Source organism: Protopterus annectens, chromosome 6.part0 (assembly GCF_019279795.1).
Source record: "Protopterus annectens isolate FY-2018-M chromosome 6.part0, PAN1.0, whole genome shotgun sequence".
Classification (NCBI taxonomy): Eukaryota; Metazoa; Chordata; order Ceratodontiformes; family Protopteridae; genus Protopterus; species Protopterus annectens.
This window is the reverse complement of record NC_056737.1, coordinates 1,401,292,214-1,401,364,302: the sequence shown is the minus strand read 5'-3', so window position 1 is coordinate 1,401,364,302 and position 72,089 is coordinate 1,401,292,214.

Below are 72,089 nucleotides of genomic sequence, written 5' to 3'. Positions count from 1 at the left end.
CAGACCAATAAATCATCTAGGGGATGTAATTATTATTTTCTTAAATATAAAATGGCCTTGAGAGCTAACTTTATATATCCTGGGGTTGCCAAGTCCTTGAACAGTCTGTGTATCTGGCAGAGTAGCTCTTTAACTGTTTTTCAGAATAAGTTAGATACTTGGTTTGGGAGAACAGTTTATTCCTGGAATTTTGAGTCTGAGTTCTGATAGTCTATGACCTCTATGCAGTGAACTCAAATTATGAAATTATGAAGCTATAAATATTTAATACAGCCCTAGTGAAACAGCAGTTGTAATTGTGCCGTATAAAGGACTTGAGGAAAATACTGTCTCAAAGCCATATTTTTTACTACTCTGTTTATTTGAATGACTTTATGAAAATTTTTATGTGAACTAATTTAAACATTAAATAGCATTTTTATTAATATCTGTCCTGTATTTCATTTCTCAATATAATGCTTGCTTAATTTATTCTTCTGTTAAAGTGCATTAGCCTAATGTTTCTGCCTGTATGCTTATATTACCAGCTGTGGCTTCGTAGCTTTCTGAAAAAAATAACTTGAAAGGAATTCTTCATCTCAGGCATTCAAGATGTTCATTAGCACCCACTTGGGGATTTGAACATTGTCACTGAAAATTATCTCTGCCACCTGTTGGACATATTAGTAGAGTAGATTTAAAATATCTTCCTTTTAAAACATTTTTCTTAGTTGTAATAAATTCAGCAAGAATGATTTCTGGAAAAGAAGGCCTTAATATGTAAAGGATCATATACAGTTTTCACAGATCAGAGTGTTTTACGAACTTCACATAGGTTCATATGTTTATATTAAGCTAACGACCACCAGAGCCTTTATAAGGCCTAGCTATGCAACCCAATCTAATTGTGTCCTTATGTATCATGGGCATTTATTAGGAAGGTTATTTGGAGGGAGGGTATGTTAGTCTGGCCATAGTTACTGTCTGCCAGTGTATGTCACAGACATGGGGGCCAGACCTTGGGTGAACTTCTGATGTCCCATCCATTGGTCAAGGTTACACTTAAATAAGTTTAGGGATGAACTCTGCTTCACGTGGATGGGGAGCCTATTCCAGAGCATGGGGAGCCTCTGAGACACTTATCTGTCTTGCCGACATGTCTTATTTATGTCACAAATAAAATTTAACTCCTTGGCTCTAATGGTTCTGATGTTGTTCATTTTGTGGATGTGCAACAGGTTCATCAGAGCTGGATGCAAGAATGCCTTGTATGCCAGAAATAGATCACATCTCAGTAACCTGCAGGAGACTGATTGAATATGGAGAAAGGGTTTTAAGGTGATCTACACAGGACAATGTATTTATACCCTGGATTATTCAGATAAAGAACCTTTGTGGGACTTCCAGCTGTTGCATATGTCTAGTCAGGTACATGCTGAAGGGGGCGTTTTACTTTATGATGGGTCTGATAAGGGACAAATAAAGTGTCAATGGACCTGGATGCCATGCATTTACTTATAATTTGGGTGGCATAGAATGATTTTGTCACTACCTTGGCCACATATTGTTCAAAGGCCATATTATTATCTATATATTTTCCCAGATTCCCAACTATTGGGTCATCTCGAAGGGGAGTCTTATCAATGGAGTAATTACCCTGGATGGCCATTTTCCAAAAGGTACTATAATGTATTTCTTGTCATTGAGTTTTAATCTGTAACTTTTGCACCAGTCATTTGTTTGTGTTAGACCTTGTTAGACTATGTTAGTCTGGCAGTTGGCTTAGAAGATTAAGGAGATATTAATGAGCTGTTTCTTGTCATCCAGTGGTGTAAGGTTTGATTCCCTGAGCCTCCCTTGACTAACTGTGTGACTCTGAGAAAGTCATTTAACCTGACAGAGCTCCTGGGCAGAGTCTGAGATATGTTGATGGAGATCAGTGCTCTTCCCCAGAAAACAAATGCGAAATAAAAAAATTAAAAAAATAAAATAAAGATCTTCTTGTAATATGTTTTTGTCATGTGGGAATTTATGATAACTCCTAATTTGCAGCCACCTGTGAACTTTGTCAGCCAAAGGTCCCTGATATTGTGCTTTACCTCTGAAAAGTAGATGCCAAACAAGAGTGGTTATAGCACAAAGCCCTGAGGTACCCTGCTAGTGACCAGTCTCTTAGTGGAAGTGGTCTCACCAATACTGACTTCCTGGGTCCTGTCTGTGAGCCAGCTGGCAATCCAGGGAGTTATATAACAGTTTATGCCCAGTTTATTGAGTTTGTCCACTATACCAGAGAGGAGTACTGTATCAAATGCCTTAGTCAGGTCCAGGTAGGCAGTATGTACCATTTTCCCCTCTTCCATTCATTTGGTGACCTTCTCAAAGAAGTCTGCCAGGTTTAGTAGGCAGTGTGCCAAACTGGTTTTGGTCCAGTGTCCGAAGGCTGCCTATGTCTTTGTTGACCATCTTCATTATAATTTGTTCCTTGGCTTTGCATATTAGACTACTCAGACTTATAGGTCTGTAGATTCCAGGGTCAGTTGATGGTCCACCCTTGTGAAGTGGGATAACTATTGCAGTCATCCATTCTTACAGTACAAAGCCTGTTTTGAAGCCTTAGTTGAAACATGACTCAAGTGGTCCTGCTAGACCATTTTCAAGCTATTTAGGAGGCATCCTGGGATATTTTTGAGGCCCACTGAGGCTGTCTTTCTGGCTTTAGTGAGTGCCACATGGACCTGCTCCATGCTAATAGTGGGGGAGGAGGTTGTACTAGTACGCATTTCCTGGGGGAGGCTTGGGGGTGGGGTTGAAATTTCATCTGAATTTGTCAACTAATAGATTCACTATGTTATTCTGCTCATTGAAGGTGGCACCATTGAACATCTATTGGGCACACTGTTGTGTGCCCCCTTTGAGGTTACAGACATAGCTGTAGAAGGCCTTGTAGTTGTCTTGAGCCTGTGAGGCTATTGTAACCTTGTAATTTGCCTTGTTGGAATTAATTAATCCTTTTTGTTTTAATTAGGGAGCTCTTATCATTGCAGCAGTTACTGTTCCTGATTTTAGCCAAGACATTTTTCCTTTTGTCACATACTTTTGTCACATACCTCATTAAGGTTAGGATTTTACCAGTGTGTTTTTTTTTTCAGAATTTGTTTTGGGCTTACTTCTAGTATGTACAGCAGCCTCTATACAGCCATTTATATGATTGTACAGGGTCTCTGTGAACAATTCTGCATAGGTTGCTGTGAACTTAGGGTTAGGAGGGGCACTGAATTTTGACAAACTATCACTTAATAGGTTGTAATTTGCTTTGGAATAGTTCTTAACTGTTACAGGATTTCCTGGGGTTACTGAGTTGGTTTATATTTCAAAGGAGACAACTTTGTGGCCTGACATCACCAGTGAGGATTTGGTATGGGTGGAGTGGGAAGGTGGAATGGGGGGGGGGGTGCAGTGCTCTCCTATATTGGGTAGTACGAGGTCCAGTACGTTTGAACCTCTGGTGGGTATGCACATTTTCTGGTCAAGGGTATTTGTATTAATAAAGTCCAGGAATTGTTCTGCCTGTGAGTTTGAGACAGTTTATGTTTCCCAGTCTATAGAGGGGTAATTAATGTCTCCCATTAATAGGATATTCAGAGTTATGGCTAGGGACATAGAGGGTGACCTATAGCTTGCTAGGATATGGTATGGGACTTCCTCTGTAGTGAGTTGCACATGCATAAAATCCAGGGCATCATCCTGTTTAAGCAACTTAGAGTTATACCTGTTGCTAATGTTGATCGAGACTTCTGCAGCTTTTGCCCCAGTCTCTGCAGCTGATGGTCTAAATGTGAGGAAGGTACTGAAGCCTTGCACTGCTGGAGCACTTTCTGTGGATCCAAATTATGTTTCAGTAACACCACAGATGTCTATATTCTCCAGAGTGAAGAGAGCTTGCAGGATGTGGAGTTTCTGTTTTAGGGTCCTAGCACTGAGCAGGAACACCTTTAGGTTTCTGGGGTTTTTATTTGCTATGTTGCTAGGTTAGTCAATTTGGCATTGCTTAAAAAATGCTCTAGGTGTTGGATAAAGTTTTAACCAATATTTGGAAGCTTAGGGGAGACAGGTGTAGACCATCCTTTACAAAGCAACTTGTTTATTAACCATGTCCTCCCATGATGACAAATATTGAATCCCCCTGGAAAGATACCAGAAACAAAATCAATTATTGAAGTCAGTCATCTTTTATTCATACTATGGCATCATCCATGGTGAAGATAGAATGCTGTTCAGTAGAAAGGGACATACTCACCCAAGATGCATATTCAGAGGGATCAATAATGTCTCTCTTCATTTAGTCCAGGCAGGTACATCTTAGGTCATTTACATCCACATGGACTACAACACAATCATGTTTGTACCTGTGGTGCAGTGACATGAGTGTGTGTGTGATAATGTAGATCCTGGCTCCAGATAAGCACCTAACTGTTATCTTCTTCTTGTTCAGTCTGGTGAATTTGGCATCTGTGTGCCATACAATGGAGTCCCCTATGAGAAATGCCCTGGGTAATATGTTTGCATGCATGATTGGCTTTGCTCTTGGGGCTCCACTGGGTGTAGGCATATGTGTGGTGTTTGTTGTTGCTTTTGGTGAGTGCTTTAGAGATTGTTGAGGAAAGGGGGTGGTGTTTATAGGCTTAGGAGGTCTTTGAGGTTTGGGAAGATTGCTTTTTAGTGTCTCAGCATAAGTTGGTCTATGTGTTTGTGGTGGACACCCTGTATGGTGGATGTGTGTTCTTGACAACCTTGTTTATATGTGAGATTTTTGCCTCCAGTGAAAAAGTGTATGTATATCTCTTACATACTATGTTTGCTACTTTAAGGATTAAATGGTTGTCTGTGAACATAAGATAATTACTACATCATCTCAAGATGTCCATGTCTACCAAGCTGGCTGTGGAGACATTTGGGAATTGCATATGTATGTTGTCTGGACTTGTACTTGGGTGGGCTACTGTAGGTTGTAGACTGGGTTATACAGAAGTCTCCTTGGCTGGTCTCTGGGGTTTGACACTAGACTAGGTTAGATTGTGCTTAGATTTGATAGCGGTGATAATTAACATGCAGCCTAGATACTCTAAGCTTGTCTCTGCTTAATGGCCTTGTTTAGCCACACTAAGTTAAAGGTTTCAGTTGTAAGGGTAGTTTTATAGATAACATTTACTATCTAGGTGTTTGCATATGTACAGGGCAATGAAAGATGGGAGGGAGGGACTTTGGATGTCAGATTACCATAAGGGGAAGAACACAAGAGGCACAACCTTTGAAAAACCTCAATATGAAAAGAGAGAGACAGGGTTGTGGAACAATTGAAGCTGCAAGCAGACTTCCTAGAGAGGGATCTAATATTGGAGCTCTAGTCTTATGGTTAGAATTTCAGAAACGTTAGCTTAATGTCTCAGTGGAGGCTGCGACAGACACATAGAACAGTGGATAAAACAGTAGCAAAGTAAACAGAAAGGCACTGGAATTCAACTTTAATCAAGTAAATGATAAGCGAAAGACACTAGCAACAAAACTGGAATATAAATAGCTATAACAGTACTGAAACCCGAACTATGGAATACAATTCACAATATTGCCACTGCTGCAATCTCACCACAGACTAAGGCTTCAGACTATACATAAATATATCAGTAGCACTGGTTATGAAAAAAATATGTAATAAATGACTAAATGAAATAGTTCACAGTTCTGCCCCATCTGTGAAAGAAGCTACAAGATTTAGGCCTCAGACAGGGTTATAAATACAAAGAGCTAGGATTTACCAGTAATTCTCTTTATGGAGATAGAAGTGCAGTATAATATATAAACGATGTTAAAATCTTGCAGTAATACACAATATTCCCACAACTGCAAATGAAGATACAAGACTAAGGTCCCAGAACAAACTAAAAAAAAACACACAAACCAATAAGTTTTTTTTGGCTAAAACATAGAAATTAGGCAGAACATTAAAAATATATATCACCACACAGGCCACTATAAGTGCAACTTAAAATATTTAAGCAGAATTTAAATAAAAGCTTTTTTTTTTTTTAGTTTTGATGAAAAGCTTGTTTCTACACCTCCCAGAGGCTTGAACAAAATACAGAGATCTATATCATTCATTTGAACTGATCTATGTAATTGGCATGTCTTTTTTAACAACAGAACAGGAATGAGTGAATTTAGCATACTATTCAGAGTATGATCCGCTACTTGTGTCTTTTATGAAAGAATAACAATTGTTCGGTCATGAAAGCCCTTTAATTGTATTGTTTTTTTTTTGACAAATACAACACTGTTTTGACAAGGAAGGTTAGGTCTTTGTTATACCAATAGCTAGCACACTACAGCTTACTTTAAAAATAATCTGTTGAGAGCATTTGTGGGGCCACTGTTTGGAGAACCCTTCATATGCTTTCTTAACATTATAGACGGGATCTTCCTCAGGCCTTGCTTTAATTGTAATGCAGAGCATCCCACAGATCATTCAGCCAATGCAGAGAGCTGAGAGCACACTGCTTCCTCTTCTGTTCTGTGAATGTGCAGATGTAACCATTATGATGAACATACTACAGTTGTAGAAGTATGCTCACCATAACAGTAGGTGGTTGGTTAGAATGACCATTAATGCAGGCTAGGCTCCCTTCACCCAAATTGTCTGGTCTTGCACACGGTTTAGTTTTGGTGGTTTGTGAATATAGTTCAGCACGTTATAAACCTAATGAGTTTGTTATGCTGATGAAACCTTTAGTCTGTAATGTGCTGTTGTTTAATTACTTCCCTCTGTAACTACCCTGTAAGGGTTTATTTAAATGTTTTGGTGAATGTGTTACCATTATATTTACTTTAGTGCACTTTTACATACGTTGATCTAAGGTTTCTGGCTCCATTAGCTTGCCATATGCTAGCTCTATTTGCCTGTTAGCTTGCCATATGCTAGCTCTGTTTGCCTGTTAGCTTGCCATATGCTAGCTCTGTTTGCCTGTTAGCTTGCCATATGCTAGCTCTGTTTGCCTGTTAGCTTGCCATATGCTAGCTCTGTTTGCCTGTTAGCTTGCCATATGCTAGCTCTGTTTGCCTGTTTATGGAAACTAAAAAATAACAAGAGTAGGTTGTATTATAAACTCTGTTCTAAAGATACAAACAAACAATTACAGCACGAGTGGATCTAAGGTTCCCAGCATTTCTGACTGCTGAAAAAAGTCAGTCTAGGAGATTGATGTTTGTCTTTGGCTAATTATATGTGTGAATATCATTTCATTTGAATATCAGCTGTTAGAGTGAATATACTCACACAGTTCTACTTTCTATCCAAATTAAGTCAGGAAGAACTGTGTAGACTGTGTGTATTTATTTATTTATTGCTGTAACTGTCTGAATTAATTCAGAATTTTTTTATGTATGCATTTATTTATTTATATATAACTGTACTTTCTGTCTAAATTAATTCAGGGAAGAACTGTATTTGAGATCTGACTTTATTGTTGTGTTTTATTTATTTATTTGTGTATATATTTACTCCCTGAAATTTTTCAGAGTAGCCGTTGGCAAAATGGTCAGATGCTTATTGATATGCATAACTATTACAGGATGGAGAGTGTAGAGAGAAAAGCAAGAATAGTGCCAATCCAAATGTGGCTGCTCAGAGAGAAAGAAGGATATTTAAGTAACTGGCAGTTGTCGAGCAGTGTGTGATTCAAGTTGCCACCTCAGGTTTTGTTACTGTATGCGCACAAATTTATGGTTAAAAAGTAGATGTTGTTCCAGTATCCCTTCCAGCTGACACCTAGAGCTGCAACATCTCAGGAAAACATCAATGAATCTGATTGTATACATATGCCCAATGGACATTATTTTCTAACCGTGATTATACATTGATAAATCATATGTACAACACCAAAACTGTTGTGCTAAACCTATAGCAACAAATGTAAATAACCTGGAATTTAAAGAATTATTATAAAGCTAAATGTTGTTACATCTGAAGTAAATACAACGAGTATATTTATTTCCAAAATGTGAGAAGTGAGGTTATATTGTAAGGGGTTGACCTGGGCCATTTCATGTTTAAATATGTTATAAATGTAAGATAACAACAGAGCATGTGTTATTTTCTTGTTAAATAAATAAATGCAGCTATTTCAGAATTCTTTTTGCAGAGAAAGTGATGTTAAGAATTACTTTAGCTGGTTATCATGGAATAAGTACATTGATGGATTCTTGAGAACTAAGACATATAGAAAAGAGAAAGACACGGCAGTGTGTCAGGCAGTACAAAGGAGCATTACAAGTGTACCTAGATTTTAATAGAAGACCTTTGGCTCATAATATCTGTCTAGGTTTAGAAGCTAGCTTTATGTATCTGCCTTTCTCCTTCCTTTCTTTATTTCCCCTTGTCACAGGCACTTCTAATCTTCTCCATAGCTCTGTCCTCTTTCACTTCTTCCACTGGGCATTCTGCAGTCCCATTACCATCCTTCACAATAAAATAACATTACTGATCCTGGATGTAAATCTTACCCCTTTGTCCCCTGCCTTCCACCTTTATTTCTTTTCAGTTCTGCACTGTCACCAATATATGCACTGATTTTGTGGTACAATCATATTATTATCTGCCCTCCTCTCCATTGTGCGAGTAAAGTTTATTATTCATTGCCTTTACTTGTGTTAGTACATGATGTGGAATAAAGAGTAAGGGGGGAGAGTGAAAAAAACTCCGGGGTGAGGGTAAGTTACTGGAACTGTGAAGTAGAAGACCAAAAATGAATGATTTACACAAATACATTAGGGTTGATGATTGTGAGCTTTGCAGAAACACCTGATGGTTTAGTGGCTGTATGATCAGCAGTTATACTTTAGGAGAACTGAGTCTTTAAGGACTGCTCTTCTCTGAGGATGGATAAAGCAGGGGAGATAGACTGGTATATCCAGCAGTAGTTTGTGAGTACTAAAACACTGCTTGTATCTCTTGTTACTTCTTCATGGTTTCTCACTGGAAATCACACATATTCAGGACAAGCAGGAGAAGGTGCAAACCCCACGGCACAAACGTGATTCAGCGAGGAGGGGGATTACAGATACAGGCTTGTTAGTCTGACATTGTTCTTCAAACAACATTCTGAAATTAACTCAGAAGGTAAGACACAGGCTACTCTACTCTGAGAGAAACTGATACATCTAAAACATGTTACAAAGTTAACAAGTAACTGACACCTTAGGTATATGTAGAACAGGGGGAAATGACCTTCCTGGTTTTCAATAAGGCTTACAGTACTAGTTTACATGTAGACCTTTTAACCTATATGGGGTCTAATTTATTTACGTGAAAGCTTAAAACAGCGAATGCATATGCATCAAACCATATGCATTGAAAGTGCGAACCGTAACAGTCGAAAACTGTAAACGGAATTCTCCTTAGGTGGAGATTTCCGTTTACTGCAATGTAGTGTGATCTCGGAGTTGGTATATTTAAGTAGCGGGGGGTGTGGGAGGTGCAGCCCCCCACGTGGTGGTTGCAGGGGGGCTTGCCCCCCTGCCTACAGCTGTTACATGTCATATTTGTTGTGTAGTTCCGTTTTTATTGTGTTTCGATGGTTTCTCGGTTCGATGCATATGGTTCGATGCATATGCATTCGCTGTTTTAAGCTTTTGTGTAAATAAAGTAGACCCCTTATATGTGCAATGCAGACTAGGATCAAAAGTAGTAAAGTGAATAAGGGATTGGCTTTGTGGGCTCTACTATCGCTGTGAGGCAGATTTGCTCAGTCCTGTTATACTGAAAATACATTCAGTGAAATCATCTTATATAAAGGAAGACAATTGTTGCTATAGGCAGGTGGGCAGGCTGCATGACCCAGAAATAATATAAGGAAAAAAAGTCTTACATGGGACACTAGATAGAGTGTAGTAAAATGTTAGCAGATCCCTCTAAGATAATTTATGCTCTCCATAGGAGAAACACTTTATAAAATCCTTCTTATGGAGCTACTTATATGATAATAGAAATAATATATTTATCTGAGGCATTCTACCAACACTGCGAGTAAGCAGACATGATTGTTTGGTGTCAGAAGCCATATATCTCCTTGCAGCTATTACCCTGGCAAAACTAGATGCTGGAATATATATATATATATATATATATATATATATATATATATATATATATATATATATATATATATATATATATATATATACCTGTAATTGCATTAATCAGTATTAGTCATTTACTAATTAGCTTCCCTGATCTGAAAATATGTAACCAGTTTCCAGCTACAAATTAAATAAGTATTTATTTGCAATGTGTTTAACTCTTACGTATATTACAACTGGTTGCAAAATTGCAACCTTCTGAAAGATGTAATATGTCCTGAAATAATGATGATTTTAAAATGTCTCCATTTACTGAAAAATGAATAAAAATGTATGTATCTCAGAATGCAACAGCAGGTATTAATGTTGCTCATTATTTTCTATGAAGTTCTAGCTATAAAAGATAACAGAAATGTGTATTACTTTAAACTAAGATCATTAAAAAAATTAATATACACTACTAAAATCCCATGAGTGCCAAGTATGAACTTGTAGGACTCGAGTTTCCACCAAATAATAAATCTTGTGTGTCAAACTGGTATGTATTTCAAGCAGGTGCTCTGGGATATGATACAGATGATGTAGATGCTGTCAGCACTGTGACAGGAGCTGCCAAAGAGTCCTTTTCTTATGTTTCTGTAATGACAGGTGTTTTAACTTCACAGAGGGTGTAGATTGTCTGTGTAAAGGAGAAAAAACAGCAGCCAACAAAGCTAAACAGATGCTCCAGGCAGCAAGGTTGCATTGTAAATACTGAGTGGCAGAAGCAGAACTTGGAGGTGCCACCAATATTCTATTATTTATAAATAGTCTGTGTTTAAGTAATCTGAATATGTTTTTTTTTGAGAAATTTGCAGATTTACAGAGCAAATACCATAATTAATGTGCCCTGATTGCTTTGCATTTGTAGTAAGACTGTGACACAGTGCTCCCTAACCCCTAGTCCAAATTATTATAATTTTAAGTATCAGTAAATGGCTAACCAATAGACTAGTTACCAAAAATGAAGATCTCAAATCCCAAGGAAAAATTAATTATGTGAAATTTATTAGAATATAAGGAATTAGAATGGCAATTGCACTTTAATGCTACACATTGTCCAAGTTTGAATTATAACGTTTCTATTAGAAGTGTGCTGAAATTTTGAGCAGCTAGATTTAAATATAGTTATCATTTTTAAATGCTTTCTAAATTTAAGATTTTAAAGGTTAATTGTTGACAGACTAATTAATTATAATTTATGTTCTTGATATAATTGGTTGTAATAGGGTATTTATTAATCAATTAACGAGAGTTATTTTAAGTTCTGAAGAAGTCTCCTTTTAGAGACAAAAGTGCTTAACTTTGTAACATTGTTATTAAATTTGGTTCAAGTGATAATGTTTTGTTGCTTGTTTATTTGGACCACTGCCTACATCTCTTTTGTGTCATCAGTCTTCCTTGGGGTATCAGTACAGAGCTATTGTTTTTGTCCAGCTTTAAAAAAAATATGCTGGTTTCACCACACAGAACAGTTTATGAAAACATATTCTAGTCTTCCTGGCACATTTTAATTTTAAATGCTATTACCCCATCTTCCAGGGTAGAATGTTTCCATTGTTTGCCTACCATATGAAACTACAAAGGGATTTTCATTAGTGTCACAGTGCAAAAGGGGAGCTTGACAGCTAATTGAAGGGAATTTTAGCAAGTCTTATTTCAGTGAAATGGTTACAGTGAAGGTGTCTTTCAGAACATTGCACTTTCTCCACTGCAGTGCAACCATGGAGTTAGTGAATATAAGTTGGGTGGGGGAGTGGTGGGTTCCCCCAACATGGGATGCAAAGGGCTTACGCTCTGCAAAAAAAAGCCTTTTTTGGTGTTCATGAAAATAGTCTGCAGCATAATCATTTTAGTGAGATATTTTCTTCTGGCGCATTAAGATGATTCCTGCAAAAGTAACCCTGATTCTCTTACAGCATGTAGACTGGATCACAAACGAAGTCAGATATCTTTGAAGAAATTTAATGGAGGATAGCCTTCGGCAGCACAGACATATTTTGATTATTCTGAGTGGGGAAATATATCCCAGATTCTACCTTTTACTATATAATTGAGAATAAAACACACAATATACAATTTGAAGTAGACTACAGAAAGAGACACTCATTCTTATGCATTTACTGCAGAACATTATCCTGCTCAGAAAAAAAAACAGGCAAGTCAGAGAATAAAGGGTTTGCTTCTCTGCTGCCCCTACTACCTCTTACAATATAGGCCCTGCATATTTTGCAGTGCTACATTATGTTGTTAATCATTAATAAATATACTTTCTTTTCTGCGGTTTCTCTATTTGCATTGATCATGCATATCAGTTTCCTTATATCAAGATGAGTTTTACATGGCACTGATATTGTCTACTGGCAGTGAAGAAGATGCATTCTAGTAGCCCCATATTGTGCGGATGTTACAATTTAATTTATTCATTCAATAATCAGGCAACATGTACGTTTAAGCAATATAAACTGCTCATGAATTAACTTTTACCTCAGTTCACACTGATGTGTTTGTGATTTTCATATATTTTTTGGCAAAATATGTGCTACAGTTTACGGTTGTGCACAAATTCATTTCAATGATTCAGATAAATATTCTAATTCAAGGAGAGTCTAGATTAGTCTCTGCTTCATTTTTGTCTCAGTTCAAACTCTTTTTGAGCCAGTATACATTCACCAACACTACTCAGAGTGATAGATGTGAAAATAGGAGTATGTCATAATTCTTTTGGTTTCAGTGGCTTTTATTACTGTTAGGATAATAACAAGTTCCTTGCAAATGTGACATTAGTGAATGCACTACTGCACGACAACTCTAAGAAACATCAGAACCTGGCAACTATTAGTTTTAACTGACTTCAGTGCACTAATTTTCATAGCACATATACTCAAGCTTGTTAAGTTTTGAGCAAATAAAATAAATTAAAAACAAATTTAGAATGTTATTTGTTGCATGTGGTAGGCCCAGTGCACCTCCAGTGTTAATATGACACCTTACTTTATTGAATTTCTCTTTGAAATCACCACACCTTGGATGAAGGATGTAACTCTCAGGTAATGAAAAACATGTCTGTATCTCTCTTTGTGATTTTCAGGGAGCCGCAAGGTTACCAAATCAAAATACAGTATACTTCACACTGTAAGATATCCGTTGTATGTGAAGTGAGCAAAAAAACATGAGTAGCTGCAACCATCAGCTGTTATGTTTAAACAACTGTAATATGATTGTCTGACTGTTTGCTGCCACCAGTACTGTTTCCAAAACATGGCAGCAATACTGCTACCACCATTAGATCACCTGATAGTTACATACATAGTTACTAGGCATGCAGTCCAAGAGACCATTGAGAAGCCCATGACAGCAAAACTACTGCCACTTTAGTACATAACATCACCTGCTACGTTTATAGGTAGTTAATAGGCATGCAGTCCAGCAGACCATTGAGAAGCCTATCCCAAATTACCAATTCTCCCAAAGCCCTTTCTGGTTCAGTGACTTGCTCAATGTCATACCAAAGGCAAATGAAGGCCAAGGGAATCAAACCCTGTACCACAGGAAGCAATTTATTAACAGCTCATAGCCTTAATTTTTCTGCAATAACTGCCAGGCAATGCACTTAATTTATGATGTGAGTTGGGGTGTGACAGAGAAGGAGATTATGCAGTAGTAACTAATGCACTTGTTGTATGTTATTTATTGTAGTAATGGAGGAAGTAAACTTATATGTGGAAAGGATATAGAAATTTTATGTGATATCACTGATTCTATGTAAGCAATATATGCAGCATCAGTGATTACAAAAATGCACCAATATCAGAGAGGCATTAAGCAGCTGCATTAAGAGCAGTACCCCAGAAATTATGATATTGTGCTGTGCCTCATGAATGATGTTGTTTGACTTTAGTTATTCGTATCATACTGTGCCAGCAGAATTTGGGACTATGAAGAAGAATGAATAATAGTAACCAGGGGAGGGAGGGAGTGAAGCAGAAAGCAATGCCTCCCCTGGTTTCTACCTTTCATTCTCCTTCTTAGACTCAAACCAGGGAAGAGAGGCAGAAAGCTTGTAAATTAAGCAAAACTAGCACATATGTGCATACACATTAAACACAGGCAATATGAGGTGTGTAGTAACAAATAGTTTACTAGGGAAGCAGATGTTAAATAATACAGTAATTGTATAAATCAAGTTATTACAGTTTCTTCATGGAGTACAGTGTCATTGTTAGTTGTGGATACAAAAATTAAGTAATCATTTAATTGTTGTGCAAATCAAATGTTGGGCAATGTATTGCACATGATATTATGAAACTGCTTAAGTGTAATATTACAATGCCCTTTTAGGTATTATGGAAAGTACTAATGTGTCAGAGGGAAAGTATACTGCAATGTGTGTGCAAGTCAGATATAGCCAGGGTGAATACTAAAGAATCTGATGTTGTCTTTTTTATCCATTCCTCAACTGATGTGGTTTTGGATCTGACCTTGAATCTGACTTCAGCCACTTCTATAGACTTGGATCCATAGCTCGAGCTCCTCCCCTTACCCATAATCCTCCACACTGACAGCATAACCCCAGATATCACCTGCCTCTTCAAAAAATGGGTATAGTCTCCTTAGCATGGGTGTTTTTCTCAAAGCTGGATAAGTGACATTTAAATTTGCTTACGTATATACATTACATAACTTAAATATTTACATATTCGCTGGTTCTTCCTCCCCTCCTTAATATTAAAAAAAAGAAAATTGTTTATTTTCTGCATCCTCCTTTGCATAGGCCTTCAAGCCTCAAATTTTCCCTCCAGCTGCTACCTGGGTTCAGGTACTCTGAATAATTACCGTTGTCGGTAATCTATTTTCCTTGATTGTCTTCTCTTCATTATTTTTTATATAATCTCAGACAAGTCAACCAGTTTAAAAAAAATGCACCTCCTGTGGGCACAAAATACCATACTCTGATGTCCACCGGGAGTGTGTATATTTTTTGAGTTCTTCACATTTTGATATGGATTGTGATATATCTGTGGGTTTCAACCACCATGCCCTGGCTGAATTCTGCAGTAAGTTCATTTTGAAGGGTCTCTTGCCTTCTACTTCTAGAGACTCTTCTACCTCTGCTTCTGTGTCTGCTGGAGTTCCCTGTTACAATATACCTCCTGAGAAGTCCAAGGGGGTTTCATTGAGCAAGAGTAAAGAAGGAAGGAAACAATCCCCTGATAGTTCTTCTGCTGCTCCAGGTTCTATTCCATCTGAAAATATTTCAAAACTGTCAGATCCATTAGGTCCTTTAGATCTGATAACATCTAAGATCAAGTTTCCGGCTCACCGCTCTTCCTCTTTTACCTCCGAGTTGATATGTTGTCAGAGCCACTCACCTTTCCTCCAAAAGACTCTGAGAAGAAGTTCCAAGCCATCTTCCATATCATCATCTCTCAGGTCATCAAGAAGCTTAACCAAAGCTGATGTGGCTAGAATGATGAGGAAGTTTCTCTGTGCCCACCTTCATTTGAGAGTTATACTGTCTCCCTCTCCCATCAGACTCATGAGTTTACCATTGGCCCCTACCCAGTTACTGACTCCTACTCTCATCCAACCTTCAATTTTGGAACCATTGGACCTGAGAATCCTAAGTCTGTCTATGTCAGGTCCAAAGGTTTGGCCTTTCTTGACTTCGACTATGTCTCTAATCTAGTTGGTGCTGACCTTATTGCAGCTGGGGGGATATTGGAACTAAAGAGTCGGCACCAGATCCAGGGGATTAGAGCTGACTCTGATTTCCTCATAGCCATCTCTTCCTCATGGAGCCTCAGCGCTGGACAGCTTTGCTTTAACTTCTGCCTCATAGCAAAACCATGCTCTGGGCTGTCCTTGGCAGCTGTCTTTAGCTCCTGCCATGGCAGTTCTTGCCTCTCCTATGTCTTCAGACTTTGATGTAGTAGAGAAAGTTTTCTTCACCTCTGTGGAAAAGACATGCTTGCCCTCTTTGGGTTCACCCCTTTCATAACTGTCTGCTGTGGTCTCAGAGCCTATACACCCTGTCACACTAAGTCATCTAGCCCATACAAGTCATGAGACAGTCTTCATTCAGGACTCACCTCACACTTTCAAGTCCTTTCCTGAACACAGTGTTTGTCCAGATCACCCCTTGAGGACATCTTCATTAGTGAAATACTTGAGCTTTTGAGACAGGAAGGTGGTTGGTCTTCTAACCACTTTTCCCAAGAGGCTTTTGGAGATGAGTAAGCTACATCCTGGCTAGTCCCCCTGTGGATGAGATGGTAGACCTCATCTTCTTCTGGGCATGAAAGGATATGGATGTCTCAGAGCCAATCCTCAAAAGGGTTGATAAATACTTAATTGCGTCAAATGATTAGGCCGACTGGAGCAAGAGTCTCCCAGAAGATGATATGGTGGTAGCAGTGGTCACCAAGCTCCACTGCCCATCCCCCCAACAGAACGTTGAGGGCATTGGATAGGTCTGAGAAGCATGTGTAAGCATCAGTGACCTTTGCCTTTACATTGCTGAATTATTTGGCATATGTCACAAAATTTCAGAGGTACTTGATCAAAGAGTTTCCGAGTGCCCTCTCTGGGTCTATGTCTGTGGAGGTCAAGAGGACTGTGTCTACACAACTAGCCACCCTAGAGTCTCTACTGAATGCATCTATGAAGCTCATTTATCATGCCTCAGAAGGGGCTTTGAGAGTTGCAGATTCTAGAATAACCATGAAACAGCATGCCTGCATGCCTAGATGTGCCTCTGTGACTTTGTAGAGCCTATCAAGTCATGATTAATCAATACTCCATTTGATGGATCTACTTCATTTCATCCTACAGTTAAAGAAACCCTATTCAGGAGTGACCTTATCAGCCATATGGATCCATTTTACTACCTTTTCTTGGAATCAGAGAGGTGTTAGGAAAATGTGGTTCCAGAAGTCACAAGGCTCTTCCCAGGACCTCCTATAGGCACAGATTCCCCCTCCTGTGGCAGAGGGGGGAACTCTAATAATAGATGACCCCCTTGTGGAAGAGGAGGTCCACAAGATCAGGGTTTCAGAGATCCTTTTTCTGAGAAATCATATCAGTGTTTCTGAAGGGTTGCCTGAATGCTGTTCTCTGGAGGCAGTCAGAGATGCTTATCCCTGCATCCACAAACCTGGGCAGCCATCATCAAAGACGTGAATGCAGAGGATTATTTCCAGAAATTATTATGTACCCTTTTTCCTACAGCATCCCAATTGTTTTCAAAATTTCCAGACATTTCACCGAGTCACAGAAAAGCAGCGGCCATAGAAATAGAAAAACTGCTGTGAAAAGAGTCATCCAGATGGTCCCCCTCATACCAGCAAGGATTTGGTACTTATTCAAGCTTCTTTTTTAGTGCCAAAGAAAACCAGGGACCTGAGACTCATCCTGGATTTCAGCTATCAAATGCTCCAAGTTTTGAATGGTGACAGTTCAGTCTATTCTGCCACTTCTGGGTAAGTGCAATTGGATGTGCTTGATAGATCTCCATGATGCATACTATCACATTCAAATATACAGGTGGTCCAGGAGATTCCTTTACTTCTGGCTGGGAGCCAGTCATTAACAATTCAGAACGCTGCCATTTGGTCTCACCACATCCCCCAGGGTGTTCCCCAAGTACATGGCAGTGGTTGCAGCTCATCTGAGGCTGCTAGGATTCTAGGTGTTTCCATATCTCATCTCATCTCTGCTCCCAACAAGCATCTTCTGATTCGAGGCAGGAACTAATTGCTCCAACTATGTTTTCAACTGGGCATTACAGTGAACTACACTAAATCTTCACTCTTCCCAAATCAAGTCCTGGAGTTCATTGGTGCTCATCTGAGTATGGTCACATAAATCGCAGGTCTCCCTCAATCAAAGATAAATGCATTATGGGATCAAACTTCTCAGTTACTATCCCATTCTTCCCCAACAGGAAAATATATTTTACAACTTCTAGGATCTACTGTATGTCATCTTCCATAATTACAACACCACTAACAAAATATTACATGAGGGTACTTCACTGGAAGCTAACAGTGTAGCAGTCTATCATATGCCTTCTTCTCTCTGCTACAATATGTATTTCAAGAATTTGCAAAGAACATGTTTTCTGGTGGATCACTGCAAGAGAAGTTTCTCAGGGCCACCCTTATATCCCTCCACCACCCTCATCCACAGTGACCACGGATGCCTCCCAACTGTAGAAGGGGGGCATTTCTTGGGTTGAAAAGTTCAAGGGACTTGGTCCTGTCAGGAAGCAAACCTTCGTATCAATATCCTGGAAATGAGAGCAGTCCTATTAGCATTGCAGGCTTGTCAAGATGCTTTGTCTTAGGGGATGATTGCCATTCAGACAGACAACATGTCAGTTGACTAGTACATCAGCAAATAGAGGAAAACCAAATCCTACCCCCTATGTTGAGAAGAAAGGAGAGTTCTGCAGTGGGTGATCTCTCTGACTGCCTTCTTATGGCAACAAATATTCCAGGGAAGTCCAACGTTCTATCAGATAAACTGAAGATGTCCATATTACTAACTCATGAGTGGTCTGTCAGTGCTGTGGTGCCAGAACCAAATTTCCCCTCTCAACACCAAGTGCAGCAGGCACTTCGCCCTTATCCCCCATTGGGGGAGTCACTGAGAGACTTTCTAGTTCAGATTCGGCTCTTGGGTCTCCAATATGCGTTTCATTCTGTTCCAATGGTCCCAAAAATTTCTTCAGAAAGCATCCTTCCAGAAGTGCAAAGTACTCCTCATTGCTCCTTTCTGGCCTCAACACATATGCTTTCCCTTTCTTTGGCATCATCTTGTACACCCCCCTCATTGGCTGTTAGATCTGACCACTCAGCCATCCAGACATTCAGACCATCAAAGTGACTGCAGGGTTTCTCCACTTCCAAAGATGGCTAGACATTACATGTTTTCATCCACAGTCAGACACATACTTATATCTTCTCAGAAGAATTATACAAGAAATTTATGTAACAGTAAATGGAAATGATTTTCCCACTGGGCTGCCCAGAGAGAAATAGATCCCTTTTCAGCACCTATTTCAGCTATTGTGGAATTTCCTGCTTCCATTTTTAACTATGTGCTAGTTATTCAACTGTAAAGATTCAACTTGCAGCTATCTTAAATGTATTTATTTATTTCCAGTTTGATGACCGGGGAGGTCTACTGGGCTCAAAGAGCCTGTTTTCAGTGGAGGCCCAGGGAGAAAACTACAATAATACATAGTACAAGCTCCATAATATGATGTACAATACATAGTGGAAACAGAAACAGACTCAGCAAATTTTACATACAAAATAGCAAAAACTAAACAAAAGTTAAACAGCAGCTTGGAGAAGGATGTAAAGCATATTTACATGTTTAGTGGTTGAGAACAGTAGTACAAGGTTAAATTAATACAGAGGTTTAAATAATTTGAGAATTATATATAAGTAACATTAGCATGGATGAGTTCTTTATGTATGAATATTAGGATAAGTTAAATTAATACAGAGGTTTAAATCCTCTGAGAGTAGTACAGAGGTTGCATTAGCATGAAGGCAGTATATAGGGTTAATCAATAGTGTGTAAGGAAGAACAAACTTTGTGTGTAAAAAAGTATTTATGTATTAATCAGATTAGGTAGGTGGAGTGCAATTGCATTTCCATTTTTGGGAGAGGTAAGAATGCAGCTGGGTTTTGAAGTGTTCGGAGTTCTCAGAAGTTCTTAGAGATGGAGGGAGAGAATTCCATTTTTTGGCACTGGAGAAGGATAAGAGAAGCTGACCAGTGGGACAGTTTGGTTTATAAACAGAGATTAGATTTTGGTGGGTAGATCTAAGAGTTCTGTTTGGGGTGTATAATGTTAAGATGTTTGTTAGTGCAGGGCATATAGTTGGTTTGAAAATAAGCTGGTGGGTGGTGATGAGTTGGAGGTAGTAAAGGTAGTTTGGGAGTTCTAGCCATTGCAGCTGGTGGAGAGGTTTACAGTGATGAGTGGAGTATTTGGAAGTGGTGGTGAACTTTGAGATTTTATTGTAACAGGATTCTAGTTTGGAATTTTCATATAGGACATAACCAGTCTTCTTTGGCTTCATCTAGATTGTGTACAACTTTCTTAAAGGTGCTTTCTTACCCTGAACCCCGCCATCAAAGCCCCTACTCCACCATGGGATCTAAATGGTCTCCTACAGTTCTTTACTCAACCTCCTTTTGAAACAGCTGCCAATGTAGATTTAAAGGTTTTGTCTTGGAAAACTATCTTTCTGCTTGTGATCACTTCAGCCAGATGAGTATCAGAACTCCAGACCCTCTCATCTAAGCCACTATATCTTATTTTTTAGAAGGACAGTTTTTTTCTCTATACAACTCCTTCCCTTGTACCTAAGGTGGCCTCAGAAACAGCTATAAATCATCTAATCAACCTTCCTGTTTCCTTTCCAAAATTTTCCAGTAAAGGAGAGTACATGTTGCACGTTTTAGGTGTGCATGGGCAACTTCAATTGTATATCCACAGAACAAAAGATTTCAGAAAATCAGACCAGCTGTTTATTTCATTTTCCAAAGACAATCTGTCTCAATGGTGACTTTAACCAAGTGGCTTACTGACTGCATTTCCTTTGTATACAACAAAAATGGACTGACACTTTCCATACCTCTTAAGTCTCATTCCATCACATCCTCTGCCTTCTGGTCTAAGATTTCTATAGATGATGTTTGTAGAGCTGCCACTTAGTCTAACTCACACACCTTTATTGCTCACTACAAATTAGACATCTTATCTAGGAACAGAGCAGTGTTTGGATCTGCTGTACTCTGGAATATCCTTCCTTGAGGACCACCCTGTGGCATTCTCTAGCTGGGGACTCTGCCCCATAATTTGAGGAATGGACAAAACAGACAAGAAGCCACGGTGGTGCAGCAGTAGCATTGTCGCCTCACAGCAAGAGGTTCTCCCATTTGATTCTCGGCTGGAGCGCCTTCTGTGTGGAGTCTGCATGTCCTCCCCGTGGTCGAGTGGCATTCAAAAGACATGCGTAAATGGCATGCTTTTGTTGATAGTTGGGCATCAGCTGGCACCTCGGCACCGCAAAAATCTACTGCCAATCATTAGCGGACCGGAGTTCTGCTGTGACGACCCCTAACCGGGAAAAGCCGAAGGAAGAAGAAGAAAAAAAAACTCACCATAACTATGCATCTGTGTTATCTGTTTTTGTCTATCCTCAACCACTTTCCCTCCATCCCCCTCCTATTTCACAATTCTTTTCTAATTCCCAAGATTCCTAGTTTGACCTGAGGGGTAAATATCTTGCTTGGCTGGTTGATAAGCTCCATCTTGTTTCTCTTCATTTCTGCTGCCTATATAGTTATTCCCTAGGATATTATTTTATATTTCCATATTGTTTTTATATGATATCTGTTTGTACACACACTATAGAGTGAAGGGAGCATAAACTCGATCTGAAGTTATGCTGTTGCTGAAGAGGATTATGGGTAAGGGGAGGAGCTTGAGCTATAGATCCAACTCTTTAGAAGTGGCTGAAGTTGTATCTCAGGTCAGATCCAGAACTCCATTAGTTGAGGAAGGTCAAAAACAGACAAAACAGATGCATAGTTACAGTGAGTGCATAACTTTTTTATAACAAAACTGCTTCATAGTGAATGGAAAAGCAGGTATGTACTTTATACTACTCCAAGCTATGTCAGGATTCTTGAAGTAGGAGGTATATGTTATATCAAAGCTGTAGCTAGTTCATCTAGTAATCTGGCACCCTTCAACTCTAACTTGAGCAGCAAAAACGTTTCCTCAAAACAAGTTGAGGACCAAAAAGAAATTATTCTGCGTGAAATTGCATCAATACGTTTGTGGCTTGCTACCATTAGAATACCACCCACAAAGCAATTTAACACTTCTGCCGTGGCCACAAATACAGTAATAGCATTCATTTCTTATGTAATACCATATCATCAGCAACTGCCAACTGTGCCCCATAACACCTTGTGCCCAAGGAAGCTACCCCCCAGCTATGCTTCTGTATTATAGAAATCCATAAATAAACTTCATGTCTGCATCTCTTATGCTTTTTGTATTTTTTTTTTAAAGCAGAGTTTTAGATCTAAAGTTTTCAGATAAATGCATGAAGTGTGATAAACTGAAAGGTCTGATGACATGGAGTCAGATATTTCAGTCCTGGTTTCTTAGCTTTTATGTGGCTAGAGGTTCCTGAGATGTGGACTGAAAAGATTCGGAAAGGAATCTGAAAAAAGGTGTAATCTGAACTTAGACTATAAACTGCAAGGAGGAAGCTAGAGCTCTCACTTAAAAAAATCTAGCTAGTTTTAATAAGGAAGGAGAAACTACAACGGAAGGTGTCTTTGTAAAATGATAGAAACTGTTGGGAGTTTTATTAAGTTATGTAGTATATTATGAAAAAAACTGGAACCTCCTGAATTTGTCTTGGTTCTGGTGTATGCAACTGGGACTCTGTACTTTTGAGATACTTCTTCTATGTTTGGTCTGGTATTCTGAAAACAGAGTTGAAACTGGAACAACTGCTTTGCTCAATTTGCCCTTGTAGAAATGTAAACAGCCTAGTTATATTCTTAACACAAACCTCGAATATTGTGAAAACTTCTGTGGCTCCTTCATTGGTGAATTAAGAGACTTTTCATTTAATACTTCAAGCAGGAAGACAGAACCTTAAAATATATTTTTATACGATGAAAGACTGAATTAGGTCTTGCTTTCTTTTTGTAACATAAGTGAAGTAACTCAATAGGCTCTGGTTGACTGTGTCACATTTATTGGGGATGCTGGGAAAATGAAAGCCTATATAGAAACTATCCCCACTACTCCCAGAACATGTTGCCCAAGAGAAACTTTAAACTTTCCAGGCCTTTGGAAGCTTCAGCAAACAAAATTTTTAAAGAAGTATGAATAAGACGGTCGATGTCTTATTTCAAAGCATTGACATCTTGCAAAAGAACCTGTAAAAGAATATTGCTGTTGAATAACAGGAAAACAAATTGTTTTCACTAACATTGACATCAAGTATTGCTGAACAACAAGAAGCAAATATACAGCAATGAGATACAAACAGACAACAGGAAACCAACAGGGTCCTGCAAGGACTTCCTATTGAAATGTCGGCACTTGAAATTCTGAGTGCTGAAAAACTGAAAAAATGACTGAAAACTTGGAGAAAAGCGAATTTCAAAAATCTCTCTGCTCCTTAAAAGTTCTTTTTGCAAGGGGGCAAGCCCCCTCCTCCCCACACCCCAACTTATATATACCAACTTTGAGATTGCCATACCAAACTAATACTTTGTTGTATGTGCACACCTTTAAACTAATACTTTGTTGAAGCACCTTTTGAATTAATTACAACATTCAGTCTTCTTGGGTACTCACCTGCCATCAATTAAAGAGACTCTGATTAACTCCAAATAAAGTTCAGCTGTCCTAGTAGGATTTTGCTGACATTTACTCAGTTGGCTGCTGCAGCAAAAGCCATGGTTCACAGGGAGCTTGCAAAGCATCAAGGGGATCTCATTGTTAAAAGGTATCAGTCAGGAGAAGGGTACAAAAACATTTCCACTTGATTGGATATACCATGGAAAACAGTGAAGACAGTCATCAAAAAAGTGGAGAAAATATCGGACAACAGTGACGTTGCAAAGAACTGGATATCCCTCCAAAATTGATGAAAAGACAAAATAAAAACTGGTCAAGGAGGCTGCCAAGAGACCTACAGCAACAATGAAGGAGCTGCAGGAATTTCTGGTAAGTACTGGTTGTGTACTACATGTGACAACAATCTGCCGTATTCGCCATATGTAAGGACTAAGGGGTAGGGTTGCAAGATGGAAGCCTTTTCTTACACAGAAAAACATCCAGGCCCATCCAAAAATTTGCAAAACAATACAGCAAGTCTCCAAAAAGCATGTAGGAAAATGTGTTCTGGTCTGATGAGACCATAGTTGAACTTTTTGGCCACAATTCCAAAAGTTAAGTTTGGCACAAAAACAACACTTTGCACCACTGTGAAGCATGGTGGTGGCAGTATCATGCTTTGGGGTTGCTTTCTTCAGCTGGAATTGGGGCTTTAGTCAAAGTGGAGGGAATTATGAACAGTTCCAAATAACAGTCAAGGGAATCCAGCCACAAATGAGGTATTGGATGAATTGGCTGATTGGTAAGAGGGGAAAGAAAAGTTACTTGTTCACAGATAGTTAAAAAGATCCTTCCAATACAATCAGGGCACAAAACATAGATTTTTGGTCGTACAACCAAAAACTGTACTATAGCAAGTAAGCCAATGCTACATGATATGTATGCACAGATGTTATAGAAGCAGCATTTGTTAATTGCAATCCAGTAGAAATTTAGAAATGTACAGTATATGTGAAGGTTAAGCATCTACAAGCCTTACTTGATTCAAGGAGCATAATAAACCTGGTAAAAGAAACGTTGATTTCTTTCACAAAGATGTACATAGGAAGTTAGAGTTGGGAATTCAGGACTTCTATGTGGACATGATGACATACTGGATTACCCTGCAATTAATGTAGAACATTGTACTTTGTGTGGTATAGTGATTAATTGGGTATGGGTAATACCCAACTTGGCCTCTTATGTACTATTGAGAAGAGATTTTCCATGGTTCTTAGATATGTGGTCATGTTTACAGGAAAATTTCCTGCAGATTACAGGAGTTATGGAGATCAGTGAACAAAATATCCTCTTTCTGGAAGTGGACCTTGAAGAAATTCAGAAGCAAAGTAGTCCAGAGACTACGCATACAACCAGGAATCCAAAGAATAAAAAAACACCAAAAGGCTGTTATTCCAAGTTTAACACAATTCAAAGAAAAACACACATAAAACTCTAGTGCCTCAGCAATACAGAAGGATTGATATACATACTTAAATGCCCATGTGACTTATTTTATGTAGGGAAAACGTAGAGAGTATTTAAACTTAGACTGCAGGAACATGTAAGAGATATTAAAAAACTTAATTGTGACAGTCCAGTTTCTCTGCATTTTAAGGTATATCATGGAGGTGTCCTTCTGATTTGCCAGCTAGAATTCTGGAGCAAATATACTTAAAATATTGTGATGATACAGTACTAAGAAATAAGCTGCTATATATAAAGAGTCGATTTTTATTTTAAAGTATGGTACTTTAATTCCTTGGGGTCTTAACACTGAATGTAACTGGAGACATCTGATTTAATTATCTATTAATTATTTAATTATTTAGTTTTTGTATACATATATATAGTTGCTTATGTTTGTAAGTTTATAGTCCTTGAAGGCTATATAGCTGAGGTGCTACAATTTTATGTGTGTTCTTCTTCGAATTGGATTAAACTTGGAACAGCAGCCTTTGGGTGTTTTTTAAGCCCAGAGACTACATTGCCTGCCATAGTGGAAGAGAAAACAAATCTAACAGAATGCAGTTCAGAGTACACTGAACATAGTAAGACAATGTCCTAATTTGCTAGCTTTTATCTTGTCAGAAGTTCCTGAGATAGTTATCCCTTTAAGTAATGGGTTTGGAAAGGAGTCAAACCAATGTAATTTGTACTCACCCTGTGAAATGCAAGGATAGGAATGGAGCTCTCACTTAAAAACTAGGTTCATTTTAATAAGGAGAGAGACTGCTAGGGAAGCGATCTCTGTCTTTTTGTTGTGAAAGACTAAAACATGTTTCATTGAAGTTATATGAAGCTTTGTAGAAAATACTGAACATCCTGGATTTGCCTAGGCTTTGCTATATGTAGCTGGGACTCTGTGGCAAAGTCATATACTTTATCTGCAGTTCTGAAGGCAGAGGTGAAACTGGAGTTAAATAAATATCTGCAGAAAGGTAAACTGAACTGCATAACGTTCTGCAACTGCTTCTTTACTGAACTGAGAATTTTCATTTGCTCCTTCAAGCAAGAAGACAGAACCAAAATAGTGAAGCAGAATATAAAAAAAGGTTATTCAACAGTGTCCTCCTACCTTATTCTCCTACCCCCCCTCAAAAAACATTTGTGTGTTCAAATTGGTGTCAACCTCTCATCGTTTATATTTAACACAAGAAAAACATAGTCAAAAAGCTCAAGATAACATTTGTGGCAACATGTGTGCTGTTGCCCATCAGATGCAGTTTTATTGCTCAAAGCTGGTCTCCACAGAATATGAACAGGCATTTTGTTTAGTATAACTGCTAACATTTGCACTATTGAATTTGTTTTCACTTGGCTTTGAAATGGTACATAACTGGACCTTGCCAGATGTCACCAAACATTGCCAGGTCTTTTAGACTTTCTGTTTTACTATGCACAAGAGCATTCTTTTTTTCTGTGTTAGTTAATGATGGAATGTGCGCCGACATAATTTTATAATTTGCATGTCTCAGGAAACTATTAAATGTGAATTATACAAAATGTGTTATAACTGCTGTCATACAATGTTTGTACCACTCATTACTTTTAAAGCAAAGGTGAAAAGAGATAAGTCCGAACAATAGTTACATTTGGGTACGCATGCACGTGAGCACAAACATATACACACACAAGTGTATTATCGTGCAGTCGCAATAGACTAACAGATAGTCTCTGAAATAGGTTTTAACGTGGTCCTGAAGGGGGGGGGGCACAAGACCTGATCTTCGTACTCTCTATGGTCAATGCATTTGGACTCATTCATAGCCTCAAACCAAACATGCATTGTCCATTTGACCTGCTTATATATACATATAAACACACACACACACACACACACACACACACACACACACACACACACACACACACACACACACACACACACACACACACACATATGTATAAACAGTTGCAGATAAAAATATTCAGGACATCTAAAACCTTTGTTGTTTACATAATAGGTGCATTGGGCATGCCAGTGGTAATATACATTTCATATTCCTTCCCAATCAATATGATTTTTAGTATTTCCTTTTCAGGCCCTTGAATTTGGAAGCACAGTCCATTGTTCACTACCAGCTGTCACGCTGCTACTAATTAATGATGAAATGATGATGAACAGCAAGCACTGCTGCCAGGCATTACAGAAGCCTCAGGGCATGATGCTATACATAGCAAGCTGACACACCAGAATATGTCTTCTAGCTGTGAGGCATACTGTCAGAGACAAAGTAACTCACAATAACTGGCAGTGGAAATGCAGAGTAAGAGTCTTCTGCTTAAGCAGTCTTAAATGCACAGTTTCTGCTGAAACTACAGAACTGTTGGAAAATGACAGCACCTGTCCTTTTTGTGCTGCTATTAATACAGCGCATGATTTATAATCCAATTACTGATAATGCTTACCTTCCAGAGAAATATTATGTTTATGGATTTTGGCTATCATAGGTTGCAATATGTATAACTTTTTAATGGTTTGTTTTTCTACTAGGCAGGCACTGATAATTAGATACAGAGGTGCAGACGGTGCAGCATTCTGCAACTGCAGTTGTTACAAGCCAATTTGGATAATGGAGTGGCCTTTTAAACCATGCAAGAATAGTTTATTATGAAATATAAAAAAACAGCATTCCTAAATTAGACCAGTGTGTGCCAAATAACACGTTTTCACTGATACTGCTCTACTATGTAACTAAGGAAGTAAGAGCAGGGCATGAGCACTTTTCAGACAGATGTTTTTAACAAAAACATGAATAATGTTAAACCTATGTGCATGTTTAAATATTATCTAGTCTGTATCTAATTTAACTAAAGAAATGTTTTGCATTTTCCTACTGGTTGCATTTTCTTACATGAAAGCAGAGCAAGCAAGTATTTTGCTCCTCAGAATCTGTAATTCTTTGTCACGTGGTAACATGATGTTTACTAGACTGATAAAATTGTAGAGTAAGATATCAGCAGTTTAGGTTCAGAATACTTTCCTCAGAATCAGTAAGAATGCATTTTAGTGAAGATGACAGCACACAGCTGGCCCATTCACCTTTGCTCAAGAATTCTGTTCAAAGCCAAAATAATGGGGTAAACAAAGGGCTAAAATCGGGGACAGATTTTAAATTTGTCTTTTAGAAAGTTTCTAGAATAACAGGTTTTGCAGTGGTATACATTTTCTGAAGGACATTAAGTTTGAAACTCAAATGTCTGTCAATCCTCAATGGTTTGTCAGACAAACAGATCTTTTATGAGGAGCAGACCAAAGATTCGAGGAAAAAAATGTGTACGTTCAGTGAAATTCTGGACAGCTGCGAGATATGAGGTGGTAACTCCAGAAATAAGTCCAGATGGCAAATCATGATAAAGAGCTGAGTAAATAGTTGAGGGGAAAAAAAGGCAAAAAGTGTTGCTGTGGTGAAATGACATAAAGTAATGGAGGTAAATTTGGGGGAAAGACAACTAAAGAGTATAAAGGCTAAGACTAAAAGGCTTATGAGTACTGGGGGGGGGAGTGATGTGGACCAAAGATAAGACAGATCTCTCTTCCATACCTGCAGTTATACCACCTTTTCTGTCTGCAGGTCTGAGATGTTTATGCAGCCTGATGTATGATTATTGCTTCTTGCTAAAACTCCATTTATTATTTACCTATAATTGTCTTCTGTTACATGCACTATATTTTCACAGGTGATGCTAGAAGAAAAAGAAGTGTAATGTTTAATGTGTTTACCTGGTTTCGTTAAAAAAGGAAATGATAGGCAAAGTAGCAAAACTTGTTTTTTTAAGTGGGAAGTATGTCAATCATTGATAAGTACAGAAAGAAAAAGCAAGCTGACCAGAAAGTCATTACTAGCCAATGTGTCTGTTTTCCTGCCAATAAGCACACTGGCAAATTTAATTTCATGTTTTAATCAGCCATATATTACTACATAACTTGCAGAAATGTACATTACATCATTCAAATTTTTTTTTCTCCTTGCTTCTGCAGGCCATCAGCCATTCTCAGCTATTTTACTGCTTATTTATTCACCAGCACGTACAGACTACTTGTATCCTCTTGACCCTGTGATAAGTCTCCTTGATCTTCAATAGACATTAGTGTGTGGGTTACTCATCATCTTCAGCCATAGAATATTATCTCTTTTTCCTTGGCTTACACACTGGTTCCTGCAGCAGCTAGCCATCCCATGGTACCACTTAAAGGCAAGTGCATAGTCCTGTGCACCTGCCAAACACAGTTACTGCACAATGCATAACTTGGTGGGTGCAGATATCTTGAGCCAATTTGCTATTTGATGGGTCTGTTGCCTCCACTAGCAGTCAGCCATACAGTAGACCAGGCTTGCCATCCTCTCCCCAGGATGGGTAAGCAAGTGTCACCCACTCATTCCCACAGTCACTGATTTGCCCATCCTGAGGAGAGGATGGCAAAGAGCAGTTCATATCCACACTCTGCAAGACTAAAAACACGGCCTCTCTGGGACCAGATAACATCCCAGGCTGCTTGCTAAACAATCTAAAACAAGACATAGTGTAACCACTAGGCACTCTCTTTAACCTCAGCCTGAGCACTGGCTTTGTTCCAGCAGAGTGGATAACAGCAACAGCAATCCCCTTGCACAAAGGGGGTCTATCAACTGACCCTGGGAACTATAGACCCATAAGACCAACCAGTCTTATCTGCAAGGCCATGGAAAGAATTATTATGGACCTTATCATCAAGGGCATAGGTGACCTTCAAACTCTTGACCTGACCAAGTTTGGCTTTGTTATGGGTTGATCAGGCTTACTGAACATGGTGGACTTCTTCAAAAATGTCACCAAAGCCCTGGATGAAGGCAAAACAGTACATACTGCTAGCTTTGCTTAGCCAAGGCTTTTGACACAATCCCCCACTCAGGTATCATTGAGAAACTTTACCAGCTAGGAATTAACCCATATGTCACTAGATGGGTAGCCAAATAGCTCAACGACAGAATGCATTCTGTCAAAGTTCGGGATTCCAACTCTACCAGTAGACCAGTTACCAGTGGCCAGGGGTGTAGTCAGGATTTTCAAATTTGTACTCACAACTCCAAAATGCTGCCCCTACTAAGCCACACCCTCATCATCATGATGTTGCTACCTCCCTTACGTACATGTCCAAGTCATACCCCCATCACAATGCTGCCCACCCTCAGCAAATGTCTACCAGGAAGCTAATCATTTACATGAAACACCAAAACAATAGGAGGCATTTTAGTTCAAACATGTACGTGACCCAGATGGGAAAGCACATAAAGTATTTCCCCATTTATATTATATACTAAACTTTACCCCAGCTGTGCTGTATCCAGATGGCTACTCGTGAGTGCCTTTTAATAAATTGTGACACTGTCCCCCACATATAAGCTGGAGGGCATTATCTGTATTTGTCAGAAACATCATCAACTCACATGAAATTATCCATGACCTTAATTTGGAACTCCTGGAACTCTAAATCACCATTAAAAAAAATCAGCTGCTACTCTGTTGCTAGCCACAGATCCCCACCAATACCTCCCAGTGATCAAGAAATGTACCTTAACACCGCTGAGTGTTTAAATATCAAATGGTTTGCTATTATATATCCAACCACCACATTATTGTCAGACAATTGCATGAACCTCATAAGGTCAAACAAATTACCATACCACACAAAATGTCGATGATCCCTTTCTTGAACTGATGTTTAAATCAAGGGATGTTTTTTGTGCATTGGAGCATACCACCGGATGTCAAAACTGGCCATGTAATGTTGAATTCATACATTACTGTATGGTTTTGAAAATGTGGCTACCAGTCAACTCAATTTTCACTTAATATTACTGTGTTTCACACATGTGTATGTCGACATTATGATAGTAAACCAAATCAAACATCTTCTTGCTAGGGAGTACAATCATCTAAACATTGAGTGGCACACCTACACATCTAAAAAATGGATATGCTTGGCATTCCCTAGACTTTTTAACATTAGCACAAATTGTAAAAACTACTCATAAAAATCTCATATACCCTTGACTTGGCCATTACCAAACTAGCTCCCACCTGTACCCCACTTTGCATCTTTTCATCCCTAGTGAAATCTACCTATAAGTCACCTTCTGTCAGGTGTAATGCTACCACCTTATCACCAAACCACTTTAGAGACTTCTCCAGGGCAAATATACTTCAGCTTGTACAAGACCTAGACAAAAATTCCCAATAATTACTCAAAATAGTCGCAACTAAGAGGGCTGCCACATTCACTTCCAATTTGCAGCAAAACTCCAACAGCTGTGTAGAAAATTCAGCACCCATCCACCCTAAATACAGTTATAAATTCAGGAAGAAATCTCTTTGGTGGAGCTACCTTATTAAAAAACTATACAACTAAAAAAGGAACATAATGGCAAATTATAAAAACAAAAATCTCACTCCCTTACCTTGAGACCACAATGAAACATGCCATAAAGGAACTTTAGAGCACATCTAAAAAATGAAAAGCAGAGTCTGAGCTTAAGGTTGCTCTACATACCAAAGGAAATTGCAAATCTTTCTTTACTTGTGTCAGGAAAGCGAGGAATAATATCCAACAATGTACCAGACTCATGTATAATATTACCCATTCTGATTTCAAGGATATAACCAATATATTAGGAGACAAATTAGTGATAACTTCTCACACCACTCCACAAAGTTATCCATTAAGAGTATTGCAAAACAAAGTAAATATCTTCACATCTGAACATACACAAAGTTTTTGTTTATGCAAAATGTCTGTTAATATATTAAAATGCTAACAGATACCCAAAGTAGATATATGTTATCATTCTAATTGTATGGTCAAAGAGACAACATGGGCAGACAAAAAAATCAAACGTCAAAAAGCACAACATAGGCTTGCTATTTTACAGGGTCAATTATAACTTCCTCCGTTGGCAGTACAGTGTCAGGAATCAGGAAATATGTTAAATGCTGTTTATGCACATAAAACCACTGCCAGCAATTGTAACCCAGAAATAATTTCCAAGCTAAGTCCCCTGCTATTAGAGGCTGGCAAACTTTAGCACAGTGTTATTAAGCTAACTGCCCGTCCACAGATTGCTGTCTATACTCAAACTGCAAGACTGCATTCATTCCACTGCAGAATCAAAAGAGAATATATTTAAAACAGCTTGAATGACGGCTGTCACAATAAAGAGAGTGAGAGAGAGACAGAGAAGGCTAGAACATGTATCTGTAATAAATGGAAGTTCTGAACAACATATTGACATTTGAGAAGACACAAAGATAAAGAAATCACAAAATCTAATTATAGCAGAAGCAGGTAGCAAAATCCATCTATGTACACATATTACAGAAAAAAAGTTAAAATTCTAATATATAACAACTGTATAATTCTGCATTTAGGAATTATTCTTCGCTCACCAATAAACTTCCCTCTCACAGCCCAGTCCTTCTCCATCACCCTATTCATGTTAGCACAATTCAAATCAGGGCTGAACAGTTGTGCAACACCTAGTGCCCCACTCTTACATCTGTCATTTCAATGGCCACTTAAGTTAATTTTTTCATTTGATGTTTATAAAACCTTCATCTAGTTATACTGTGAAATTCCTATCCCATATATTCTAACTTTCCATAACATACCTTCTCATCCTATCTTACGTCACATGCTCCAAACACTAATGACAAACTTGTCACAATCTAAAGCTCCAAAGTGTATGAGAAGGCAAAAAAAAATCAGTCCTGCAGCTGGTCCAGAATCTTAAAATAATGATTTGTTGAAGAAAGAAGCACTTCTAAGCCATTTAAACCCAGCACACAGTCTGAATGTGGCACAGATACAAAAACATAGGATTCGGCCAACAGAAGCAGCATACCTCTCAACTTCTGCACTAAAGAATTCTGGGCAAAGTCAAAAACAATGGAGGAAAACTTGGGACATTATTTTAAAATATTATTGTACTTCACTTAAAAAAGTAAGACGACAAGTTTAACATAAACATTTTCTGAACAATAATTATGAGATTATAATGTAAGATAATACTGGTTTACTGTAATCCCTAATTATTTACAGGAAAATTAAAAACATTAGGATGGGGTAGGACAAAAATGTGAGGTAAAATCAGGTACTTTTTAAAAGTATGAATAGCAGAGATGGAGAAGAAATGGACCATTAGTTATCCAAAATAATAATGACAAACAAATCTGAGCAGCGATAGTGAATTCACCAACTTACAACAGCAGAGAATACAATTCTTATTTTTTTAAAGATGCTAGTTTAGAAAACATACTTACCAGCTTTCATGCCTGTACTCTTCTGAACTTTAGCAGGGACACCCCCTTCACTTCTACAAAGTTTACACAAATTACAGTATCAAGACTGCATCAAGGAATAAGAGAAAACCCCAAAAGAAAAACAGGAAGTCGCTTTCATGTTTTGTGGTTTTGCCACCTTTTAGGGAACATTTATACCTTTTAATCAGGCAATTAACACCTTCCATACCAAATCAGGCTGAAACAATATTAAAATGAAAATGATGAGGATTTCAAGGTATTGCCCTATTGATTTAGGATTTAAGAATGAGCTGAGTGACCTAAGTGAGAGGCTTTTGGCGTGTGGTTACAGTACTAGTGATATAGATAAAGGGACACAAGGGATAGACCTACTGAGATCAGGGGTAGCTGCACCCTACTTTTCTAGCCACATCGGTAGTGATAGTGAAGTTGGACACACTTTTATGTCAAGAGGGATGAAATTTGACAATGTGGCATGCCCATTCGTTTACACTAAAGATGTGGGTCAAATTAAGGATGTTATTACAACACATTGGGACATTTTATTAGTTGACCCAGAGGTTAAGGAAGCTGTAGGGGTGGCCCGGAGATTTATATATAAGAACAAAAAGAACCTGAAGAGGCTCCTTTGTTATCATAAGGAGACATTAAGAGGAGATATGGACATATCCTATGGAACATCGCCTTGTGGACATTGTAACTTTTGTCATTTGATTGATCCTGACCCCATATTCGTACACCCCATTAATTTGAGATCATATACATTTAGGGTGAGAGAGAATTGTATGTCCACGGATGTGGTCTATTTGGCACATTGTGAAGCATGTCACGCATTCTATATAGGGAAGACTAATAGGAGTCTAAGAGATAGAATGCGTGAACATATGTATAACGTCACGCATTCTATATAGGGAAGACTAATAGGAGTCTAAGAGATAGAATGCGTGAACATATGTATAACGTCACGCATTCTATATAGGGAAGACTAATAGGAGTCTAAGAGATAGAATGCGTGAACATATATAACGTCACGCATTCTATATAGGGAAGACTAATAGGAGTCTAAGAGATAGAATGCGTGAACATATGTATAACGTCACGCATTCTATATAGGGAAGACTAATAGGAGTCTAAGAGATAGAATGCGTGAACATATGTATAACATCAGGAAAGCCTCAAAAGTCAATGCCCTAGCAAAACATTTTATCGAGTTTGGAGGCTCCCACACATTTAGATTTAAGATCATAGAGAGGGTTAATGTAGGGTTTAGAGGGGGTGATACTAAGACATACACTGAAGTTAGAGAAGCCACCTGGATTATGAGATTGAGGTCTGATTTACACCCCGGTCTCAATGGGAAAGTTTCGATCAAGCCTTTCCTTAAAATGAGGGGACTGTGGACATGAAACATATTGTTTTTATGTAGTCTATATATGTCTATATATATTTTTGATGATGGTCTATATATAATCTTGTGTACATATATATATCTATATATATATATATATATATATATATATATATATCTACACAGTTTTAGTGTTTGTTTACGTGTACATATGTGTATAGAGTGGGTGTTTTTTATGTTTTGTTTTGTTTTTATATACTGCATATGCATTTTCTATACATTGCATATGTATTATTGCACTTATATGCATACACCTGTAGATATAATATATATGTATAGGTTTTTATATATGTACATGTTAGGTATATGTGTTTATTAGTACTTGCACATAGGTTTTATGTTTTATTGATATGAGATTTCTTAAGGTGTTGTATATTTATTTATTTTTGTACTTTTCTGTGTTGGCACTTTAAGAATGAGCAATTTTCGTGCCTTTTTAAGATTTAAATTGTGGGATGTTTTAGAGAAACTAATAGGTCTGAAGAAGCCGCAAGGTGAAAGCGCTAACCTGTACCTGTATTTGTACTTGTTTTCGATCTCATTAAAGAGTAGTCCGTGAACTGAATGAGTCTCGGTTTTTATCGCTTGGGATATTGGGACTTTTGAAGTTCTGTGGACTTTTATATGAACTGGTGGTCTATCTACTGTGGATTGCTCCTACTATTTTTAGTTTATTCTCTACTCTTGTGTTTGGCTGGTTTTGTTGGAGCATTTACTCTGTTCAGGCAATATATTTATGATTAAAATGAAAATACCTGATGAGTTGTAAATTGCAGACAGTCTTAAGTCATGATGTTTTCATCCACTACACAACCATTTTTCTTTTCTTGATACAGCTAAGGTGATTCCTCCTGGGCCCTAGTGCTTGCCTGTTGCTACCCCATTCACATTATTTGTACTGTAATGTATACAGTGCGTATGCCTCCCGACGTCCTTGCCAGTGGCATACCACAAGGATCTGTACTGTCTGGACCCTCTACTGTTTGGAATCTGTTTCTCGGAAGTACAGGTGAACATAGATGGTTTGTGACTTACCAAGATCACTGATGATTGCAAACTAGGCCCAAATGATATTAACATATTACAAAAAGGCTAACACTGAGAAATGATTGGTGCCAAAACCATGGACTAAAACTAAATGCAAAAAAGTGCATTGCTATCCCATTTGGCAAAGAGGAAGTCCTTGCAAATTACAATATTGACAGCACCTCCCCCCCAAAGCTCAAGCCAAGTAGTGCAAGATTTGGGAACACAGGTTGATAGCAATGTAAACTTCATTCACCAATGGTCCACAGTGGTAAGGAAAGCCTACTACATTGCTCATCTCATAAGTAAGGGTGTTGTATCCAGGACTAAGGATATTATAACTCCTTTGTACTCAACCATCACCAGACCACTAATAGAGTACAATGGTCCCTTTTGCAACTGGAGAGACCACAGAGGTTTCTCTCCAAGAAAATTCAGGGCTTCCAAAACATGACCTACATGTAAAGACTGAAAGCCATGTCACTGTACTCTGTATCCTATAGGCTGCTGACAGGTGACTTGTGCCTGGCCTACAGAGCAGTCTCTGACCCTGTCCTAATGGAAATGCTGCACATCTGGAAATCAAATGGGACAAGTCACTTCAGGGTTCTCAGCCTAGCCTGTGACATTAACAGAACATTCTGGAGAGACAGTTATGTCTCCCAGAGATTGCCAGAGATCCTTTTACAAGGTGCGTGGGGCTGTTCATATTATAGAATTTGTTAATTTAAATACTTTCAAGAAGCAACCAGATTGCTATATGGGAAAGTGTAAATTTCCATAACATAAAGGAATCTGCTTTATGTATTGTCCAATTTTGGGGCATTGGCAGTTCTTACTTAGCAATGTAACTTCTACCACATCAGTATTAATTAGTCTAGATTCTACAGATGTCTATGAATCACTGTATTTCATAGAAGTGCATTGCCATCATAAGGTGTACATATGTACTGCTGTATGCCTCCTTTCTTGTAACCACTTAGTGACAACTTTCCTTCAGTTCTTTCTTTCAGAGCACGTTAACAAAGGAGATTTTAGTGCTGACAGGGATTTTTGTATACTGCTCATGCCTTACTTTTGAAATAGACTGTATGGAGAAGTGTAAGAGTGTGGGCTGCATGTAAATATTTGTCTGACAACTTATCTTCTGGCTCACTCATTCCAATAGTGTTTACACGAAATCGGGCTTCATCCTCTGCTGCAAAATGGATACTTATTCTGGTCCTGCTAGCTCTTCTTCTGATGTATCTAAAAGAAGGAAGAACACAGTAAGGAGCATGTGCCATCACTGCAGGTTCTGACATTAGTGAGTGACTCTGTAGTTGTCCATTGATGTTCCTCAGACCACTCACTTAGTACTGCAGGTTCCACTGGGGTATCCCCTTCAGCCACCATGGATTGGGGTCAGCCACATCCTTTGTCGCTGTTTCAGTATCCAATCCAGTCAAGAAAAAACATCTTCTTTGAGTCTGGGAGATACACCAAGAGGTTCCTCTTTGGGTAGCTGGGAAAAGAGACATTTCACTAAGGGTAAAGTGCCACCTCCTAGTTAAGCTTCTTCTAGGGAGATTCCTGCAAGGAAACATTTTTAAACACTGTTCATCTGAAGACATGGTGTATGCACATAAAGATGATTTCCTTACATTAGCCAGGAAATTATTGCAAGCGGTTAAGCCTAGAACTCAGAAATACTTAACAGAGTGTAATCTCAAAAATGAAATTCCTGAAGAAAGTTTGCCAGTAGATTCTAACATTGACAGAGACAGGGCTTCTACTCCTGTTGATTTCCATGCCCAAAAGTCTGATTTTGAGGAAAATTTGTTCTCTGCACTTCCTTTGGAGAAATTTTCATTTTCACAAAATATTTCCAGGATGAATTATTTACTTTTGAGCAAACAAGTGGATGTTCTCCCTGAACTGAAGCAATATTTATTATATGTAGCAAGCATACCTCTCAATGTCTTAGCACAAGAAATCTGGACAAAGCCTAAAATAATTGGGGGACAAAGGCTCAACATAGGGACAGATTTTAAATTTTGCTCTTATACACTTAGAAAGTTGCTAGACTAACAGACGTTGTGTTAGCATGCATTTTTTTGGATATAATGTTGAAGATCAAATGTGTGTACTATTATTTAGTGACTTCAGTCCTCACAATTTTATGAGGAACACACCAAAATTATTAGTTAAAAATCTGGACATTTTCTAAAAATCTGGACCATTGAGAGGTATGGTTTTAAGTGGACGTCCCCCATATTACACCCATTCCTTCTAGTTTGCCAGCCTTCGAGAATTTGTTTAATGCTGTCTGTAATAAGCCTGACTCTCAGCCTTTAGTCCCCAAAAATGCGGGTAGCTCAAGTAAACAAATTGTTGTTTTCTTATTCTAGATCACACCCATTTGCCATTTTGACCTCCATGCTAGCTGGAAACAGACTTTTATTCATAGATTCATAGATTCATAGATTAGTACTAAGCTAACTGCCCTTGCGAGCCATTTTAAGCCTAGCCAATTATCCCTTGTGAGACTCAAACCCTGCACCTTGTGCTTGCAAGGCAAACACCTTAACAATTTGGCCACCCATCTATGGAAAACTTTTTTTTTTTTTTTTTGTTCATAGGTTCATAGGTTCATAGATTCATACTAAGCTAACTGCCCTTGCAAGCCATTTTAAGCCTAGCCAATAATCCCTTGTGAGACTCAAACCCTGCACCTTGTGTTTGTAAGGCAAACACCTTAACCATTAGGCCACCCTCCCTGTTGTTTAACACTAATCCTTCTCCTGTGTATATAGAAGGTATGATATTGGGCAGATTTGGTAAGATATTTTCTCTTCTTCCACTTTAGCATACAGAATTATTAACTGCCAAGCACATATTTTATTCTTAGCTGTGTAGACAGTTTGAAGGAAATACTCTGCCATACTTCCTTCAGAAGGTAGCTCCTATCTCAGTACTATTATTTCTAATCTGTCCCAATTATGTAGACATGCTTTGAATAGTGTGTATGATTGTGCAGGTACTGTGTCTAGAGTCACTGCTACTGCTACAGTTTTGAAGAGGTATGTCTGGCTATGTAGCGAAAAGTTTGCTGATGAAGTAAAGTCTGAAATTTTAAATTCTACTTTAGATAAGGAGGTTTTATTTGTCCCTTCTGCTACTCATGTTCTCAATCAATTTAATGAGAAATTGAAATTAGTTCAGGGAGTGCCTAAGATTTTTCAAGTCCCCCATTACAAATCTACTAAATCTTCTAATGCCTTTAAAAGGCAATCACTGCCACTTCCTGACAAATTGGGAACAAAAAGGAGCTGGCAGGAGGGTGACAACAAAAAACAGGGATCCTTTCAAAAAAGGGACTGTTTAATCTTTCAGAATGACTATGCCAGCATTACCCAAAGCTGAAGATTCAGAAGGACTCTCCAAAAATCATTGCCCCTTTTGGTCCAGGCAACATTGGTTCTCCCTTCTTATGAAATTGGCCAAGATCTGTTAGGATTGGGTACCACTAGTGTTTAATATTTGTGTGTTACTTTCCTCTGGCCTTTTTTCTTCCTCAATCAAAGTTCATCCTGTGGCCATGTCAGCATGTGCCCATGGATCCTCCCCTTTCATCTCTCTTTTGCTACGATAGTTTCTGAAGAGGGTTTCACATCTTAGGCCTCCAAGAAAAAAGGTGGCTCCTTCTTGGGATCTTAACTTTGTGCTGGAAAAGTTAATTCGGCTTCCCTTTGAACTAGCTCTTCAGGTGGACTTAGGGTTCATCACATGGAGGAATTTAATCCTTCTTTCTCTGACATCTGAAAGAAGAATTAACTGAGTTGCAAACTCTCATGGTGGGTAAACCCTATCTGATCTTCCAAAAAGATATGGTCACATTAAGAACAAACCCCTCATTTATGCCTAAAGTTGTTTCAGAGTTTTCTTTGAGTTAAGCCATCAGTTTCTCAGTATTCTATCCAGATCTCCAGAACCAGGGGGAAAGGACTTTACATACTATGGATGTGCATATGCAACTCAGGTACTATCTACAGAACTAACTCCTTTAGAAAATCAGATCAGCTGATAATTTCTTATGGCTGGACAAAGAAAGGATAACAGTGGCAAAACAGGCAATTTTGAGATGGCTGTCTTCAGCTATTGCTTTTTGTTATTACCACCATGGCAAATCTATTCCATGCAGTATCAAGACACAGTGCTCATCATTTACAATACCTCAGTGTTATATAGGTTTCAGTACCTACACAAACACCAAAAGCAGAAGGTAAAATGAAGGAGTGAACACAATTCTTAAGTACTTTCATACAAGTTTATTCCTCATGAACTTCTTCAGAATTCTCAAAACGCACCCATTTTAAGTTACATAAATCATCACATGACTTTTCATATCACTTTTTAAAAAAAAAACTTAGACTGCAGTATTTTGGATTATGTATTCAAGGATGCAAATAAACCTTTCTTGGATATTACTTTTGAACCAAATAGCAAAAATGTAAGTACTGTTTCTAATAATAATTCTACAAGTCATTATGAAGATGTCGGTAGTTGCAGGAAAGACATTTTTGAGCTTGAAAAGCTTACAGTTCGTTTTATATATATGGAACTAGAGATTTTATATCTCAATGAATGCATTAAATGTAAATGTGTTCCACAGGGACTGAGACTATCAAAATTTCCTAACCGTGTGAATGCTGGTGACCCGTTTTACATTGACTTAGTCAACTTATTTAATGAGACAGGCATTAACATAATGCGTGTGCTTGTAACACATTATTTGAAAGAGATTGATATGGTTAAAGGGAACATGGCAACTTTGGACAATAAAATCAAGGGACACTGTTGTTTCAATGTACTTTCTGATTTATATAGTAGCATTGGAGCCAAAGCTGATAGACATAGAGCCTCCGTAGTTACAAGGAAGCAGTTCAAACTACGGAGGGATCTTTTGGCCTATGCTAATAAAGAGGCCTACCCTTTGCAACGTTGGTGGACTTTTCAAGAGAACAGCAACATTAATGTTAACATCAATGACAACGCTATTCAGATTGATGTTAACTGTAATGATAACGGAATTGGGAACAATGTCATGATGAATAATAATCCTCTTAATAACAATAACAACACTGTTCAGCAAGTTTCAATGGTCTCTGACAACAACAATGCAACATTTGCTAAGGTTGTTTCATCCTCAGGTAATACTTGAGGGTCAGGTCCTTTTTTGGTGGACCAGGGCAGCAACAAACGGACTCCCAAGTGATCAAGCCAGGTTCAGAACAAGACAAAAATGAGAGGAAGAAACAACAAAAAGAAAAATTAACTGTTTCAGACTTTGAAATTCGCATTTTAAACTTATCTGATAGTGTTTTATCTAAAGATGTGATTTCAGTCTTGAAAAAAGGTTTTTCCTACATACTTAGTAGTTCTGTTAACATCACTAGATTGACAGTTGATTTTAAACTTTTTTTGAGAAAACTGAATCTTCGCTATATTTTGCATGATATAAAAGTAGATAAACAAGATGTTTGTAATAATTACAACAAATTCAAAAAGAATAGTGCATATAACCATCCTTTGTGTAATACCTTGCAAGTATTTGGTGATATGTGTGAACTGGATATGAGGAATATTGTAAAGGACACCTATATGCATAACCTCACTGTGGAAGAACATCAGGCACTGTGTATTTTAAGTAAAAATAAAAACATTAGAGTAATGAGAGCTGATAAAGGTGGTATGATGGTGATGATGTGTAATGAAGATTATGTTAAAAATATTGAAAACATGTTGGCTAATGACACAGCTTATATTGCTGTAGATAAAAAATGTGATAAGCAACAGTTTTTTGAGAGTAAACACTGATCTCTTTGACATGTTTTGTCAGGGTAGTATAGATCATGATACATATGAATATCTGCTTGTAGAACACCCTTGTATAGGACGTTTCTTTGGGATACCCAAAGTACACAAATCACAAACAAATCCACCTTTTAGGCCAATAATTTCAGGCAAGAAATCCAAGACAGAAAATATTTCCCTGTTGTTGGATTATATACTTAATCCAATTGTGCAAAATGCAAAATCGTATTTTAGGGATTCTTGGCATCTTTTGGAAATCCTGAGGGATATTAACCTCACCCATGGTGACTTCTATTTTGTGTCTTTGGAAGTAAAATCACTTTATACATGTATTAACCAGGATACTGTTATAGAATATCTGAGAGATTACCCCAATGGGTTTACTGATTTTACACATAGTAAAGCTGGGATGATTTGTAAACTCATGGGTATAGTTTTGGATAATAATTATTTTGAATTTAATCAACAATATTGCAAACAGACTTCAGGAGTGGCCATGGTGGCAAGGGTGGTTCTGGCCTTTGCCAATCTTGTGATGGCCATGTGAGAGGCGAGATACTTATATTTACATCCACAGTGGTCCCAAATCATCTTATATCAGAGATTCATATACTGTGCAGATTGTAGAACAAGACTTAGCACAATTTAAACTATTTCTGCTATATTTTATGTAGTTTAGCTCTATTTACACTGTTGGAACATGGTTTATCTTTTCTATTATTACTACTGCCCTTAGTCAGCCCTTAATAGTGTCAGTGTATTATTCTGGCTGTTATTTTTTCCCCTGACTTGATGGATCCTTATACAGCTGCCCACCATTAAATTCAGTTGTACTTAAAAAGAGAAAACCCAACATAAACATGTCTCAGCCTATGGTTTGTGAATGTGTTGTTTAAGCCATCCTCCAGACTACTTACCTTTTTCCCCAACAACCTATGGTAAGACCCCACAGCCCTCTATGGTATGGGGATCAGATACATTCTCCAGGGCTCTTCCAGTAAGTGGTTCAGTTACAGCTGAACCAAACACTTTAGGTGCAGGAGAGGTCCAAGGTAAGAGACTGCTAGTTGGATGTAATACTCTGTCCCCAGATATTTTGTCCCCTAGTGTACTTCATAGTAAGAAGAAACAGAAACTTTACCACATGACAGACAATCAGGTTATTACCATGTATAGGGCTGATGTGATTTTCTTAGACAAAAGAGTTTAAAATTCAGCTAATCCCAGAGGCTATGTTCCTATCATACCTCTAAACTATACAGATTTTCACAGAATGTCCAGATTGTTGCCTTATATTTTTAGTCTGTTCTCATAACATTTGTGGCTTTCTGCTAAATTATTGAATATTAATATAACTAAATAATATTAAATAAAAACAAACATTTGAGTTGGAGACTTTATACCTTTCAGAAAATATGCAATAATATAAAACCTTTTATTCTAGCAACTTTCTAAGTTTATAGGAACAATATTTAAATTCTGTACCCATTTCTGCACCTTTGTCCCCTCATCCTTTCTGGCTTTGTCCAGATTTGTTGCATTAAGAGGTTGAGAGGTATGGTTCCTATACAGAATGACTATGGAGCTACCTTTTGTAGACATCAGTCTAGCGTGCAGATTTTAATGCAGACTCTAATGCAGACAGTAGTGAATACTCTGATTCCATCCAGTCTGATTCTTAGTAATATGAACAGGTTCAAAATCATAAGCAAGTGTTCACCTTTCCACATATGCTGGTTAGGTTTAGAGACGTATTTGACTGGAAGCAATCTGGAGCTACACCGGAGATTGCAGAATGTTTGATCTTACTGAGGATGAGAGTCAAATGTTTTGGCTGTTCCTCCCCTGTTACTGACCTTAGAAGATGTCTATAAAACTGCATGCAAAAATACTTTGGCTAGTGAACCAGTTCCTAAAATGCTATGAGGAAATACATGGTGCACTCTGATCTTGCAGCTCTCTTTTGCTCCTTTGTCAGCTAACCCAGCTGTGGTTTCTCCATCTACCAACTCTAACAAGAGAGCCTTGGCTTCTTCTAAGCCTATACTGCCAGAGAAAACTGTCAAGTCGTTAGAATCTTAAGGAAAACGTTGGCTCAGTCTAGTAATTTAGTCTTTAGAATTTTAAATGATTAAATGATCAGGGCTTCGTGGGTACATTTATTTTGCAATGTGCTTACAGTTTAGATGACTTTACTGTATCTTGCCTACTGAACAGAAGTGTCATATGAATGAGAGTGTTTCTAATGTGACTCAGGTTTCGAAACATGCTTTGAAAAGTTTCCTGGAAGGTGTGGACACTATTTCTAGAAATGCAGCTGCTTCTGTTATATTGAGAAGGTTTGCTTGGTTACATAACCGGACTTTTTCTAAGGATTTAAGAGATAATGATATTTTAAATGCTCCTTTAAGTTCTAAGTTTGTGTTCGGTCCTGCTGCTACCTAGATTCTCAGACAGTGGGATGACAGAGGTAAACTGATACATGGGCTATCTAGAATATTTCATATTTGCAGGTTCACCCCTAACAAGGCATCTAACTTCAAAGAGCAGAAAAAATAAACCCAGCCTTACAAGAGTCAGAAGGATAATGCTTTCAAACCAAATGAAAGCAGTTTCTTTCCCCAAGTGATTTTTTCCCTGCTAAAGAATGATATGCCAAGACTCAGGGCATCCCACCTCTTCTTCCTGTCCCTCCTCCCATCACCTTCACCCAGCCTTTATCTCAACTCAGTGGCCTGGCCACAAATAGTTTCAGACAAGTGGGTGCTGGAAATAATTCAGTGAGGCTATCTTGGTAGTGGACAGAAAATCCTCTTCCCTTCAGGGAAACCCTTCCCCCCACACCCTCCAGATTAAACATCCCTGATACATCCAGGAATCTTCACAAGTTGCATGCAGAGGTTATAAAACCATTTCCTGCACCACAAAAAGGAAAAAGAAACGAATTTTACATGAGAATCTTTTTGGTATTCAAAAAGGAGCTATTGTGAAGAATAGTGTTAGATTTGCTGTACCTAAATACATTTCTGAAATTACCCAAATTTAAAATACTCACCCTGTAGATGGTCCTACCCTTTCTTTTGGATGACTGTTTCATGGTGACTTTATGTCTAAAGTATGCTTATCATCACATGCCAACTGCTCCCAACTTCAAATTGAGCCTACAAAAATCCTGTTTCACACCCTCACTAAGAATTGTCTTCCTGGGGTGTATGATGGACACAGAAAAAATCTGGCCCTTTTGGCAGAAGACATAGTTCTGATTGTTTGGAACATTTTCAGAGATTTCATTCTTTCTTCAAGAATCTGCCTCCACAAGAAAGTTTCTCAAAATCATAGGCTTCATGGCATCAGTGATCCTCATGACACCACAAGCCACACTCCACATGAAAAAGATTCAATGGTACTTAAAAAAATATTGGACCCAGCACCTGTTTGCCTTGGAGTTCCAGGTACCAAAGCTGTATTTTGCAAAATGAGAGTTACAGTGGTGGAGAGATCAGATGTCTGTCAATTCAGACCTACTCTTCTCCTTCCAGACCCCAGTTCAATCCGTCCAGACAGATAAGTCAAATTTTGCATGGGGAACAATGTACAGGGGAGTTCAACTGCATGGCAAATGTGGTCCACAAAACACTACAAAGCACATAAACATCAAATAAATATTCGCAGTGATTCAGAACTTAAAAGTTCTTGACCACTTATGGTTTCCACTTCCCTTTTCATTGGTCACAGATGATACCAGTCATGTGGTACCTGAATAAACAAGGGGTACAAAGTCATACTCTCTTTGCCATTTTGCAGTGCTGGCCTATGAGCTAGCTTTACAGCATTCTCTTATGCTTCAGGCCTCATACAGCCTGTCAGAGCAAAACCTAGGGAAGACAGACTAAGCAGATCCTGGATGGACTCTCATGAGTGGAAACTCATGATAGTGGTCTGCCTGGATTTGTTTTAGATGTGGGGAGCACTTCAAACAGATATGTGCCCTTACAAACAGGCAGTTGAAAAAATTCTGTTTGAGATGTTCTTGCAGCCATACTCATACCTCCCAACCATACCGAATTACTCCGTTTTTACCAAGTTTTGGGGTCCAAATGAAGAGGTGCCAATGTTCTACGAGTGGGAACAACTACTGAACGGATGACTTGCAGTAAGGAAATTATCGGACCTGCAGAAACAGGAATTATGTTTGGGGAAGAGGGAATGTGCAAACTAACTTAAATGCGGATTATGTTCGGGGAACGGACCAGACCCTTCGGTCAAGGAAGAGGCTGTGTGTGTGTGTGTGTGTGTGTGTGTGTGTGTGTGTGTGTGTGTGTGTGTGTGTGTGTGTGTGTGTGTGTGTGTGTGTGTGTATGTGTGTGTATGTGAGAATTTATATAAGTGGAGTGTTTAAATTGCTGTTTTTTTAGTTCATTCCTCTAATCTGACCAGGCAGAGTATTCCATGGTTTACCAGTGCAACGTTTGTAGATGCCATGTCTATAGCTGTTGTGGTTTCCCTTAGATAAGAGGATACAGTTATATTGCCAGTGTTGCTACTGAAATACAAAGAGAGGTAGTAAGCAGTGCCATTTTTATTTGAAAGTTACACTGGTAAGTGTCACTTGTGGGATCTTTGCGGTGATGGACTGAGTTGTCATAAACTTGTTATAGCTTGAATAGACTGATGGTACTCTTGTGAATAGATGACTGCTTCAGAATAGTTTAAGGAATATTAAACTTGCTGTAACTTTGACTTTTCTGGAAGGAGTTAGGTAATCATTAAAACTGCACAGCCATTTTTGACAGCTGATGTGACTTGCTTAATAAGGGGAAAGGGGATTATCGTTTCTTAGTATATTCTGTCTTACTAGTACTGATTGTCTGGATTGAAACATTAGATAATTGACTAGAAAGGTAAAGGAGTGTAAAGAAGGGAAAAAAGTTGTATTACGTACAAGGTGAGAGAGAACCCAAACTGCAGTGTGTTTTCATCTGCCTTTTGCATTGCTTTTCTTTTAGAGTAGGGTCATGCTTTTAGCAAACTGCACTTTTACAAGACTGAAAAGTAGTCAGAGAGGATGTGCACATACAAACAGAACAGAAAAGGATCAATAATGAATCCTCTTGAGGTACTGATTTGTAGAATGTAAATTTGGATGAGAAATAATTTCTTCATTTGAATGAGTATGTATTTGTATGTTGTGAATCTGAGGCATCCTGAACCAGGCAAGAGAACTGATGATCATGCCTAGTGCTGTGAACCTTTACATAATTTTGCCTCATGTTTACTGTACATCTTATGTAGTCTGACAATGTCAGAAGTGCAGTAGTTACTTGCATCCTTTCTTGAAATCATATGGTGATAAGCTTAGTATACTGGATGCATCTAAATAATGGGCATGTTATTTAACAAATGGTGAATTTTGATAAAGAATTTGACAGCAACTATTTTTGGGGCTTAGCAATCAGTCCACTTTGTGTAGTGGTATTAAATGGGCTTCCTTCCAGGCTGTACCCTAGAAGTGAATTTTTCTAACCTGATTACGAGTCACTTGATTAGTTTGGATTTTTTATTTCCCTTCCATTGAGATTCATCACTATGCCTTATTAGCTCATCTACAAACAACAGAAATCTAATGCAAGCAGCCAGGATCTAAGGATTCACCATTCCATATCTCCCAAGGAAAGAGCCTGTAAAGTGATACTGCCTCTTTGAGACATGGGCCTTTTGTCAGAAGGTATGGCAATACTCCCTATGTAACTGCATACTCAGTTCCTTTAAAATGTCTCATGTAGAAAACAATTCTTTTAATAATAAGTCACATCGATCAGGAGAGTATCACACAGCTGTAGGTCTCAATCTGTTCTTCAACCTCTATTGTCTTTCACAAATAGAGGGTGACCATTCCTTCTGAATGCATTGCTCTGGATCATAAAATCCATCTTATTCCCTTTTTCGTTCCAGTTCCCTGAATCCTGGAGAATGGATGCTACACCTTATGGAGCCTGGAAGGCAACTTTCTTCTTATGATGCTTAAGTTCAGTAAAGTAAGAATAGTCATTTTTTTAAATGACCCCCACATTTCCTCAAACACTTTGTAGTTATTTCAGTGAGATTATGAAACTGTTGGGTTATGCAGAGGCTGTGTGATCTCAAAAATTAATGCATTTAGAGATGTGGAGGTGTGTAGGGAGGGCAAAAACACACTTTTTTGCATTTTTTAAAGTTGACAATGTGTGTGGCCCACTTAACAAATTTGAATATACCTTGTTTAATATTTGTGAGTGTGACATTTAGCCACTCATCCCATACATGACAGGAAATGTTGCAGTGCAGTATACAGCTGTATGACATTGTCACGTTAACCTTATTCCATTTATGTCTTTGCAGTTAGGGTAGCATTTTTTGTGCTTTGTTGTCCTGGTGTGATGTCATAGACTGAACAGAGGTGTGCAGTGGGCTGTCTAATGAAATGATGTTGTACCCAAGTAAACTTGTTGCACAGAGGAAAGGCTAATTCTGGAATGGTCTGGATTCTATTTATAGTGTGGGTGTGGAAGTAGACTTTTATGATGGAAATGTTCTGAATTGGGCAGTTTTGTCATTATTGGTTCATGCATTTTGTTTCATTGCTTACAGTACAGCCTACTAGAAAAATGTTCAAACAATAAATTTAAAATGTGCTCTGTCTAACAAGTGTGCTGTATTATACAAGGAATATAATTTAATAGAGTCTGGAAGGTGTATCAAAGAAAATAACACATGTATGTTTCTTGTTTTGTGTGCAAGGGGTCAATGATTTCAAAACAGTTCAAAGATAATCTTTATCCACCACTGGCCAGATGCATTTTGTTTGGATGTGGCGTGGTTTCAATGCTGTTTCAATGAATGTGAGTTTCAAGGGCAGAGAAGTTTTAATGCCAAGTCTATTTTCATTGTGAGACAGTATTGCTTTGTTTAGCAGATATCTATTAGTGTTTGCGCATTGTGCTGTAAAATGTAAAAATAAAATCCAAATAATCATTGTAGAAGTAAAGTAGTATGCACACATTAGTGTTTATGGTAACTGGGGTGAAATAGCCAGGCAATGGGACATTGGAATAGCTGCAGGGGGACTCTGGTGCCATATTTTGGTTGTCTGTTCTTCAGTTTGCGTTTGGAAGTTGGTATCTCACAATTCCATTGGAGTGGGTGGGGGTTACGTAATTATGTATGCAAATTATATGTTAATCAGTGTGCAGATTTGTACCTGTTTTTCATGGGCCTTGTCCAAATTTTTGATGTTTCCAGGTTGAGAGGTATGGCCATACTTGCAAGGCAGAAGCATTCTTGTTCCCTTAGACGGGAATGTTTCTTAATGATTTTCCATCCTTTCTGTGATACCCAAAGTACTTTTAAAGATTCAAAAAGTATTACCAAAGATCATTGCGGTGACTCTCTTTTGGCAAAGGCAAAGTTGGTTCTACCTTTCAATGGAATTGGCCAAGGGCAATTACCACAAGCTTCCTCACACTCTGAATCTGCTCACACAGTGTCAGGGACAACTGGTGCACCCTAACTTAGAGCAACTGCTGCTAACAACTTGGACAATTCTATCTTGATACCTTTTAGGTACTTGTTCTGTGAAGATGTAAAGCAGGTGTTGAAATTGTCAAGAAACCCTGTAACTAGAAAATCATAGTGGAAAATTGGAACTAACAGTCGGTCTATTAAATATTAATAATTACAAAAGCCTCTGTATCATTGCCATTTATATCCCACCCAAAAATAATGTCTCAAACCTTGAAACTTACATACTAGGTGATGTAAACATCGACTGGAATAAAATCAACAGTCCCATACCCTCCCTGTCCATTAACCTCTTTAACTTTACTCAAGTAACCCACTCCGTCTCCAGACCCAGTAAAACAAATTACCCAGGATCCACTCTTGACTGGATCTTAGTCACCCATCCAAATAAAATTACCAACTCTGGCACCATCCCTGACTCTATTAGTGACCACCTTCCAGTTTTCATTTACCATGCAACCACCTCCCATCCACACCAACATCAATATATTCAGACCCGCAACTTTAGTAAATGTGACCCCAAAACCTTCTCTAACTATCTCAAACAAATGAATTGGAACATTCTAAAAACCCTTCCACTCAATAAAGCCATAGAACACTTGAATTCTACTTTCCTAGATGCTCTAAATTCCCCAGCTCCACCAAGGAAAAAAAGAATAAAAACTATAACTGCCCCTTGGCTAACCAAAGAACCCCAGCTCCCCCAAGGAAAAAAAGAATAAAAACTATAACTGCCCCTTGGCTAACCCAAGAAACAAAGCAAATTATGCATCAAAGAGACAAATCCTGGAAGCTTTACCAAAAGAATAAACTTCCTGAAACCGTTGTCCAATATATACAGCTCTGTAACTTTGCAAAAAAACAAATTTTCAAAGACAAAAAATCCTACTACACTAAGCTCCAGTCCAACCAACCCCAAAACCCTAGGCTTTTTTGGAACTCCATAAACTCTCTCCTCAACCCAGGCTCCAAAAATAACCCCTGTCTGGACCCAAGTAAATCTAACCTCGAATTAGCCTCACTATTCAACTCTTTCTTTATAGAGTCAATATCCAACCTAATGAAAACTTTTCCCAACAACGACCCATCTCTCCTAGATTCCACCTCATCTAAATCCCCAAATTTCCCCTCTATGTTTGAGCTTAAACCTGTCTCCACTACCTACATAAAAATACTTCTATCCAAACCTAAATCCTGCTCCAATGCACCTGACAACATCCCCTCTTCCTTTCTCAAGTCTGCTGCCAATGGTATAGCTCTCCCAATTAGTATCCTAATTAATAGATCCACAAAGGAATCCTATGTCCCTAAACTCTTGCATTGGGCCTTTAGTCTTCCTCTCCACAAGGGGGGCAAAAACACTAACATTTCAAACTTCTGCCCTATAGCTCTTCTCTCTCAAATCTCCAAAATCCTAGAAAAATGCATCCACCTCCAACTTATGCTTTTTTGACTAAAAACCAACTTCTTACCCCTACCCAGCATGGCTTCCGACCAGGACATAGCACCATAACAGCTCTACTCTCATTCTTAGAAACTATCAATCAAGCCTGAGATTGTGGGAGCTTAGTATCCACAGTGCTCCTAGATCTCTCTAAAGCATTTGATACTGTTTCCCATAAGCACCTTCTAAGTCACCTCTCAAACCTAAATCTCTCCCAAAACACTCTTTCCTGGTTCTCAAGCTATCTGTCAGATAGCTCTCATGTTGTGAAATGGAAAAAAGGCAGCTCATCTTTCTTACCCACCCCTACCGGAGTATCACTGGGGTTCATCCTTGGACCAAGGCTGCTTAATATCTTTATCAATAACTTTCACTCTGCTATTCCTAATGGCAAAGTCATCCAATATGCATATGACTCTACACTTGTCTGCTCTGCCTTTAACCTCCCGGAACTCCTATCTAAAACTCAGACTGCATTCTCAACAACTGAGATCTGGATGAAAATCACCTTTCTCTCAATGCTAACAAATCTAAAATACTACTATTCACACCCTCAAAATCTTTCTCTTTTGATAAAAATTCCTTCCAAGTCCTTAGCCAAAGCAACTCTCCGATCAAAGTTGTTCCCTTTTCCAAACTACTCGGAGTAACTATAGACAAACACCTCAAGTTCGACATCCATATTTAGCAAAATATAAGGAAAACCCACCAAAAACTAGGTATGCTATACAAGAACAACCACTTCCTCTCTACCTATACCAGGCATACTCTGGCCCCCTCTTACCTCCTTCCCTCCCTTCTGTATGGCGCCCCGGTATGAACTAACCTATACTCTTCCATCACTTCCAAACTTGAAAGCTGTTATAACAACATTTCTAAATTTGCCACCAAAGCCAAACATTCCACTCATCACTGTCTTACCCTCCAATCCCTCAACTGGTTAGAATTCACAAATTACCTGGACTTCCTCCAGCTCACTACAGCACATAGACTAATATTTAATCCAACCAAATGCCCCGCTCTAACTAACATCCTTCCCCCATACACACCAAATAGAACTCTCAGATCTGAACACCAAAACTTAATTACTGTCCATAAACCTAAATGTCCTGCTGGACAAATTCTCTTCTCCTTCTCCTTAGGTAAGAAATGGAACTCTCTCCCTTCCACACTAAGGACAATGTCAAACACAAACAACTTCAAAACTCAGCTTTACACCTACCTCTAGTCCAAATGGAAATGTAACTGCATTCTCCCTACCTGGAACTCTATAACAGAAGCCCCTGGGAGGGTATCCTCCTGAGTTCCTAAGCACCTTATAGCTGGCTATAACCTTCTACAGCTAATTCCCATACAATCTCTCATACTCTGTAAATATTATAAATAGATTTTGACTTTAACTGCGTGAATTTGTTAAAATGTATCTGCACGATATTTTTCCACTATGGGCAATATTGCTCACGCTTTGTATTATTTGATATGTATTTGTACTTGTACTTTTATTTTTATTGGACTGCTATCTTTACTGTAATCTGTTTCATGGAGCTTTTCTCCCTGGGCATCCACTGAAAATGGGCTTTCTGGGCCCAGTGGACTTCCCTGGTAATCAAACTGGAAATAAATAAATAAAAGGTTTTCTAGTTGGTGCCAAACTGATATCAGAAGACCCAGTATGGTGTCTACCTCTGATTTTGGAAATATTTGTGTGAGTTACTCAGTGATGTCATATCTTAGGCATCTGTCAATGTGAATATCATGGCCATCTCAGCTTGTCATCCCATAGATCCCCTACTTTCATCCCCTTTGTGGTGAAACTTTTATCAAAGGAGTGTTGCACTTGAACCCCCCTCGAAAGCAAATCCCTCCTTTTTTGGGACCTCAACTTTGTTCTTGAAAAACTGACCTTATCTCATTTTGAACCTGCCTTATGGGCTGATTTGAGGTTCATCATTTGGAAAACTGTTTTGCTTATTGCTCTGACATCTGCAAGGCCAGTCTCTGAGCTGCAAGCTCTCATGTTGGGCCAACCTTATATGATTTACCACAAGGACAGGGTTTTTCTATGCAGTAATCCTTCTTTCATACTAAAACTTGTTTCTGAATTTACCCTGAATCAAGCCATCAATCTCACAGTTTTCTTGTAGACCATAAAAACAAGGGAGAGAAGATACAGCATAGCATGGATGTGCAGAGGCAGCTCAGGTACGAACTTGACAGAACTAAGCTCTTCAGGAAACTGTTTATTTCCTGCTCTTGGGCTAAGAAGGGTCAGTCTGTCTCTAAGCAAATGATTGCTTGTTGGTTGTAGTCTACTATTGTTTTTTGGTACTCTCACTATGGTAAATCTATTCTGGGCTAGGTTAAGGCACATTCCACCAAAGCCTTACTCTCTTCTGCAGCATATTGGAAAGAAGTGGACTGTAGAAACATTCCAGAGGAAGCAGCTTGGTCCTCTATTCAAACATTTACAAAACACTACAAACTGGATTCCTTCTCAAGTTCCAGAGCCATCTTTGTGAGGGCCATTCTCCAGGGGCTCCTGAATCCTTATTCTTCCTCCTTTCCAGGTAGGATATTTTTGGAAATCTAACCATATGCCACTGAGGCAGTGTGAATGATGAACATAGTACAGCTGCACAAGTCTTACTTAGCTGTAACAGTAGATGTTTGAATTTCACACTGCCTCAGTGGCAGCACCCACCCACCACCCTTCTTATTTTGTATATAGTTCGATGGTGTCCTACCTTGTCTTGCTCTTGGCTAGCTTTGGCTATTTGTGTTGGTGTTTTATAGCTGAAAATTGGTTGGTTTCACTTTCAGGCCATTCTTGCTTGTGGTTCTTTTTGGCTCATCCTACATAGCACTAAAAGCCTGAATAACTGACTTTCTATGACAGAGGCTAGGCTTCCCTTGATGAGATGCGCTTATCACAGAGAGTCAAAGGAGGGGATTCTCATCTCTGAAAAGCTGCTGGTGTAGGTGCTTCTACAGAAGTAGAAACCACATGCCACTGAGGCAGTGTGAAATTCCAGTATCTACTGTTACAGGTAAGTATGACTTACACAACTGTAATTTCTACTACAGCCTTGGCTTCTACAATGACGTACTGTAAAGGGGTGGCCTCTAGAAATAATTTAGAGGCAGTTACATGGTCATCTGTGCATACTGTTTACAAGGCATTACAAAATGAATTTATTTCCAGGTCCATAACTGATTTTGCAAGGACCATTCTCCTGGGGCTGTTGGACATTTATCCTTCCTTCTCACTGGTTGGATAGACTTTAGCAATCAACCCATATAGCCAACGGTTACTGCAGCAGTGAGAATGATGAATATAGCACCGTTGTGTAAGCTGTACTTACCATACCAGTAGATGTTCAAATTCCTCACTGCTGCAGTAGATACACACCCACCCTTCACCCTCCTACTTTGGTATATAGTTAGTAATTTGGATATAACTGGATGGAGCAGTGGTGCAGTGGTTTACGCTGTTGCCTCACAGCAAGAGGTTCTCTGGTTTGATTCTCAGTTGGGGTGCCTTCTGTGTGGAGTCTGCATGTTCTCACTGCGTTGGTGTGGATTTCCTCCGGGTGGTCCGGTTTCCTCCCATATTACAAAGACAGGTGTCTGGAACATTTCTCCCTGGGCCTCCACTGAAAATTGGCTTGTTCCAAGTCGGACTTTCCCAGTTAACAAATGTTAAATAAATAAATTATAGTTATTGTTTACTGTTTAAGATTAAGGATGAGTAAGCTCTTTTTCTCTGTATGGCTAAGAAAGTCCCAAAATTGTCTATAGTCTGACTGCTGATTTCCCACCAGGGGGCTAGCCAATTAGCAGTCACACTGTAGGTGTGGGAGGGAGCCAGAGCTTTGTGAATTTGGCTGGTTGTTGCATCCTAGGCAGGATACAACCCATATAGCTAAAGGTTACTGCAGCAATGAGGAATTCAAACACCCACTGTTATGGTAAGTGCAACTTATACAATCTTACTTTCCTTCCTCACCCACATGCTTTCTACTTATGTGTTCCTACCATATAGTGCTCTACTTGATAAAACAGTTTTCTTACTTTCATGTACTTCCCATTGCACCTTTCATTGTAACAATAGTTGGCCATGAACTAGCTAGTTGTTATCATCTGCTATATGTTGTTACTGTGCAGTGCATATCTGACAGCTTGCCACATCAGGCACCTACTCACTGTACCTGCTATTGTTCACAGACTTATTCTTGTGAGGCATACTCAAGACAGAGCATGATGCTATCATGCCCTACTACGTTGTGCTTTAATTACAACATTTCCCTCCTTCCTCATATGTCTCTCTCCAAAGAGCAGCTATCTGCCCACTTGTGTTATATTTTACTACTTACTCTATTTTGCACACCAGTATTTTGTGTCTGTGTGACACGAGCATCTGCTGCCCTGAGGTACATCTCTGTGAAATCCAGTGTTTGAATCAACTCAGTATTTGTAGTAATAACACAGGATATTTGGCTAGATGTTCACCATTAGATCACTGTTGCAGTAGCTTAAGCCATATGGGATGTGTCTGGCCAGCTTCCAAAGTTTTAGAGCACCTTCCACATGACCATGCATTCTCTAAAGCTTGACAGTTAGCTGCATATCTCTCAACCTCTTAGAGCAATAAATCTGGACAAAGCCATAAATAAAAGTGGGAAAAAGGCCCCAAAACAGGGACAATTCTTAAATATTGGTCTTATAAACATAGAAAGTTGATAGAATAAAAGGTTGTGCATTAGCATGAATTTCCTGAAGGGTATGAAGTCTAAAACTCAAATGGCTGTCATTATTTTCAAACTTCAATATTTAATGATTTACCACTAATTTGCCAGAAAATCACAGGTGCAGCAGTTAACGTTGTCGCCTCACATCAAGTGATTCTTCAGTTTGATTCTCGGCTAGAGTTCCTTCTGTGAGGAGTCTGCATGTCCTCACTGCAGCTGAGTGAGCTTTAAAAACATGCAGGTAGGTGCATGTACATGTGGGTGTGCCTTTCATGAAGGCTGGGAGTCAGGCTGGCAAGTCAACACCATAAAAATCCACTGCCAATCAATCTGTGGATCGGTAATCCACTGTGGCGACCCCTAACCCGGAAAAGCCGAAAGACATTGCTTTTTGCCAGAAAACCACAATTTTATGAAAAATGGACCAAAAATATGAGGAAAAAATGTGGACATTCTGCTAAAATCTGTACAGTTAAAAGGTATGGTTATCTGGTATAAACACAGATGTATGAGAACCAAAAATCAGAATCTTTTTGCAGGTGAGGGTACTAGTAAGACTTGCTCTTCATTACACCTTCTCAGTTTCAGTAGACATCTAGTTTCAAGTGCGCAAGTGTTCAAGGGCAGCGCAGTGGTGCAGTGGTTTATGCTGTCGCCTCACAGCAAGAAGTTCTCTGGTTCGATTCTCGGCTGGGGTGCCTTCTGTGTGATGTTTGCATGTTCTCCCTGCATTCGTGTGGGTTTCCTCCGGGTACTCTGGTTTCCTCCCACATTCTAAAGACATGCTTCTGGAGCATTTCTCCCCGGGCCTCCACTGAAAACAGGATCTGTGGAACCTAGTCAGACTTTCCTGGTCAACAAATGTTAAATAAATAAAATAAAAAAGTGGGCAGGAAAGTACTCGGTTGGGAATTTCTTTCCTAATTTTGTGAGAAAAGTGCATCTGTTTTTGTGATTTGTGTGTAAAAGAAAGGGGAAGTGTCTCTGTGGGTTACAAATACCCTATAATAATAACCAAACGGTTTGTCTTTTTTGTTTAAGGGAGGAACATGACATTCATTTGTGCCCTGTTTGTCAGTCCTTATAGGGGCACAGATTCACAGGTAAGTACTAAGCTAGCTTTCCTTGTGGGCCATTTTAAGCCTAACCAATTTTGCTTTTTGTGCTCAAATTAACCTATCCCATTTGGTTATAAATTGAACTTATCCATCCCATGGTTGATAATTATATGGTATCCCTAATAAAAATAACTGGGATCATGCTGTAGATAATTTGAGGAGAACCATACATGAGATAAAGCATTTAGGAGCTCCCCCACCATGCCCTAGGATTCCCACTCCTCATTTCTTGATACACTGGAAAATATTAAGGTACAACCTAACAACCTAATAATGGGTGATTTCAACTACCCCACCATTAACTGGGAAAACTACTCATGTACCAACTCTTGTGCTCAACGTTTCCTGGAATTCATAAATTCCAATGCCTTGGATCAACTTATCCACACCCCCACCAGGGGCAGCAATATCCTAGACCTGGTCATTACCAACATGGGCAACCGGTGTTCCACACCAGAGGTCAATTCCTCATTGGTCAGTTCCGACCACAAGCAAATCACCCTAGACATCCACATCCCAGCCCCACCCCCATTAGGGAAACCACTGTAAAAAATTTCTCCAAAGCCAACTTCACGCTTCTTAAGACAAAAGTGGCAAAATTCACGACACCCATGCTGACAGACAATAGAGATATGACTGCTGAATCCTATACAATTGCACTTTATAAGCACTTACACAAGTGCATGGATCGTGCAATCCCTAACAGAACCAAGATGCTAGCCTCCAAAAAAAGGAAGCCAATTTGGTGGTCCCCTGCTATAAACAAACTCTACAACAGAAGAAAGAAACTGTTGCACAAAAGAGTAAAATCCCATGATTGGAGGAACTCCGTGGTCAGCCTCAGTAAGAAGCTGAGATCCCTCATAAAATCCTCCAAAGCTAGTTACGAAAACAATATCGCCACTGATTCTAAAGACAACCACAAAGCATTCTATAGCTATTGTCAAGAATCTCAATGGCAACACTCAGATCTGCTCTGAGTTACAGCACAATGGCACTAAATATACAGAACCAACTGATATTGCCAACATCCTGGCAGATAGGTTCAGTGTTAACTTTACCCCTCTCTCATCCCCTAAAGGGCTCCATCTCTATACCAGAAGAATGCAAAGTACCTGTAATCACAGCTGCACAGGTAAAAAACACACTCTCCAAAGCCAAGAACACAGCATCCATGGGACCTGACAACATCCCAGGCTGTGTTCTACATGAGCTACAGAACAAACTGGCACCCCACCTAAGTACCATGTTCAATCATAGCCTCACCTCAGGCTTTGTGCCCACTGAATGGCACACAGCAACAGTTATCCCACTCCACAAAGGGGGAGCCACCATGGACCCCAGTAACTACTGCCCCATTAGCCTGATGAGCCTGGTCTGCAAGGCTATGGAGTGCATCATCATGGAACTTATAAACAATGACATTGGTAATCTCCAAATTGTGGACCCAACCCAGTTCAGGTTTGTAAAAGGCAGATCATGTCTCCTAAACCTGATAGACTTCTTTGAAGCCATCACCAAAGCTGTAGATGAGGGTAAGGTGGTACACACAGCCTATCTAGATCTCACCAAGGCTTTTGACACCATCCCCCACTCTGTAATTATAGACAAACTCACTAAACTAGGTATAAATCCATATGTCACAAGATGGGTTGCCAACTGGCTCACTGACCGAACACACACTGTGAAAGTAGCAGACTCTAAATCCATCTTCAGACTAGTGACAAGTGGAGCACCACAGGGTTCAGTCCTAGGTCCTGTCCTGTTTGGTATCTACTTCTCTGAAGTACAGGCTAACACAGAAGGTCTTTGGCTAACAAAGTTCGCAGATGACTGCAAACTAGGAGCCATAATCAAATCTCTTAACGATGTGGACATCCTACAAAAGGGTCTCACTGAGACAGATGCCTGGTGTCAAAGCCATGGCCTCAAGCTCAATGCCAAAAAGTGCATTGTCATCCCTTTTGGTAAAAACTCTGTACCCATGAACTACCACATAGGTGGTAGTCTACTTAACACCGAAAGTGTGATAAGACACCTAGGGATACAGGTGGACAGTAGTCTCTCCTTTGATAATCACATCGCCACAGTAGTCAGGAAATCCTTCTACATGGCACACCTCATCACAAAAGGTTTCTCATCCAGGAAAAAAAGCGGTCATTGTTCCCCTGTACTCATCACTCATTAGACCCTTTATAGAGTACAACACCCCTTTTGGTATGTACCTCACAAGACATATACAACAACTGGAAAGGCCACAGAAATACCTCACAAAGAGGATTACTGGCCTCAAACAGATGCCCTACGCAGACCATCTCAAAAAACTCCAGCTTTACTCTGTCACATATCGCCTACTCAGAGGCGATCTCTGCCTAACATACAAAGCTATGTCAAACCCTGAGCTGTTGGACATGCTCCATGTAAAGAAATCGCAATCCCTTTGAGCTACATGCTATAGGGACCTAAACTTTGTCAACACAATAAACAGAACATCCTGGAGGGATAGATTCCTGTCTCAGAGACTTCCCATACTCTGGAACAAACTACCTATCTATATCAAACAAAGCTCCTCATTAGCACTCTTCAAGAAAAATCTTGATGATTGGATGGGAGATAGGAAATTCACCCCGGGGATCACTTCTGTGGCTCTGCTTGACAGGGGCACAGGAAAATAATTTTCTTGGGTGGCAAAAGCCAGGGTACCATTTGGCTAGGCTTATATAGGCCCTAGGGCCAATAGCCTAGTACCTACCCATGAACCTATGACCCTATGAACCTCTTTTCATTAGTAGTACGAGAGCAGTCCTGGAGTAAATTGTATAGTTTCCCATCCAAAGATCCAAGTTGTGCTTGAATATGGACAGGGATAATCTTCATTATATGTAAATGGGAGGGTCTGTTCCAGAGCAGCAGTATCTGCTGTAAGACATACCTGTCCCTCCAAACCATTCTGTTGATGTTGCAGAAAAGATTTAGATCCCTACACTGAGTATTTCTAATGCCATTTGACTTGCTGATATGCAGTAAATCCATCAGTATTGGGTGGAAGGATGTCTTGTATGCTAGACACAGGTCACCTCTTAGCAGTCTGCAGGATATTGAGTATAGTGACAGGGCTTTGAGTTGGTCCATGTAGGACATGTTGTTTAGAGCTTTTTTCCTTTTAGTAAGGTATCTCTATGGGCATGCCAGTTGTTGCATATGTCTGGAGAGATACATGTCAAAGGGGGCATTATATTCAATGATTAGCCTAATGAGGGCTGAGTATACAAGGGGGAATGACATCCCTAGATTTGAGCGCAATCCCTTTGTTCATAAACTGTGCAATATTGAAGGACTTTCTTACAATGGACACTTGTTGGTCAAAAGTTAGGTCATTGTCCCCCATAAGTTTCCAAATCCAGAACAACTGGGTGTACTTTTAGGGGCATGTTGTCAATGTGGTAGTTCCCTGGGACTGATGACTTCCCAGAGGATACAATAATACATTTTTGGCATTTAGTTTCACTCCATAATTTTGGCACCAGTTATTTATTAGGGACTAACTTTTCTGCAGGATGGTTAAGTCATTTGGGAATTCAATGACTGCACCTAGCTTGCAGTCATTTCCAGATGTAGTCAGACAGAGCCCTTTGGTGTTTGCTTTTATTGCAGAAAAGTAGATGCCAAACAGGAGAGGTCCCAGTACAGAACGCTGGGGGACTCCAGACTCCATTGGTGACTGGTCTCTTTGCAGAGAAAACTTCTCCTGTTTTGATTTCCTGTGTCCAGGGTGACATTGGTGTTTATTCCCAGTATATTTAGCTTTTTCTACTATGCCTGAGTTGAGAATTGTGTCAAAAGCTTTGAACATATTGAAGTATGTGGTGTGCATCATTTTGCCTTTATCCATTGTTTTGGTGACCTTTTCAAATAAATCTACCAGGCTGAATCCACATGAACTACCCTTGATGATTGTAAACTGAGATGGGTCCAGTGTTTGACGGTTCCCTATGTCATGATTGATTAGTTCCATAAGTCTTTCCATGGCTTTGCATATGAGGCTGCCAGATTTATGGGTCTGTAATTAACTGAGACTGTAGAAGATCCTAGTTTATGGATGGGAATGACTGTAGCTGTTCTCCATTTGCTTAGTACAAAACCTGTATAGAGGCTGAGATGGAACAGTGTTGTTAGAGGGTGTGGCTAAATTGTACTTCATGTTATTTAAAATGCATCCAGGGATTTTGTCAGAACACATCGATGAAGTATTTTTAGCTATTCCTTGCAGTTTTAGGACTTGATCTTGTGTCATAGCTGCAGACAAGCCAGTTTCAGGTATATCATGAGGGACAGATAGAGGGGAGAGAGGGTAAAAGTTAGAGTTAAATTTATTGTCCAGTAGGTTCACATTATCTTCAGCCTCAGAGTACATAATATTGTTTACAATCAGCACAGCACATTTCTGCATTGAGCTTTACAGATTAATAACTTAACTAAAAAGTGCCTTGTGTCTTTGGCTTGGGTAGATATTTTAGCCTTACACTTGGGTTCGGTTAATTTTATTAAGCTCTTGAGTTTATTTCATTGACAAGGGCTGTAACATTCTGGAAATTACCCTTCTTACTTTTGGTCAAAATTCTTTTACTTTTATTATAAACTTGTTGATTGGTTCCACCATGTGGGTTTGCTTCTGGGGTTTTCCTTGCACTTGTTCCTACTCCCAAAACTCTTAGGAGCAGGCATAGTTTCTTATTACTTCACTTAGAAAACAAAAAACTTAAAAGATTTACTCTTTAGAATTGTATTACTGGATCCCAGTTCCTCGGGTGTCCCTCTGCATGTCCACAAGAAAGGGCAACTTGTTCAAGGGGTTTCTGTATCCCTTCCAACATCCTGTCTGCCATGGCCTTTAACAAACGACTCCACTCTGGCCATGTAATCTTTCAGACTGCCCATTGGCTACTTTTGACTTCTCTGGTGTTGTTCCTTATAAAGCTACTAAAAGATGAGAGACAGGTATGTCCTTGAAGGCCACTCTTATGTCTGCTTTAGGCAGGAGAGAACCAGTCTTGTCAGGACCAGAGGAGGAAGTGGCCATCCAACCTTTATAGAGCCAGAGTGAGATACTGGATTCCCTGATAAAAGACTGGATGTTGGAATGCTCCTTTTCCCTTGAAACTCCCAAGAAAAGGGCCCAGAAGCTGAAACATATGTCTGTTATGTCGATTCCTTCTTCAAAGAAATTGTGTTCTGTTATGTCCAGCTATGGCATGCTGTGTCAAGGTCTGAAGGGTTTAGCCATGTCTCAGGGATAGTAAGAATATCAGATGGCTAAAGTGACAGCCAGCTGTGAATAATGTGCATCCTATTTTATCTTCAGCAAACAGTTGCCAATGTGATCACACTATGAGCCAATGTTAAAAAGAATGACAATAAGCCAGCTGCTGGGGCACTTGAAGGATAAAGCCCTGACTATAGTCTAGTTGACCTGAGTTTGATTAATGACTCGGGTGCCTGATGGAGCTGCAGGGGAGGATGAACATTTTCATATGAGGGGGAGGAAGGGTGCAGCTGGCACCTTGAAGGAGGGGTTGTGATGTATAAGCTTGGCCTGGAGTGTTATGCTCAGCAAGACACCATCTTGTGATGGACTTCAAGTTGGAAATGCAGATCTGTGCACTTACATGGGGAAGGTAATATGGACCTTCATAGTGACATGCATTGCTACAATGCCAGGGAAGGCATAAATCACCTTCATGGCTACCTGAATGATATTCTCCTAAGGACATCTCTTATACTAATTCTGGATAAAATTCCCAATAAGGGAATGAATGGACCAAGTACAATTGCTGGTCATCAGTTACAGGAGCAAAATCACATAGCAAAAAAAAGAATGTCAAGCTACTAACCATGGCGTGTATCTGTATATCTCCAGTAATGAGGAATCACTTATTGAAAAAGTTTTACAATGAGTAACATTAACCACAACTCAAAATACATAATTCTTGAATTTCAATTTAAACTAGTTACTTATTAATGATTTTTCATTTCCAACAATTCATTTTTTCAAGAAGCTTTATTTATCATTTGCAAATAACAGTACAAGATAAATAATGGTATTAATTGGCAAGGTGATTTACTAAATTTCTTCAACCTTTTGTGTATTTTCTACCAGTCTATTTGCTTATAGTTAAAATGTTTTCAATCTTTCTCTATATTGCCCTTTACACAAACTTTCTATGACACAACTTAATATTTATCCTGACTCCACTGGTTTCCACAAACATCTTGCAAGCTTCTTATGCAGTCAGTTTAATTGCATTATAACACAAACTATAAGAAACACAATACCTATTTACATTGCTACCCAAGTTAACTCATCTCATTTAATGCTATCTTCCTTATGGACTGAATGCCTTCAATATGTCTGTATTTTTTCTAAAGGGCATCTTGATAGAGTTATTGCTGAATATTCATGTTGATCTATTTTCAGCTTACACAACAATGCTTAAATCCCACTTATTCCATTTATGAATTATAAATTTCCTCTGTTCTCTCTGCCTGTCTTTGCTTTCATTACCTTAACCTTTCTAATGGTTAGTGCAACTTCCTTCTTCCAATACTGCAAATATACACTTTGGGTAAGGCTGTGATATCATACTCGGCAATATCCTCTCCTTGGAAAGTTTCAAATGACCCCTTAGTATCTCGTTGATGACCTCTTATAGTTCCAGTTTATGTTTGCAATTTTCAATAAACCTGGAAAATATGTTCCTAGTCCTACTTTTCCCCTTTTCTATATCTCCAACGCATACCTGTTGTCAGCAGGAACATGTAGTGCGAGCCCATTGACATATTGAAATAGTCATGCTAATATCTTGAATTTTCTGAATTGTATCATGTATTTGGGAGTCTTGCACATTTTGCACAATTCTGCTGGTGAATTTTGTCTTTCTAACTTGCAACTCCACTTCTCCATTATGTTTTCTGCCTGTTGAAGTTTCATTTCTAAAAGTCAGTCATATTCCTTATTGTTTCTCTGATGTCATTTCTGACCTAGCTTCTGTAATATATCTTACTGTTTCTGGAATGGGTTATGTCTATTAATCTTAGTACCACGTCCTTGCAGGTTGCAGGTTGCAGCCACTATTCCAGAGGTCAGACTCTCATTTTTCTTTCCAGCTTAAGATTTTGCTTCCTTTCATCCTTCCCATCCAGAGTTTCAGTTCTCCATTCCCCTGTCTCCTTATGCTGAGTCCAGTTTGTTCATTTGTAGTTCTTACTTTTTGTCTATCTTCTTCTATTGGCAATAAGAAGTCTTTCCATTCTCTGATTTTCCTGTTTGATAATAATTGGTTGGCATTGTGGCTGATGTGCTGTTGCACATATTTTTTTGAATTATTTTGTGTGCATACTGTCCATAGTACCATTTGTGTATTTGCAGTTAGTTCCTCCTGATTTACCATCATTATTTTACTTCTGGCAAATGTATCCCTGTCTTGGATAGCACAGATTGGTTTTAACTGTACTACATTATGGTACTCTTATTCTGGTAATCCTAGTCCCCCCCTCTTGTTCTAATGGTAATATTGATCTGTCCCATTTGATTCTTTTTTCCTTTTTATTTTCCCTTATTAGCCCCTTTATTTCTTTTTCAGTTTCATCCATCTTTCATTCATTTGGTGATCACAATTATTTACATAGAGCTCCAAGCGGATGAAGAACATTTTAATTGCTAAAACATTACTGTCTTAATCCATAATTAACATTGTCCATAGCCTCACCATGTTCACCATTTTCTGTCTACTTTCTATGTCCTTAATTTTTGTGCTAATAATTTTGTTCTTTTAGAGTTATTGTCAAAAAAGGTATATTGACTCCCAATTGGAATGTTGGCAAGCCCCCCCCCCAAATAAAAAGACCAAAATCTCAGAGAACAAGTAATCTCAGAAATCTGCCCATGTGGAGTACAAGCCCCCCACACCCCCTGAATTTATATCTACCAACTCCAACACCGTCATACCTTGGAGAAAAGGGAATATTCTGAAAAATGACATCTTGGACATAGTATATGTACGAATGTTCTTTTGACCATTCTGTCTCTACGTTCCAGGACATGCTCTAGTGGGTGCCAATATTTCGAATGGTTACCTATATTTCACTGCCTTAGCTCTGTACTTACTTAAATTATTTGGTATGAAAACATATTTCCTTTAAACTAGCCATTTTCTTATTGTATTGTGTTTTTACTTCCTCATCTTTAGTCTCTTACATTCTTTTAATTACATTTGTTGCCTGCAAGTAAGTGTCATAACTAACTTGCACTTTTCCTTTGGCTTTATTGAGATCACTGCTCTAATTTTGATTTCATAGTTATCCCGCAGTTTCACTGATTCTATTTATTTTATTGATATTGGTTACTAATATCCTAGCAGCCAATGTACAAATGTTCATTGTCACAATAAGTGTGTAGGGAAATGCCAATGTTTTTTTTCTGAGAACTGTAGTCTTTGCTTTTTCAGTTCCATTTGTACTGGGGCATGAGCCAATAATTAAATAGGAAGTGTTTCTAATTTTCTCACTAAATAGGCATGTTTCTTTGTAAGGTGACATCTATCTGGTCTTGCTCCTGTGCTATATTGTCCTGAATAATAAGTAAAATCTGTTTTGTTTCAGTATATCTCCATCACATCTCTCAAGCCAAATATACTCAAATATTTACTTAGACATTGTCCTTCTTTGCTTATATGTCTATTTCTTTGTCCACATCATGTGATACCTATCCTCTGTGGAATTCAATTACTTCTTCTCTTATTTGCTTTATTTCTACCCATGTGGTCTTTCCAGGTAAGTATATTGATTCTATTGTTATGTCCATACCTTGCCAATATTGTTTAATCAAGACGTATCTCTCTTGTTTGTCAACTCTAACCTCATTTATTCTAATACATAATCCTTTTTAAGCAGTATTTTTACTCCTTTTCTTACTCCTGCAAAATAACTTTTACTGCCACTTTCCTTTTATCAGTTCCTCATCCTTTTGTCTTCTTGAATGTGTTTCCTGCAGCAGTGTGATGTCAATATCTCCTTTCAGAAGAAAGGTTATTACTCCACTTCTTTTCTTCTTATCTTATAACCCACTGACATTCCAAAATAATGTTTTTTAATTCCATATCCCTCCTAATACCTTAAAACTCCCTTTTTTCCATTTTGTTGTTCACTTAGATTTGCTGTTTGCTATATTATGCCATGCTTAACCTTTCTTCCCACCTGGAATTTACGTGTGTTAGCCTGCCACTTTTGTTGTTTTTCTCACTGAGTCCTTGGGTATTCTAATAACCCCTGTCTAACTTGTATCTCCCAAAAACTATATTTAGCACAGAAAACCATAATAACTATATACATGTGTTGCTTTTACAAGTGTGATCTGTGAACTTGTGCACGATTATGTGGAGTGTTAACAATTTTTTGTGATTCACAACAAGGTTACATGGATTTCTATTATATGCTCCCTTAGTATGATTGATCAATGCCATATTCTGGTTGCAACAATTCAGTCTATACCTTGTTGAGATTTCACAGCTACTATCAATACTTGAGCTACTTGTTCCATATTAGATAAATCTTTACTAGATAATTCTTGCTCATTCATTCAAACCTTCTAGTCCTCCTAGTCTGTCCTATATGTTAGCCCCTTTTGGCAGGTGTCCTAATGTATGACTATTGGTGTACAAAAAGGTGTTTCTCCCTTCTGAAGACTGATTAACTGTTGTACATATTACAGTCTCTTCTCCCTTTTCAGCAGTTCTTCTAGGTAATCTGGATTGATACATTGTCTTTTAGCTACTCCTCCCCAATGTTAAGTCCCTCCTCCATTTAAGTACTATCCTTCCAGTTTATGGATCTTATAACTTCACCCCCATCCATGTCAATTCACTAACATTGTTTTCCCCTTTGCATATCTTCTCCTGTCCGCCTGACAGTGCTGACTTAAGCTTAGTGCATTGCTAAGATAGTGTAATGTGTTATGTTAAGTTATTTATATGTTCTTTCTTTAAACTAGGTTGCCAAGTTTCTCATTTGAGTATGTATTTCCTTCTAACTATCCTCCAGTACATCTAATTCCAGGTTAGTTTTTAGAGATATTGTTTGCTTATATCCCCCTGCTGCAATAACTCATTACTAATGTACATTAAATTATTTCTATTTTCTGCATTCGCATAGTATTAGCTTTTAGGTGAATTACATGCCAGTATATCTTACATCACCGCAAAATGTCCAGTGCCCTTTGTTAAGTTTGTATTATTTATTTATATTATAGAGTCTCTGGTTAATGCACCTTTTTCTTAGTTAACTTCCTTCCTTTTCTGACTACATTGGAATTTCTGGACCATTTAGTGATTTATTGCCCATAACCGTCTTTGAAAATTCTTGAACTTCTTTAAACCTGTCCGACATTTTCTTTTGGAATATCAGGAATGGTTTTATTAAGAATTTCTCCCTAATGATTTCTCTCAATTATTCTGCTTTGCAGTCCTTTAAGACATGTCACATCCCTTTGCTGCTCCTCACTTCCTGCATATCCTCATAGATTTTTACCCTCAAGCATAAAATACTTTAATGTGAGTTAGGTAGAGTAGTTTGAATTTCAGATGTAGCTCCCTGTATTTGCTGAAACATGGAATGAATGCATCCTTTGCAGCCTTGGCTGGGTTGAATAATCATTATCTATAAAAATGTTTAGCCCCAAAGGGTAAAACACTTTAAAGTGGTCTGGATAGAGCAGTTTCAATTTCAGATGTAGGTCCCTGCATTTTCTGAAACAAGAAATAAATGTGTTCCTTCTTGCCCTTGTCTGAGTTGAAAATTCATTATCTACAAGCATTATAGGCCCTCCAGTTTTTATTATAGTCCCTTTTTTCCACAGATCAGATAAGACTTGTACTTTAACTTAGAAAGATTAAAATTACACAGCCACAGGTTTTGGACGCTCATGGCAAGGATGTTCACTCTATGAGCTTTGTCTATCAGTGGCTCCTGTTATTGGATCCCAGTCCACTAGTGGATGCAGTCTCTGATATAACTTTTACAGTCTTTCTACCTCGATCTCTCCAGAATAAGTTGTCCTTTTGGATTTGTCATCCAAGTCTTTCTGAGTTTCTGATGAATTTCATCATATTTTACATCTTGCGCAGCCATTTTTTTTTTCTTTGAGCAGTTTGAAGAGATGTTAGATCTTGCATTTATCTTTTTGGTTACTTGTAATATAGTCCTTTAATGTTTCTAAAATTCAGCTCAGTGTGAATATTTTCTACTGTGTGGTGACTGGGGGCATTGTGGCTGCCTCTGCTTCATTTTCCATTGCTTCCCTCCATTTTATCTTTAGTTATTTATCTGTCTGTATATTGTCAGTAATTTTAGCTGTCATAACTGACATTTTCTATAATTTGTTTCTCTACTGCCTGCTTTACTGGTAGACATGTGCCTTCCTGCAGCATTTCCCAGGTGAGTTTCCACTTCTTTAATACTGGCTTTTGTAGTTCTGCTCTCTTTTGGTACAGAACTCTACAATCAGTTATCTACCAAATTGTCATCATCCACAATTCAGATTTTTGGTCTAACTCAACTAATCTCTGAACCATGCTGAACAGACAAAAAACAGACTGGATCTTGATAGCTTCACTCAATATCCCCATCTCTGGTACCTTGTCCGACTGCCCAAGTGACCACCATTCTATAGCTGTCAATTGGCTCTTTAGTAAAGTGCAGGAAGTACAAAAGTTTTGTCATTCCAGTTCACCAAACCATTCATATGTGATGTTTCATCTTAATTAATACCTTATTCAATTTATTTAGACTATATTTGCCTACTGGTTAGTGCACTGCACAGTATTGACCAATTTCAGGTTTAGCCTAGGTGAAATACAAAACATTTCACAAACAAAAAATACTGAAATGAAAGCAAAAACAGAGTAATTCAGACTAGTTGCATAGACAGATTGGATATATACATTCTAGTAAACAAGCAGAGTGTAATATACAATTTATACATCAGTTTCAAAAGTGGGCCAAACTTCAGTAAATCTGAAAGGAGAAGAGACTTGGAAAAGAGACAGTGATAGTGTGTTTTTTTTTCATATGTCCTTTGATAAAGCAGCAGCATTTCACTTGGCTGAAGAAGTACTTTTTGTGGTAATTTCCTTTAGGTCAATGTGAAGAGCTGGCAAAAGAGGAGGTGCCTGAGATGAAAATGCATGTGCAGTGCTGCGGAGTTTGGTTCTAGAGGTAATGAGACTTGACGTAGCTTGTGAGTAGTGTCTCAGGTTGTATGAGGAGTTTTTTTATGAAGTCTAGCTGCAAGAGGAGTAAATGTCTGGAGACAGAGTAGTTTTTACAGATAGGATTCTAACAGTACGTTAGATCTTTGTTGTATGGGTAGCCACTTGGCTTTTCCTAGGATGATACAGTGATGCAGAAATGACAGAAATGTGACAACATAGACTGTCCTGCTCTTCACTCCTCCCCCTTGGTGTTGCTACATCTTATTTCAAGCACATTTTTCTATATACGTTAAATATATTTGCTCCATTTAGAAAAATGTAACCATTCATCTTCTCTACCACAGCTAACACCTGGAACTTAAAAGCTAATCTTTAATAGCTCTTGTCTTTGGTACTTGTATCATAGAACCTGCAACCAAAATTATTATAACAAATTTAGTGAAATATGTATACAGCCAAAATGCAATTATTACAAGCAAAATATCTATTTTATATCTCAACAGTTACAACATACAAGCAATCCATTGAAGTTCCAGGAATTTGCTGACTATCTGTTCTCCCCTGGACACTCTCATACCCCCCCCCCCTTCCTCAAAGTTAGATCATACTTCATTTACCAAAAGTTTCTCTAACCATTTCATTGACTCCATACCAAGTAATCTCCACACATATTTCAGTTTGCAACCTCTCATCATAATCACATCACAACCCTAAATTCTGTATGCTAAAAGTGAAAACTTTAGAATGTAATAAGTTACTAAGGAAATTAAGGCTTGGATCTCTTTCTGTTGATAAGCTCCCACCCAGACATCTAAAATCACAGCTTCAGCCTATGAAGTCACTATAGTAATTGTGACAAAGGGAGATACTGCCAGCGCAGCTATCTGGAATTTTGTAAATAATTATATGTCATTTGTGAATATCAACATGATTTATATAAGATGCTTGTGTTACAACTGTATTAGAACTGTATGTTATGTGTATATCAAACTTGTTTGCACAGACGTTTGTTGAAATGGGTATTTTCAAAATGCTTGTGTTTAAAATGGATCCACAGTGTGCCCTACTGGAAGAGAACAGAAATGTACATGCACTATTGCAACTGTTTTAATATATATAAATTAACAGTGGAAACTGTGATACATGAGGTTAACCTTAGTCTATAAATTTCAGAAAAATATCTGAAATTAAATTACTTTATGGCAGCTAGATACAGAACGCTTATACTAGGGAGCTCTCTGCATTGTCTTTAAGGTAAACTAATTACTAGTTTTGAAAACATAAAAGAAGGTAACTGTTTTATTACCTCCAGCATCTGCCAAAGATCTGAGGTCTATGTATTTTCACAGGTAGATGCTAAATACTGTTAGCTTTCAGCAGTGGGGGTTTCACCTGGGATAAGGTCAGATTACAAGAAATTATGTCATTCTATACACTATCACAGCAGTAATACTTGAGATATTAATTTGAGAACTCTGTTAGAGAGACACAGTATTCTGTATTCTGTCTTTGCCCTGACAACAACTAGAAGACCCATTCATTACATCTGCCTTTCACTTAAGTAAGTTAACTAGGGTATGGTAATTCTAATACATTCAGTCAGGAATATAGCAAAGCTTAGTTTAGACATTTTTTTTTTATTTCTTTGAGACTGTCCTGCAATGTTATTTTAAATATTTCATGTGATTTTGAATTCTGATGTCACTGTGAATATATACTGAGTATTTTATTGTTCTTTTATTATTTATTATTAGATATGTTTAAACCTTTCACTGTGGCTGATCTTTGTGAGACATATTTAAGTTTTGAGAGTACTTGCATATTTATTTGGTGACACTGGGGGCCACTCCTAATAGCTTTGTGCTTGGTCAAACTAGCATTTGTAATGATAGTAACATTACACAGTAAGATTGGACACCCTTTGTTAAGGGCCTTAAAGTAGCTGATAACAGGTTGGCTGGTGGCAGTGATAACTACCTTATAGTCTGGGCAAAAGGGGGCATAGCTAGTAAACCTGTGCCAGCCTTTCCCAAGTGTACTTGCGTGTATAAATCAAACCTCAAAGAGTGTGTGTGTCAGCTACTTGGGCAGGGACATGAAGCACTGGTTGGACAGAAAGAGTTTTGGGGGTCTTGGCTTGGCCACTCAGCTGAGATCTCAACTCTATAGCTGTGCCAGTGGGGAGTCTTATTGGGAATCTGGAGAATGAGGGAGAGACCAGTCCTGGACTGACTGTGGTCTCTGTGTGTTCTTACGGGAAATTGCACTTGATGCAGAAAGCTGCATCTGGAAATATTGTGTGTGTACCTGTCATCGTTCCAGTGTATGTCCCCCACTGATGCCAGTGGTGTGGATTGAGGCTCCTTGATTACTGATCCAGTGGTGGGTCATTACAGTAATAAATAGAACTATCATGGAGAGATATATTCCATATAGTTCATCTGAATAATGGTGAACCTTCTATATAATTAAATGACTGCATGACTTTTACTACTTTCTAATATATCAGAGAAACACATTTATAAACAACTCTTCAGCTACCTATTCTTTTATAATCTTATGTCACCCAACAGAAATTTAAACCCAAATGCGAAACTAGAATTGTTTAGCTTGCCCCCACTGAATTCATCCATGGTGAGTTTAACTTTGGAAAATATGCAGATAAAATTTCCTCTGAGTTTTCTAAAGGTTTAAATACTATATCATACATTAAACTTATATTATGTCTTGAAAACATTGATCCATCAGCAAGTGTAATTAAGTGGTTCACTAGTTATCCTAATAATAAGACATAGGTTATAAAATGGAACAATGTTACAGCCTTTCAATGTTCAATCACCATGACAGTCCTGCAAGGTTCTATACTAGGTCCACTTCTAGTCATCATTTTCATAAATAAGATCTGTGAAAATATTGGAAATGCCAGATTGATTCAACATGCTGATGATGTCATCAGTGGCATTTCCACTGAATATTCAGATACAGATTCATGTCAATATAGAACACATTTTGGAGAAATATCTATGAAGACCCTGTGGAACAAAGCAAAGATGAATAGAAGAAGTAAAACACAACAGTAAGAAGTTCAAATGTACAGGAAATTAAACTGGATGAAGTAATGACCAGAGAAATTGAAACAAAGTTATGAAAAGCTCCTAACTGGAAAACCCCAGGCCCCTGATGCAGTACCTAACTTTTGGCTAAAAGTATTAATATCTTTACTTGAAGCTTTTGCCTTGAGTAAGAACTACTTATATGGACATCCCGATCAGACACCAACCAGGTTA